The following is a 72,089-nucleotide window of genomic DNA, read 5'->3' on the forward strand; positions in this document are numbered from 1 at the left end:
ACCACTGACAGATGATGATGATCCATGATATGATAAGTAATATACTGATTATATAATGATCATCAATTGATTCATCCCTCAGTGAGTGTGGGCCTTCTCATCTCTTGATACTGTCTTGAGCTGCAGCCAATATCCAATAACTAAGCAAGTCATCCGGTTTCCTTCAACATTATATTGTGCAATTGAAGCGGCTTACAGAGTGTTATTAGGGTGAAGCATGCTTTGAATTATTTTAATTTAGCCCAGATACAGGGGGTGAATTGAGAACCCAAGCCAAAAGTGGCCTAGAATGGAAACTACAAATTCATTCTTCAATCATGAGCCCGATGGGCCAAAGAAAGCCTTGGAAGAGAAGTACAGTTAGAGATTAGTGTGGATCAAAGTGGAGATTAAATAGGATGGCAAACACATTGATGCACCTAATTATCAAGCAATGAAATTTGATGAATTGCTTTGAATCTCAGAGACATCGTCACTGAGGTGTTTGTGGAATTTGTCTCATTTACTCTGCGAGCCAAACTAATTCTGTGGTTGAAATATGCGACTGCAGAGAGAGAACAGTGGGAACAGGGGAAAAAGCAAAAAAGCGAGAATCAGATATTAGACAGAGAGAGGCAAGCTTCCTACGCTACACAACCCGAGGTGGCACTAAGCCTGATGGAGCAGAATGGAAACGAGCGCCGAGTGACACGTTCGCAGGCCCACGGACCTGCTTCCCTGTCGTACCTCTCACACACCTTAACTATGTTATTTCGTTGCCTCTGAGCCCTGCAGGATATCAGTAGTGATGTCTCATGCCCTTCAAAACAACATCATGAATAATGAATGCCAGATCTCAAAATAAATAACACACATTATTAATGTATTGAGGGCCTCCTTTTAAAAGGGGCCTGTGTAGGTGCTACGTTACCCTTTCTCCCTCCGCCTCTGAACAGGTAGATTTGTGAAGAGCATCTGACTGTGGGAGGAATATATTAACTTTTTTTTTTTAATTATTATTTTAATCTTAATTTTGTGAGAAGAATTTCTCAACAGTCCAATTTTGACATCTGTAGATTAGATTATTCAATCTATGTTTCACATAACATGGCATCACTATAATAAAAACTGCATCACACTGAACTTTGTGCTTATGTTCTCATCTCCTTATGTTGGGTAAAGCTATGCTATGCGTCCCTAGCTCCTTGCATTTTTTTATCTCTCAGCTAAAATGGAATCTTGGCAGAGTAAACCAATGCTGAGGTGTCTCCACTTGAGTGTGGTACGTAGCCTACTGTATATTCCTTTTGATGACTGGATGAGACCTACATGGCATACCCAACATGATTATTACATTATCTAATTGCATCCCAACACATGTATTATTCAAACCCTGACAAGATAATACTCTCAGGGAAAAGAAGAGATCTGTGTGCCTTGAGCCGTCTCTGAATGGCACTTTACTGCATTTTCCTCTCTTCTGTCAAAACATCAGCTTTTCGGGGGGTTGATCTCCGTAAAGTGACTATAAAGAAAATAGTGGGATAAAAAAAATTATCATTTTAAAGCCTACACCGCTGCGTCTGTAATACACTCTGTTAATGTCAAGCGATCTTTATTTTTACGAGGATGCTGAAAGCATCACCAATAATCTATACTGGAGCATTCCCTTAAGTAAGATTTTTTTACTCGCCCTTGCCACTCCTAGAATAACTGGCCCCGTGAGTCTTGTATTGTGTCTTGCCCTTTCAGGCAACAAGGTCACATTGTTTACAATGGGCGCACGGCACCTCTTGAACATTCTCCAAGTACAGGATGCTCTATATGATGTTTCAATAGTGTTCAAGACGTCTGCTCGCATCAGCAAGACATACATTCATGTGTCACATTAGATGAAAAGTCGCTGATTAATGCATTTTACAATTAACACATTAATGTCACCATGTAGTGTTTAAGGTAATGCATTCTGGCAACCATGTCTGACTGTACTGGAGCTTCAAGACGCAAGAGTTTCAACCAGGCAAGAATCTGTGGTCTCAACAGAGACATAAATGAAGATAACGGGTGTGGACTCCAGTGGATGGTTCCCACACAGCAAATAAGATCTTAAGTAGTAAGGAGTGGTCACCAGAGAGCCACAGACTCCCAACTGATGGAGAAGAAAAAAGCTTTTAATCAAAGCCATTAAGTTGTCGTACAGTAACATGACACAAATGATGGGGGACAGCACTCAAATGTGGCCCCAGCCATTTCATCTGACTGACACAGAAATGCTGTATATTCAAAGGGTTTCACACGAAACAAAAACACCAATCCCATTATCTGGAGGAGCAAGGTGGGTGTGGTGCACACAAATATGGTTTTATTTGCTCACTTGGCCAGAGCCTATAGGAGAAGAATGGAGTGGGAAAAAAAAGGGAGTTATTTAATGATGTCTCCTTCGGCTGGAAAGCAAGAGGGCGGTGCTCTTTACTACCGTATGCCAGACAAACAGACAGTCAGGTCGACAGTCATGAAGACAGATGAATGATGCAGCGCCATCAGCACTGAGGGAAATGAGATCAGATGTTGACAGCTAGATGGACAGAACCCTGGTCTGGCATTCAAATGTTTTCTCACATCTACCATCACATGGTCTGTGAACACATCCCCCTCCCCAGATGAGAAGTGCTCTCTCTCTATCTCTCTCTCTCTCTCACCTATCTGCAAATTCATCCTTTTTTAAACTCCATTATACATGTTGTATAATATCACTGAGTTTAGCATAATATGCGCAGTACAGCAGGTTGCCTGAGATAAACGCTTCACAAGCAGTAATCTTTCTGAAGACCTGAAGTCTCCTGTGTCAGCCGCCATGCTAGAAAATCTGCAATGTGTGTTTCATATTTCATAACACAGAGCCAGCTTTTATAAATGGGGTCTAAAGTGCTGAAGCCTGAGAGATATCATAACTATTTCTGGAATGTCAAAGTTGTCACAGTAGACTACTCCTCTCATATGCTTCACATTTATTCCACTCTGTGACTGTGTGGTTCCTGATCTCTTCACTGTAAACAATTGTGTAGGCCTGTGTCTCATATTGCACCCTACAGCGTTTTCAAAATACAAATATAGTGCATATATCCCTATGTAAACAAAACGTAGTCTGTCATGGGAGAGCAATCCTATGCGACAATCAGCCTGGGGCCACTATCACACCGTCACACAGGGAGCAGGCGCGGGGAGTCGGTAGGTGGCACTCGTGTCCCATTTGCAAGAGACACATGGGAAGAATCACTCTCTCACTCTCTCTCTCTCCTGTCCATCTACACCTCTCCCGTGCCCGCGCACACACACAGACACACACGCACACACACACACACGCACACATATCCACAAATGGTAGCGCGCTTAAGCATTTGCTTTTCCCCTTTTAAAACTGACCAATGGATGAGAAGGACGGAGGTAAAGAATCAATTAATTAAATGCCAGGCTTCAGGGGGGTGAGATTCGGTTCATGGGCTCCCCACAGTGGGGTAAGAAAATTTTAGGAGCTCCAGAAGTTCAAACAGAGCGATATGAAAGCTGGAAAGAGAAGGGAAACAATATTTCCTGCACTCACTGTTTCGGTCCTGCGGCTGACGGCAACGCCAGTCCACCGGCAGTGACTGGCGGAACAGTCTCACTTGGAGAGCAGCACAGCTTGTCAGTGGGAGGTAACCTACATGATGCCCCCCCCTTCGTGCACTTATCAATTCAGTGTCCGTCCGTGCTGCGCCGCGCGTTGTATTTGGGTACGTAAATGCTGAGCGCAAACTGAGGTATACTGTAAAAAAAAAAAAAAAGAAAAAAAAAGCGCACCAATGGATGCTGCCTGCGTGCGCGTATTGGATCGAGCTAATTTGTGATCACATTTGAAGCAGCTTAAACCACACTGCAGTCGAAGAGAGGGGAAAAAAAGAAAGAAGAAGAAGATATAGGGCTCGGACGAACAGCACTTTGTGGATAATAACCCTTTAGCAATTTCTTACCCCCGCCGTGTGTGTCACATCAATGGATAGGCGAGGCTTGAATTGCCGAAATGCATACATAGATGGAGCGTGGGCGCAGAAGTGATGACTGCCTCTGGTGAACTATAACACCCGTCCAGACAGGGTGAGATCAAGGCTCGGCGCGGAAAACATGTAAGAATTGAGCTTTTGGGTGAAGGCTCCTCTCAACTGAAGCCGCTGCCAGAATCTCTGATGGGGTTTTAAAGGCTTCTTGAGGATACCTGCTGGATCTTTTTTTCTTTCTTTTTTTCTTTTTTTTTTTACCTCCCCATCCATCCCAGATAAACGCGTTTTTTTCCTCTCGAAAATGGAGAATGGAGCAACCTGAAGAGAGAGATAATCCCTAATCTCGGCAACTTTTATCAATTCTCCAATGTATAGGATACCTACTCAGTCAGTGAACTGCGGGACTTCTTTCATCGATAACACCAGGAGGGGAAAAATAGAAATAAGCATCTTGAAATCCGCACTGGGTTGTGAGGTGAAACCTAATCAGATTCAGCAGGGTTGATGACTAAGAAGTAATAGGGACTTGAAGAAAAGTTGCATTTGAAAACGATAGCGACGTTTAAAAAAAAACCCCACCTCTGCTATAGCCTTCAGTCTAATGACGGGTTTTTCAGGATGTATGCACCTGGAAATTGACCACACGACGTTCTCCTTGCGCGGTGAGGAGAGGCTACTTTTTCAACATTTAATTTAGATCGGAGAGAAAAGAAACCCAGTGTTACTTCACACTGACCTAACTCATCATTTGGGGAGAAAAAGAAGAAAAAAATTCTTGGACCACAGTGTGTATCGCTCTGCATCGGGAGAGTAGTTTCAACACTGGCACTTGTGGGTGCCTCCGAGCGTCCTGAAGAAAAAAAAAAAAAAAAAAAAAGGAAGGAAATATCGGATGCATTATCATCACTGTGAGAGTTAATAGCCATGTCACCGAGACTGATGTGTGGATTACGTACGTCGTTTTGAGAGCGGGAACAGCAAAATGTGTCTGGCAAGAAAGTATCACCACGGATTCTGCAAAATCGCCTGAGAATTGCGGATGTTTTTTCGATGCAGTTTTTGGGGAGGGAGCGGGAGAGGGACCGGTCTCCGTCTAAAGCAGAGATCCTGCAGACCTTGGCGTCTCCGTGAACAAGTAAGTTAGTGTGTGTGGCGTAAAGAAAATCTTGGTCTGGCTACCTCACGCGTCTCTGTACCATAACTACCCCTTCAGCCTGTTCTTCCTGTTGGATGTCCAAATGTACTAGTTTATTATTATTTTTCCCTCCTCTTTTGATGACTGCAGGGATATGAGCTAAATCAGGGCACTGTATTCCCAAGGCTTTACCCTCACTGATACTGCGGCCTCTAACTAAAAGAGCTCTAATCATGCGCTGATTTGGGAGATAAGGAAAAGGATGCGCGCTCGCGTGGGTCTACTTGCGTTTCGCTGCGCGCCCTTGAGTTGAGTGCGCGAGCACCAAGCAAGAAAAAAAATGTCATGAACAGTGAAAAAGGAAGAGTTGAGCTCACCTACAAAACAGAACAAGACAACTATTTGTGAAAGGAAGTGTAATTAATGCGACTGGCTGTGATTTTCATACTGTAAAATGATTTATGCGGGCAAGGCAACTGCAGTCCATCCATCTACCTATCCATCCATCCATCCATCCATCCATTCGGTCTATACCTGCATGCCCTCAACCTGCCTTCACTACCTGAAAACCTGCCATATGTAGCATGTGGGTCTGTATGCTGTAGTAACCTCTCAGAAATAATTTTGGAAGATATAAAATATTAAGTATTAGAATTTAAAATTCAAGGAGTACATCTCTGGCATTTCTGACTCTTACCCAAGTCTCCTACATTGGTCTGTTCTCTTTTTCTTCTTCCTCTTCACATGGTTCACACAGAAAGCGCTTGTTCACTGTCTCTGTGGCAGCCTGGGAGGGAGCTGTCCTTCTAACATGGTGCTGAAATAAAAATCTGTCGTCTTCACTCTGCCTCTGCTCAGCTAAAGAAGGCATGGCTGTTGTAGTTCATGGCTCAAAAATCTGAGCTACTAAACTGCTGAATATAATCCTTTCCCAGTATAAAACGAAGCAACAGATGATAGTCTATACAAGAAGTTGTAAAGCAAATTGTACAGAGCGTTTTTCAATCATCTATCTATCTATCTATCTATCTATCTATCTATCTATCTATCTATCTATCAGCAGATGAGCTTAAAAGTAGATGTCTGTCATGTTGGTGATAAACCAGTGTTGGTAAAAGCATAAATAGAGGTGGCTGTCACTCTTCAGAAAAAAAAGAAAGAATGAATTGCATCTCTCACCTGTGAAAGTAAGAAACATGGCAAGCATTATTCACCCACTGAAAGAAAAGCCCTACATATGATGGAGTTACATCAGCTTGGGGAGACAAATTAGACTGCCGATTTTATGTTTTGGCCCTGTCAGAGCCTTTAGCATGATAAATCCTCCCTACATATTCCCAAGATTGCAGTTGTTTGTTGGCAACGGGCGCAGAGTGATTCATAGTAATAAGTAGAGAGACTATTCCTCCTCCCCATTTAACACTCCTCAAACCCTCTCATCCCTGTGGAGATTTTCTTTGAGATGGATGTGGGCTGTAGGTTTGGGATGTCATGGGCTCTATAAAGATCCAGCCAGCATAAGGCGCAAATGACTTTAAAACTGACTGATTCACTGGGAAACTCTGCATCACTGTTTGTTTATTTCACTATGCTAGCCTGACAACAGCTGTATCCCCAGTGTTTCCCTATTAGTCCTTCTAAGCAGTGGGAAATAGCCTCAGAGCAGGTGCAGCAGAGGGACCAAGGGGGACTTCCCGCTGCTCACACAAAGCCAGTCTTCAGCTGATAGTGTTGCTACCATAGACATCTGTTTTATGTCCAATTTCTCCAGCCATTGTTGTCCGACTTATCTATTGAAAATCATTCCAAGCAGCCGTGTCAGAAAATTAATGAACTTGTCAGCTGGAAAAGGGCATACTGCAATGAGGTGCCAGGGTCTTGCAAAGCGACAGACTGTATACCCATGTTCCCTTCCCACACTCCCTTTGTCATTTCTTCCCTCCTCAGCCTGTGACTCAGTTCAGATCAGGGCCAGCACTTTCTGCCATATAATAAAATGTTCATTTCTCAAATCGGATTAATCTCTGTAAAGCCCAGCTTAGGACACCATTAGCATTCAGTTCTTTCACTGCCTAGGACTTGTATCAATAATGGAGCTACCCCTACCTTTTTCATCTTCTCTGGGTATGAAATCTCTCAGGGGGTTTCATTCAACGAGTTACAGTGATCCGTTATCTACTCCCTAGCCTTTTGTATGGGAGGCCAGCAGTGCGATGCAGGGGGTCTGAAGTGGTTGGCCTGATAGGAGCTGGAAGCCGGAATGCTGGAGGTAAAAGAAGCATTTAAATGAATATGAGGTTGACAACATCCGTGTAATGAATGAAATAAATCACAGACACTAAAGTCATTATGAATTGGCATTTATTACTATAGGTTTTGTACATTTGTTTCTGAATCCACATTTAAACACTGAGTGTGTTGCATTTCACTTCTTACAGTTGCCTGCAGAGCATGTCTGCTGGAATTAGTAGAAGTTCATGCACACATGACTGTATCCTTACTTCTGGGATATTTATTACCCATGCTTGAATATTTACAATCACACAATGCTGAAAAAGACTGAATGAATGAAAATGAAAAAAAAAAAAAAAAAAAACGGGAAATTTCAAATATAAAACCGTATGGATTCTGAGGTCAGGACAGAAGCAGAAGTGATGTTAAGCTGAAGCTTTTGCAAAGTGCATCATGGCTGGTGATTGCTGCTTTTACACATGAGGTCGGTCACGTGGCGGTTAATCATGCATAGTTGCAGAGGTAGGCAAGAAGAGAGTCACCTTAAAGGAATTGAGCTTTGGAAGATGCTTTCATCAGCCGACAGTGAGTAAGCTCTAACATGATGGCCACTGACACAGTGTTGCTAGTCTGCATCACAGGTAGCTATTGTGAATGTGATTAAAAAAAACAAAAAATAAATGATTTGAAGAAGGTTTTGTGTTCAGATTGGTTGGCTGTAAAAAATGTAGCAATTTGTCACTGAAAGCTCATTGTCACAATAGCATCCCTATATAATCTTTGGTGAGAAAAAAAGCAAGTTGTTTCCAATTATCTATACCACTGTGGATGAACATCTGAGCCTGAGACTGTGTGTTGTTCATGCTTGCATTATATGACCTACTCTATCAGCCAGACACTAGCAAGCTTTTTGGGCACAGCACAAATACACAGATAGACATGGACGGTATGTGCAGTAGCCCCACTCATTAGTCATCCTCATCCAACGTGTCCGTCTGAATGTTCTGTCCAGGGAAAGAACAGCTGAGCAGGGGGGACGGCCGCAGCACATTCCACCAGTCGATGGATTAATCAATCGGTGTTCCAGCTCAGCCCATCCATCTCAGGGAATAATCTGGGAGACATCATAAAAGTGCCATTCTGTCATTCTAGAGGCCAGGGAGTATTGCTCCTTTTTTTCTGTCTCTGTCTCTCTCTCTTTCTCTCTCTCTCTGTCTCTACTGCCACTCTTATCGTGGGAACAGGAGTGGATTAAATGGAATATAGATAAGAGTGTTCAGCGTGGCAACATTGTGTGGTGTTTGCTAGTGGGTATTTTGTTTTTTTTTGCTATTTTGAAACAACACAGCTTGAAATATTTTGTGCCACTGTGACTCAGGGCTAAAAAGGAATTCTTCCAACTCCATCACTATCTCCCTGCTTCCTCGCTCCCTTCGTGAATTTCAGCTAGGAGCACTGACCTGAATTCAGAATGCATCATTACTCACCACTTGCCTTACATCACCCACCTTTGCCAGTCGTGATGATGGTGTCTTTTCAGTTTAGTTATCCTCACCTTCCTCTCTGCTGCCAGTCTGTCTTTCCTTGACCTCACCAGAATGTCACACGCTTGCTGAAATGACAGTGACAGCACCCGAGGTAGGACTGATGTGACGGTTTCGCTAATAACAGCCTTGCATGAGTGCAGCGCAAATACCCCCAAACAGTCTCTCATACGCACAGACACATGCACGCATTAACAGAAATTATACATATGCACCACAGAGGACTCTTTCTTCCTGTCTTTGGGGCACCTGGGTAACGTCTGTTTAAAGTGATACTGGCCCTGGCCACCACATTAATTCCTGCTGCTAAATTAAAAGGTTAAATGGGCTGAGAAAGGGTAGCAGGCAATCTCCTACTGCCTCGCTTTATTTTTTTCCAGATTGTGCCACATGGAGGTAAGATCTTTAAGTCCACCTTAGAAGAAAAAAAAAAGGAGAGGACAATAAAAAAAATTAAAAAAAACTGTAGGCATGGCAGGAAAGAAGACTTTCCTCTAAAGTGCTGTTTTGTCAATCTTTTGTTCAAGACAGTGGAATATAAAGTGAGCTTAGTGTGCTCGGTGCCCTGTGCTCTAAATACTCAAAGTTAAAATCATTTGAACTGGAGAGATGCCCTTCAAACAGGTTTTTAGTGGTCGCATAGCAACAGAGCCATGACTAGCGCATCCCCTGGCAGCTTATGAGCTGCTAGCTAAAATATAGGTTGTCAATGGACACAAGCCTTCAGTGACAAAAGCAGTAAGAATCTAAATTTTAATACCCTAGTCTATTTTAAAGTACACAGAGCATGTGTTTGATAGGTGGTTCTTATCTTAGTTCATTTAATGTGAATTTTCTGCCCATGCAGCCTGTATCAACCGAATGAGCCACTTTCTCTTTCAGAGGGCGGTTATTATTTGTGTTATAATAGATGTGCATGCAAGAGTATACACTGCTTACATTTTAACTTGCAGTGTTGTTATTGAGATGAAAAGAAAATGCCCTGTAGCTGTAGTGGATACTTGACCTGTTAGAGTTGAATGGCTTCTCCCTGTGGAGAAAAGAGAATATCTCTCATACAGGGTTTTTGTCCATAACAAATTGCAAGCTTTATCTGCAGGGATACTTACTAAGATTTTGTACCTTGTGCTCTCCAATAAAGCAGAAATAGCATTTTCACCGAGGACCCCCTTAATTTTCAGCACAGTTTCCACAGGTGAAGTCATCGAAATAAAGGAAACCTGGAAGTAGGTAGAAAGGAAGGGCAAAAAATCAGTCGCAACCTTGCCACTGTTGCAAAGTGCATGAATCAAATTGACCAAAAAAAAAAAAAAAATGAAATGAAAAAGCTTTGCCCTTCGAAAGCACATCACAAAGCTAATATCAAAAAGCAATGCTTTTCTGTAGCCTTCGTCAGGGTTTGACCCTGAGCCACACTGCACTAACACCAACAAGAGTAGTCTAGTTTCATCATGCGGTGACTACTGAACAGGCAGCTGCTCATTTGACAGTTAATAAAAAAAAAAATTCTCCCTGTGTGTAGTTACATGTGTATTGTTCACATATAACATGGAAGCTGAAGTGGTAAGTCTGGCCTCTATGATTATGTGTGTGAATTCAGTTTTGATTAAGATTTGAAGTGTCATGCAATCGAAAACTATGCAGTGTTATCTGGAGAATTGGGAACACAAGACTATACATATTCAAAAACAGAGAGCTCTATATGTTTGCTACAGTAGTGTGTGTGTGTGTGTGTGTGTGTGTGTGTGTGTGTGTGTGTGTGTGTGTGTGTGTGCGTGTGTGTGAGTGAAAGCGCTTGCATGTGCCCTCCTAAACCAGTGCCTTCTGCAGACCCAGGGGTGCAGAATGAGTGTCTGGGATGTGGACATCTGGGTGGAGCGTTGCCGTCTGTCTCCCAGATCTGCTTTTTTACTCATAAAGCCAATCAGCCTGGCAATCAGATGGTAGCCCAGCTCAGCTTCGCAGCAGGAATCTGGTCATAAGTCAAAGCCCCGAAATACAGCACAGCGTGGTCACACCCCAGCGAGCAGTCACACGTTCTCTGACTGTTGAGCTATACCAATATTGCATCTTTGATCATTCTGAAGAGGGAAAAAAGCCCCCTGTGTCCATGACCACAGATTCTCACACCTATAAAGACACACCAGTGCGCCACACTGCAAGGAAACACACACACTGTTAAATGTTTGACACACACACACAAACAAACTTACAGAAATACAAAAGAATGCATAAATTCCAGGAGAGACTTAATACTGTGTATTCTGTGCTTACAATCATTTATCTTTTTTCACTCATGAGTGCACGTGGGTGCATGCGTTCATGATTTGTGTGTGTGTATTTGTGTGAGTATCAGTATCTTTGTGTATTTCTCTTGCTACCTACTCACACACTCGCCCTGTTAGTCCCTGACCTTAATGTGTCACTCATTCTGGCACCTGCATGTAGGCAAGGCTGCCCTACTATGATAGTTTTGATCTGACAAGGATAGACTTACACTTGATTTAATCCAAGTTGTCTCTGTGGAGTCTGCTGAGGTACCAGTCTGTTTCACCGCTCAGGTCAAGGCCTTGTGACAGGGGCTGTCAGTCCGCTCCTCCGCTGCATGTGTGAGAGAGAAAAGAAGCGCTTTGAGTTTCGAAACAATTTGCTTCAAGCTGCAGAAAGGCCTGGACGAACTGAGAGAGCACAAGCATGTGTGGGTAATGGGTAATCTCCGACATACGCAACACAAACTAATCCTGAACAGATGCTGCCTCATGTAATGAAACCCTTGCACTTGTTTCCAAACAGGCAGGAAACCCCCCCCCCCCAAAAAAAAAACCCCTTTATTTTCATATTGATGACGGTTGAGTTTTAAAGTTTGAAGAGCTCATGGTTCTTAAAACTTATTCAGCTCATAACAAAGCTGCAATAAAGGCCATATGAATAAATGAAAAAAAAATTACATAACAGCAGCTGCTGGAAGCTCTCACTCACTGACAAATGTTAATCTCTATGTTAGTAGGTAATATTTCCCATGAATGAAAACACAAAATGAAATTGATGGATATAAGTAGAGAGGCAGTGGAGAGGTAGCCAATCATGCTTGATGGGAAGAAGGAAACGTGTGTTGAGACCTTTTCTGGTATAAACACTAATCTTGTCAGGAGCAGTCCCCATGGGGACCAAAGCCTGGTCTTAATGTGAAAGGAGGCAAAAGTTTAGGGGTAAAGTGTGAATTGAGGTTAGGTTAAGGTTCAGATTAGGCATGAGTTGGTTACAGTTAAGGTCTGCATTTTCAGTTTGGTTGTCCACAATGAATGGAAGTCAATGTCATGTCCTAACAAGGATAGCAGCACATACTTATTACTGCTGTTATGTTTCATTTGCTATTAGCGAATAAATGAAAAAAAAACAATACAAACACAATTAAACCATTGATAGATGTTTTGACAGTATTTTTTCATGGAAAGTTATTGTTTGTAGGTATATTGTGTCAAATCAACGCTCATCCGCGTGACATACACAAGTGTTTTATTCCCAGTAGTGACAACGTCAGCTCGGTTGTGAATTGTTTTTTTTTTTGTTTGTTACACAGTGTGTGCTACAATAGCAACCTATTGATTAAGGTGACTACACAGAGGAGGGCTGGATCTGGCCCAGGCCAGTGCGAACCTTTTGTGAAAAACTGTGGCGAAACTTATTTCAAACTTTTCAGATCCGTCTTTGCACTTTTAAGCAAAAAACTGTTTGTAGATTGTCAGTGAATCTTACCCAGTCTCATATTGGCAGATTTTTGTTTGATAACATTACATAATATTTTTGTTTGTTTATAGTAGATGATTATATGCGGCGTGGAAGTCTGGTGCTCAGGTATACTATTTCTAAATTTTTTTCAGTGATTACTTTCAAGCATCTGTGACCTCTTCATCTAGTCAAGCTATCTGTAGAAGAGTCCTTGATGTTTCTTGTATGTGATTGTGTGGTTTGATCCTTCCCTGCTCTGGAGTCTGTCGTAGTGAAAAAGTGATTATGTACAGTAACAGGGGAACATTCCAGGCTCTATGTTGACTGCTAATTGGGCTCCAGTGTAACGACTGTGTCATATTAATGACCCAGATCCAGCTCATTGTAATATTCATGAGGTGTGAGGATTGCCTTTTCTCTGTGGGACTGCATGGTGCAGCGGTTTATGAGTGTGTGTGTGTGTGTGTGTGTGTGTGAGAGAACAATATAGTTTGTATGTTGATGCGGACGCACGCGTGGGTGCAGGGAACAAAGGTTGATCACTGTGTACAGCTCTTCCTCAATTTATCCTTTTGTGTTCCTGAAAAGCGGTTACGGCGCTCGCGACCTCCTTTCTGTGATGTAGGTTTCTCCCTTTCCCAATGCCATTGAAATGAAAAGGTGTGTGTTGATTTAAATCTGCATCTGATCTGCGTGCAGTGTTGTAGGGTAATCGGCTCTCTTTGTGTCACATTGCGTTGAAAAAGAGACAAGGGAAAACAGACTTGAAGCCAGGTGGTCTATGTTAAATCAGCCGTTTCAAAAGCAAATCCAGAATGTGCTGTTTTTGCAGGGGATGACAAAGCCCTTTGGGAGATGTGTGCATGTGTGTGTGTGTGTGTGTGTGTGTGTCTGTGTATGTGTGTGTGTGTGTGTGTTTTTGTAGCGCAGTGTGGACAGGTTAAAAGGGTCCTCTGTGCCTGATGAAACAGGTGGGACCCCTACAGTCACTGGCATGCAATCCTTCCTCTTCCTCCCCCCACCAGTGCGCTGTGCATTTGCATAACACTAATCTGAGCATAAAAGAGAGTCAAATTCTTTCTGTATTCATTAGCTTCATGTCTAGGTGTTTCTTTATTGTGTAAAGGCCCTATCATGCCCAGGCCATCATATTGCATATTTCTCTGCTCTAAGGCACAATTGCACTTGTGCTATTCCTTTTTCATGGTGCTTGAATTGGAATGTGGCGTTTTGTAGTTAAAGGAGGTCATATGAATGTGAGGTCTCCCTCACGGCTAAGGAGGCTAAACCACTTCAGGAGGGGTGCAGAACAGAAACAAGTTCTTCCTATTGTAGTCTGGACAAGACCACAATGGTTGACTGATAAGACAGGATAAGGTCTTTTGAAGGACAAATGAGAGTTACATCCCAATTGTGGGATGTATAAGTCATGAACCGCCAGCTCACCATTTTCTTATCGCTGTGGGTATTGAGGGCCATCAACCTCAAACTTCACTCTGCGCTGCACTTTCTCTGCGACTCTAATTGGCATTCTTCTTTTAGTTTCATTTCAGTGTTCAGTTTTGAAAGATGAACCTTAATGGCAAATTGTGTTTCCTTGTACAGAGTAAAATGATGCATACAAAAACAGGGGGTGTTACACTGGCTTCTCTCTTCCAAAGACAAATTAGATTTTAATGAAGAATGAAAGTGGCTCTGTGGAGTCTCTGGCATAACGTCAGATCCAGCACAGTAACTTTTGTGCAGTGATGAGGCATTCATTATAGCCAGTTAAGAATGGCAGCTATCAATCTGTAAATGAGCTGTATAAGTCAAATAAATTATAACGCAAGTGCAGGAAGCACACCCATAAATGTCAAAAATGCAAATAGACTTCAGTGGATGGCTGGGCAAATAGGGGACGTGTAGAGGAAGGTTTTTTTTTTATTAACCTAGAAAGGAAGGATCCTCCATCCTCTCATTTAACGTGACAATGGAGGATTTCATCATTGTGAGGGAGAAGAGATTCACTGACTTAGGGGAGATCTAGTGTTCTCTGTGGTGAAATAAGAGGACAAATCTTCATAAGACTGTTCTACCATTTTTGTACTCATTTGTTCCAACATCAAAGGATCGGCTGCATTGTGATTACAGCCTCTGTGAAGTGGACCCTAATCCAAATTAATTGATGGAGCAATTCTGGAACATGCTAACAAGAACTGTATTGTTTTGTATGCATCGATGAGAAAGTTGAGCATGAATTTTTGATGTTGAATCATTTAAAAAAAAAAAAAGTTTTCCGTTATGTTTCATCCGTCTGTCGTCAGGATTGGACTTTTAGTTTTTAAAGATCAGCACTTTCTTGATACCGGGCCATCATCGTCATGGTAACAGTAATATGACATGCAAAGAAGAGTCATGAAGGCAGTGATTTGAGCTGTCGCTAAGGTCATAGCAAAATCTTTCTAAAGTTTATTGACATTAACTAACACGCATGTAACAGCTTATAAAACCTCTGAGAGTACTGAATTGAGGAGGGGTGTGTTTTCATTAATCATGAATATATTTTTAAACTTAATTTTATCAAAATGTTTTATTTCCTCTCTCAAAAGATACACAAGTAAGTCTTCTCACAGCGAGTTGTTTAGGCATAACATCATTCAGGCCAGCTTGAAATGATCTTTAAAGTAGAATGAGTGTACTGTGTGATCCGAATCTTATTTCAGTGGTAAATAACATTTTAGGCACTATAAGATTAATCAAGCAGAATTAAATCTGGCAGTTGTGAGCAAAGACTGGGAAAGACTGAAAAAAACGGACCCCCTCCCCAACCCCACAATTTTTCCCCTGTTCATTCATTCCCCTCATCGCAGTGGCTCTACCGTCTCTCCTGTTTCGGGACCACAGTTTTAATTTGATCTGAGGGAGCACTGCACTGTAATTCACCTATGTGGAACCTGTTAGCATACTGTATTTTGGCACTGAATAGACGCATGAATAGAACTTCCTACAGGCACATTATTATATATTTTATTTGATTGTGAAATGTATAACCCATTTAGTCTAATGCCTCCCTCACCTTGAAAGTGGGTAACAGGCCAGGAAGACCGTCCCAAAAGTCCAGTGTGCTGATCGTGGTCGCTGTGGCTTTTGGTGTGTCAGACCTGCTCATGAAGTCAGACAGCAAGTTAAGTCTGCTTGCCAGATGCCTACTAACCTGCTGTCGTGTGTGACATTGCAGTCCCACTTTCTCTAACTGTGTCTTTGGCTGTCATTCAGCTTAGCGGGACTGGGCTATCTCTGACTCTCTCTCTCTTTCTCTCTCTCTCTCTCTCTCTCTCTCTCTCTCTCTCTTTCTACCCAATAAAAGAAACTTCTGGCATAATGATGCTCCTGTTACTGGACTTTGCGGTAAAGTGGCATTTTGAATGACAGTTTGCTTGCCATTTCTAGAATGCTAGATGAAATTTTGCTGAAGCTTTTTGAATCACCTCAAGGTGTGAGAAGAGAAAAATACAGACAGACAAATAAAGAAAGCTTGAGGGAGTGTGTTAAAATAGAGGATTATGCTTTGACATACCGTGGGGGTAGCCCTCCCCTTTTCAGTACAGCTGAGGTCCAATGTAATTTGCCATGTTTTAAGCTCAATGCCCAGGGGCTGTTACAGGATTTAAAGACCTTACAAAATGGGCTAGACCACATATGCTTATAAATATGTAAGAAAATACAGAGTGTAACAGTGTAGGACTAAGAAAAAGAGGCTATCCCGCCTAACATACAGTAGAGTATCATTAATATGTATATATATATATATTATCCTATTAATGAATGTAAATGAGGATGTGTATTTGAAAAAGCATTAAACAGCAGACTAACAAGTGGGAAAAGAAAATACTTCTGAAATAAGCAACACACAGGCTACCAGTAATTAGTTTATTTATAACTGTATGAGTAATAAGACATTGTGCATAGTACATTATTTAGATTATGTGTGTTTCAAATACACATTACAGCCTAGTCCTTCCAACTCAATGGGTTATGTGGTTGCTTATATATACTGCATACTTACTCAAAACTATGATCAACAGTATTTTAATGTGTGGGCACTGAAAAGTCCAGTGGAAAACAGCTCTTTCTGCTTCTTTTTGAAAATCAGACCTATCCAGCAGCTACTTTGGTGAGTAGGTATCATGTTTCTGTAGGACTGCTGTGCTGTGCATGAACAAGGGGAACTAGTATATGTACTGTACATATAAAGCAGAGCATTGACGGAGAAGGCACATCTCTCAGCAGAAGAAAATGTTTAAAAAGAATCTGTTTAAATGTGTATCCATAATCAATACGCGTTTTTCTCAACACAAACTAACACAAGAAGTTGCAGCTCTTGCATTGAATAATTCAAATCTGTATCATTCGATTCGAAACATCCAAGTTTGTATTGCTTTTCTGCTGACTCGCATTATTTTAAAAGGTGTTCCTGTTACTTTGTCTAGCCACTGAGGTCTCTTCGCTCTCTCTCTCCAAACTCTCTCATCCTCTCAACTCTGTTAAAGACTGAGCACTGTATCTTCCTCTCCCATCTCCTCTATCCTGCTTCACATTTTTCTCTTTCACTAATCTCAATGTGCTTTATGCGAAGTAATTGGTTTAGAGAACTGTTTATCCACATCCTCCACATTTCCCAGCTCATGTGATGCTAAATCCGGTAACCTGTGTGCCTTCAATCACACAGCCGTTCCAGGGGACCGACAATACCCCGGCTGATTTCAGCTCTACTGTTCCCTCGGTAATGGGAAAGCTAAAGACGGCTGGCTGCTGGGGCATCACACAAACAAGGCAGGCTTGGAGGGGGAGCAAAGCTCCTCCAGAAAGCGAGCACATCAGCACTATTGTTAGCACATAGCGGGAGATTAGCGCTGATGGCTGTATGTGAGCTAGCAGGCTTGGCTGGTGTTCTGTGTCGGATGCTAACCCGGCCCACCCCTGCTGCCACTGCCACCATGTCACAATTAGCCAGAATAGCTGCAGACATGATTGCTCATCCTGGTGGCAATGCAGTCAGTCCATCTCCAATTACTATGATATCACCACTCTGGAGATCATTATCAGTATAATGAATACTGCACCGGTTTCACCTACCAGAGCATATACTTTGCCAGAATTGGAAGATACATTATCCATTGTTCATCGCTCTGATTTCTGAGGCTAACAAGCTCACAATAGAAACAGTTATCCAGGAATGAGTCATCAACACAAGATAGTTCGTAGGTGCTGAAACAGAAAACAACACTGGAGCACAGGGAAGCAACAATATAGTAACTTAAACCTAGCTGTGCACCCTAAATGTCAAAGCCTGATTGCATGAACATTATAGCCACAGACCGAACACTCCAGTAGCAAATAACACACACAATGTTCCAACAGCCACACAAACACACACACCCTCTCTCTCTCTCTCACACACACACACACACACACACACACACACACACACACACACAAACACACACACACAGTTTTTCAGTGCCTCTGACTGATTACAGTGCATGATTAATTAGCAGACAGATTGCTAAACGGTGGTGAACATGGTTTGATGTGCAGAGGTAAAGAGTAGACTCTCCATGGAATACAATAATGTCCTCTATGCCCTCCTCTCTCTCTCTTTTGCTCTTCATCCTTCTCTCCCATCTATTTCTTCCTCCCTTTCTATATTAAGCTCTTCTGGGTTAATCATTCCTAGAGGACGACAGCTACCACAGTGCCACAAAAAGTGACACACAGCTGTGTGCAGCCGGGTTCTTGTGCGCCCACTTCCAGTGATTACAGGCCCTTTAAAGGATAAGCACAGATCTTACAGTCACACTGTCTTCAGCACCATGCACTTCAAAAGAGGTGGAGAGTTTTAACGCTGCGTCTTGGCCTCGTCTCATTTTCACAGAACCAATTCACTTGACCTTATTCCTCATTTATCCTTATATTTGCCTGTCCTTTCACTTTGGTGCCACAAGAGGGTTTTCTAATCTTCATCTTATTATATTGCATTCCTTCACCTCTCCTAACATCCTTGCACCCTATTTTGCTCCGCTGTGATGCGGGCCCGGTGGGAGGCGAGTGCTCTAATTCATTTGTTTGCATATGGGGGATATGTCCAGCTCTGATGGATGGCTTTGGCTCTCGCAGTCCCTCAGTAGCTCTGGGTTTACAATAGAATTTGTTTTGAGTCTCTCAAAGGGCCACATCCTCAAATAGAGAAAGATAAATAAAACACCCCCACACACATACAGTACCTATGACATATTCACATGCAGTTCCACCACACAGATGTATGCACACATACAGAACTGATAACACATGTCAACATAGAAGTGATATCACAGTGCATAAACTGTATGCATTATTCACCAGTGCCTACACATGCAGGACATGAATAAAATAAGTGAAAGCTACATAGAAAAAATGAGTGATGTCCTCACATGAAATCAGTGGTTGCCAGTAATCGTTTAGTCTGCTCCATGTTCAAATTAGTCTGCATGGTGACTCTCTTAATCAATGTGGTTGCAAACTGTGATGTGATGTGACTGCTAACACAGGATCTCTCTCTGTCTCTCTCCCTCTCTTTCACACACACACACACACACACACACACACACGCACTCCCGAGGTCTCCAGCTAAAGTTAAATGTCTGCCAGCTGAGCGTGTCCCTCAGTCAGGCTTTTGTTCGTCTCCAGCTGAAGCTCTGTAATTTGTCCGCCAGTAATTTGTCAGCAAAGAAGGTTTAGGCTTTCCAAATTTGTCAGAATTTTTTGTATAAAAGCACACACTCTTTAATTTTTTCATCATGTTACATTTCACAGCAAATAATTTGTGTGTTTTAACAAAGAGATGGAGCCTATCTGTGCAGAGATCTGATACCACACTAGAACCATTACTGCCTCTGTGTCCATTTCTAAACCACATAGTTGTGTGTGTGTGTTTGTGTGTGTGGTTGTGTCCATTGGGTCTCTTCAGTATGTAAAAATTCATTACCGGCTGAAGTCACAGTCTGTGACGATGCTTTGGTGCAGACACAGCTCCAAGTGCTGTGTACAGCTTGTAGCACTGGGTGCTCTGGCATCATCTGTAATAGGATATGTGTTCAAGTTCAAACTGAAACAGTGCCCTGTCTCGTGAGCAAATCTGAAACAAAGCTTTGTACTCCGCTGTTTTGATCCATGCTTTCCGATGCCAAATTAAATTCACAAGCACTCGGGACATTTTTGCATCTGCAAAACCGCAGAGGCCATGATGCCTGTGACTCTGCAGGGTGAACGGCAGGCATGTGGCAGGGGAGATGTTCTTCTTCGGTTCATTTCGTTTCTCCATTCTCGCTCTCTCTCTCTCTCTCTCTCTCTCTCTCTCTCTCTCCTTTCGTCTCTCTATGGCTCTCTGCCTGACTCCTTCTGAAAATAGAAAACAAACCTAAGTACCCTTTCTTGGACAGGGAGCACCAGTAGTATTGTGGGAGAGCATCCGCGCACTTGTTCTATAATTAAATCCCGGTTATGTAAACCACCAGGAGATGACACCAACGAATAATGATTCAACATATTTCAATTGTATAACAGGCCCATTTCAACAAGGAAATCAGCGTTGGAGTGTGAGTGTAAGAATGTAAAGGGGAGGGCTGCGTTGGCTGATTCATTTCCTGTTCATTGAAATAGTTCCTTTGGTAGCTCTGAGCGTCAGAGGTAACATGCTTTATAAGGTGATCTAAGTGTTTATTAGTGCTATTTTTCTTAGCTCAAAACTGAGTCATCTAGAAATTCTTTGTGACTAAAATGGATTTCAGCTTGTTAACGTATTGCTCTACTTCTTACGTAAACCTAATCATTCTTCTTGGAACCAATCAGAATCCGCCTTTCAACCACACCATGCCAGAAGCTAGCGGGCTCAAGCTTTAAAATAGCAGTTGACATTATGACTTGATCAGATGATGAAAGGAAAAGAGGGGATTTAAAGCAAGACTATGTGACTAACTGGAAGATCCGGCTTATTCTTTATCTTACTAATGAAAATTTGAATTCATACACTGTACACTGTAACTAACATTACTGAGTCAGTTTGCTGATCTTTGACTTTTCTGTTTTTGTGCTACTGCCTCATTATCATTTAGTATTGACCGTTATCCCCATACTAGCCAGCTGGGCTGCTGTTCAGAAAAAAATGATATAAGCTCACTTTAAGTATTGTCGGTTTCGTAAGCAAAACCAAATAAAAAGCGATTAGAGCGAAAGTCCTCATACTAAAAGACAAAATAGGTATTGAACATTATTCTTGACCCTTGTAGTTCACTGTATGTTTGACAACGTAATCTCAACAAAGTTTTCATATGGTCATCACGATTTCCATTAGCGGATTGCTAAACTAAAACAATGTAAAAAACAAAAAATAACATTAACATATGACTTCTTATCTGCTTATCTTATGTTTGAGCTATAGTTAGTTTTAGGGTTAAAATTGCCTTCATGTGTCAAGAAAAAGCAATGATGACATTTGGCACGCGATGAGACCTCTGCAGTATTAAGATCAAGTGCTTTGGAGACCCAACTACTACGTCCACATTATAAAAACATCACACTGCTTCTGATTATACTTCAAGCTGTTTGAATAAATGACCAATGGTGGCATTTAGGTATCAAGGGAGAAAAGGTGGGTGTTCAATTTGACCATCATGCAATAAAAAATTTTTTTTTTTTTTTTTCTGAATTTGGAGCAGTAACATCCATCAACTACAATGACAAGCTGGTCATTATGCGATCAAATCCCACATAGTTATGAGAAAAAGATTAGTTGATAAAATTTCTGGTTTAAATTTATTTGAGTGATGGCTCACACAACCTTGCCTTTGTCTTACATAATGTCCTTCAGTTCTGACTGAACAATTACATTTCACCATTGAGTCATACTCATTCTGTTGTAAGAATGAATCTTACCGAACCAACCCCCATTGACCTTTGGAAAAAAACATAACCTCTTACCTGAAGTGCGTTTCATTATAAAGTGTTATTGTCTACCCCTACTGGAAACCTACATGAGTAATATAATATAAAAGTTTGGTATTTAATCTTAGTTAGAAAATGAAAATCTTCAATATCCACACCTTAAAGTAGTAAACAAAACAAGGACATTTCAGCAGGCTTATCTGTTGCCTGTGACACCAGAGTGATGGCCTGTTTTATCCTCTCATCTCACTCTCTCTTTAATTCTCTTGCTCTTATTTTGCTTGATGCCCTTGATATCCCCAAAATGCTCCACATTGATGAAGCCAAATAACTTTAATCACAGAGTATCTAGAATCGTGGATCATTGCTTGCATCTTGATAATCTGGGTACAATCTTGTGATATCAGTGCAGACGTATGCACGACCAAATAAATGAAGCAAAATTATGATAATCCTTGAAGGCCCCATATTTAGCATTTAGTGGAACGGCGCTGTTACAAAGCAATATGCCTTGTGAAAGGGAGCATAAAAATCTAATAACCTCCTTTTTTTATTCTGACTTGTTAAGTAACACGCTGCCTTTTTTAGTCACGGGATGCCTTCAGCCATTTTATTTCAGCTCTCTATTGACAATTTACTGCAGCAGGGAAGACGAGTAGATTTAAATGAAAGGTTGCTGCTGGCATTCCATCCAGATCTTCCCTCCACATATTTTTCAGTACAGGTCAGAATTTACACTGTGCACTTAAAATAGAAAGATAACACACTGGCAAATGGTAGTAACATTTTACACAGGTCACGTAGTGCCATGCCATCCGACCTGGCAGTTCTCCCAAAAGAAAAAAAAGAGAAATAGAGGGGAATCACAGCTGCTGTCTCGCACTTTCTCTCCCCCTCCCTTTGTGTCTCGCTCGCTCTCAGACACACGTGTTACCCGATCTATCCAATCCACATGGGGGGGCATGGTCTTAGTTATCATGTTTAATTTGTTTCCCACTGTGTCTCTAGTGTTCTCGGCTGAATTATCAAAGTGGTTTGATCTCCTCTCTTACATACAGTGTGTATCCCAACCAAATCGGGGGAAAAAAAGAACATAAAAAGAGAATGAGAAAAGCAACAGTAAAAGGCTTTTTAACAAGTGTGACCAGCTTTTTGTTGTTTCACAGAATGTTTGAAGCTATGTGGATAGGGCTGGGACGATTATCCGACGTAATCGACGTTGTCGATTATAAAAATTATTCGACGTGGAATTGTAGTGTCGACGCGTCGTGTAAAACCCCACAGGGTAAATGTTCATAGAACAAAACCGGAACTTTCTAATGGGACCGTTTATATCCATCGTCTTTGGTTTACCCGGATACAAGCGCAGCGCACGGACTGGGACAACGCGGTGACGTAATTGAAGTCATTGACTACGTGAATGATTTGCGTCTGTGTAATCTATTTGAACAACACGGCGGCGTCTACCAGCAGTACGACGAAGCGTGTGGAGCAACACGCGGCAAAAAAGGCTCGCACACGGTCCTCCAAAGTTTGGGAATACTTTAATCTTGACACCAACGGTGCGGTAGTCTGCAGACTCTGCAAAGTGCGTCTGGCATATCACTCTAGCATGACAGTCATGCACGAGCACATAAAGAGGAAACACCATGGTGCAGCGAGTCAAGATGTTGGACGGGGCTAATTGTTATATTAAATGACTAACTTGAAAATAATTGCAATAAAATTACTGTTAGGTTAATAAAAAAAAAAAAATCGTTAGATTAGTCGAATAATTGAAAAAATAATCGCTAGATTAATCGTTTAAAAAATAATCGTTTGGGACAGCCATATATGTGGATAAACCATGTTAGTGTCATCACTGTTGGACCATGTGAAGGACGGCAGAGGATGCACTAAACTGTGATATGCGAGTGGGTTGGTCTGACCATTAAACGTAAGACTGATTTTGTGAAATTTACATCTCTGGGCACATGAAAACAGTGGCCCCGGTTCAGCACATGTGCAGTGCGAGAGCACACAGCGAACAGGAGCGCAGTGAGCAATGACCCATGTCGAGGTTCTGCTTTGATAATTAAAGTTCATTGCTTTCCCATTGCTCTTTTATTTATTTATTTATTTATAGGGTAATTTAATTTGGCATGGTGGGGACAAAAAAAATAAAGTGCACTTTAGAGTCTAATTGATGCGGGTTTCTCCTTAGTGCTGCATCCTCAGCATTCTTCCTCCTCCAACCAATGAAGTTAACTAGGCGGGGGATGGAGTGCAGAGAAAGATGGAGTGGAGGGAGGAAGGCGAAGCGAGGGACAGGCACAGGGAAGAGGAAGAAAATAAGGAGGTTATCACGTGGGGGGGGGTTGCAAATTTGATTTCTTCTACACCCATTGTTAGCTCGTGGCTTTGGGAGGCAGCGAAAGCAGAGTCCATTTTCTCGTTACTGTTGTGAGGGAGATTAGCAGAGGCTAGGCTTGTTTCTATTTGAGGAATAATGACAAGCGTGTCTCTATACAAACCCTTCTTTACTCTTGCAGCAGGTCCTCCATTAGTCCCCCCTTCTCTTACACTCGTTCGCTCTCCCTCCATAGAAATGTAAAAGCATGTGAGGCCTCATCCCTCCTCATCCTGATTTTGTCCAGCTTGTACAATTAGAGAGCAGGGAGGGTTCATGCGGTGGCACACCAGTCAGTCAGAATGTGGAAGAAAGTCATGTGGAAATGGCAAACTTCTGGGGTACCACGCTCTTGCCAAGTGAGAATTCTTACACAAGAGCTCTGCTGCTGAGGAACATTTTACTGTAGCAATAATGTCATCTTAATTATGTGCTTGATGAAATACTGCACTGATACAAGGCCCGGATCCCTCCCTAGATGGTTGAAAGAGGAAGGGATTGCCTCACATTGGTCTGAAAGTATGAGCTCCCTTGCATACTTTCTGCAGCACTCTTATTTTTAGTATCTTGACTTTTTGCAGCTATGGGGAACCTCCCAAATGACCTGAATATAAGGATGCTTTTGACACCTTTGTTCATTAAGAGAAATAGGGAGCAGAAAGGCAGCCTTTCATGGGCTCCCATGACAACAGCAGAATGCCTGGAACATGCCACAGAGAGGCAGCTTTACAAAGCTTATGTAGCCCCACTTCTCTGCCTCCCAATAATTCACTCTGGTCCTGGTGGAGTAAAGGTGTCAGCCAAGACATTCACAGTGCTGGTTCATCTGAACAGAGAAATGGAATGATGAAAGGAAAACACCAGAGGGGATGGGGGAGGACAAGTGGCTCTTTTAATGACTCTGGAGTGTGATGGGAATGCTGTTAATGAGGAGGGCTGGGATAAGAAGCTATGCTTCCCACGTAGAGACAGACAAGCCTGGGAGGAGTCTGAAGAACAACTTGGCTCGGCTTGCGTGGTGCAGATCCAGCTGAGCAAAGCCAAGCAGAGCTCTGCAGACCACAGGAGTGTGGGATGAATAGAATTTGACTGTGAGGCAGGCAAAGATGGCATCGAGAATGAGCAGCTCCTCCTTTTCTTCTCCTCTTCCCCCTTCTCCCAGAGAGACAGTGGCAGCTCTCTGGTGAAGATCAGAAAGGTGGGAGATGGAAAGTGAGCGGGAGTGGGAGAAAGAAGGAGAAGAGAGAGACAGTAGCCCCAGGAGGGTACATCTCCAGTCAGTAATTCCACTGGGGCTCTCCCCACCGCTCTTAAGTTTCCATCTCCAGATGAAAAATAAATAACCTCTTCAGACGGCCTCCCTCTCCTCTGAGAAAAATAAGAGAGCTTTCACATGAGCAGTTTTCACTTTCCATATAGTTATCTCTCTGTCTCCCCTCATTAAGTCTATCTTTTTTCACACACCGTCACATGTGCACTCTGTCCATATATGTAGATGACCACAGCATGTTCATGTTCCATACGGTATGATGAAACAATAAACTCAAAATTCATATCACATGCAGTATATGGATGTGCACACACAGTAAGTACAGAGCAGTGAACATGGCTGTGGCATGATTCAATCTACTGTATGTATATTAGAAAGCATTTACTATTACATATAAGTCTGCTCATCAACCCAAAAGTAAAGTTTGTTCTGCCAGCAAATAAAGTGGCTGAAATTCATTTAACATGCACGATTTAACACTTACCCTGAATCATCTTTTTTGTCTTTATTGTTACCCATTTTAACACCTTCAGATTCAAGATGACTCATCCCCTGAAGTATTAGATGCATCTCTCCACCTCCACCCTCTGAGTCCCGTCTGCTACAAGCCTGTGTTATCAGCTTTTGTCAAGGTACATAGTACAATGCTGCTTTTGTACATGGAATAAAGAACATTTACTTATCTCTTCCTCAATGGAGCATTTTTGCTCCCTGTGCAAGCACGACTGGCAGAGCATAGCAGCTGGTGCTGCCAGGCACTGAAGCTAAAGGCTAGTCTGGCGCGAGATTGTTCTGGAAAAGGCTGTAAGACGGATGGCCTCGTCAAGAGAGAGACTCATGGCCGATTGTGCATGACGAGTGCTCCCTGCTATCTGATTCTTCTCCCTGGGCTTTCATGCAAAAAGCTGAGCAGAGGAAACGATGTCTCTCGTTTGCATGTGTGTGTGTGTGTGTGTGTGTGTGTGCCTGATTGTCCACTTTGCACTTGTCAATACAAATGCTTCATTATACATTCAGCGTTCTTCTTTTTTTTTTTTATAATAATAATTTTGCTACGCCCACTGGCACAAAACAGCCAATGTCATGGTCTGATAATTCAAATGTTAATATTATAAACTGTGAGAACGTCTAATACAAACATTTTCCTCCTCTAAATGACACAACAGTTTTGTAACTTGGCTCTGGACAGACACACATGAACACAGAAAACATACAGAAGCTCACTTCCTCTCTTCACCACTATTTGTGTATCTTCCGCCGCCTGCGTTTCGCATGATAATGTCCAGAATTATAATCTGGCCTTCATATTACCTCCTGCCTCTGGTTACATGTCAGCATTTCCTTTCTTAACTCTACTATCAACTTCAACTCCTGATACCTGTAATGAACGCTCTGCTTAGCGCTGATATCGTACTGTAAATCCGCTTAGGATCCCTCGTGTTGAGCCCAACAGGGAAAAGGGGTAGCTGCAGTCCTGTACGCTCACTCTCCTGCATGGTTCATAGCTGTAGCCTGATCAAAAGTCTTTTGTGTGATTTTGAAATGTGTCCTCATGAATTTTCAGCGAGCCGGGCGAGGAACCGTCTCAGTATGTGGAAACAGACATGCGTGCACTAAGTGTACTGGGTTTTCCTATGTTAGGCTGAGAAAGAGAGGAAATGTTCAAATAAACTCTTGGCATGTATTGCAAATAAAAAACCAAACAAAGCTTTGTTCATCAAGCACTGTGTAGACTGTGGTGCAGACATAAATGAACACACACATATATACGTATAAAACAAGTCTCAAGCCCTGCGGCTGCCTGGCAATCTTCATTACACCACGCTATTTTGAATCATGTGATGAAGAAACAATGTTAAGTTTATCCTGAGGATAGAGTGAGAAAAAAAGGTCATGGGAACATTAAAAATCAATCCATTCTCAAAATCTTGAATACATTTTGCAAAATTCATTGCAATATTCCTCATATGCGAGATTTCTTATTTGCAAACTAAGCACACGCACGGGGTGGCAGAAGACGGAAGGGCCAAAGGGTCACGTACATGAAAAGGGTTGATCCTTTGGGGAGCACAAATATGTAAAGTAAATGTTGTTGCAGTCTGCCCATTAGGATTTAATACTGCCTGTGTAAAAGTGGAAACACTCGCCTGATAGCAGCAGGAAAGGAGAGTCAGTTAAGCTTTATTTATTCAGGAAGTCACAGGAAGATCAGAATACAAAAGAGACCTGAGAACAAGACTCATGCTCTGGGGATCACAGATACCCAAAGCAGATTACATTAGAAGAAGTCAATTCATTTTTAATATCTTGCGTCTAAAGTTGACAACTTGACTGAGTTGTAGCATCAGACAAAAGCTCCTGTAGTGTCTGAAATGGAAAGGGTTCAACCTCTGGAGTGTGGAACTTTTGCCAGAATGTTGACACCAGAGGAAAGGTCAAAGGGTCACCAAAAAAAATGAGGATGGGTCCTTTATGCAACATGAACATCCATAGCTAATCTCTACCTAACAGCAGTGCTACACAAAAGGTCAAGAGGGGGTCGACAAAATCAACCTAAATCACTCACTCCAGACCACAAATATCCATATTAAATGTCACGGCAATCTAGCCAATGGTTATTGGGCCAAATGATCAACCTACCCTAGTCATTGTTGATAGCAGAGCAAAAAAATCAAACTGAATTGACAACAATTGTGCTGATGCAACAAACTATTAAATATTTTATGCAGTTTAGTTCGCACACTCTCACTGCCTTCAGTTTTTTATTTTTTTGTTTTATAGCATAGTTAGACAGATGCATTTCATCATAAAACTGTTTAATGTGACTGTACCAAGATATCAGTTCATGCATCAAATGGGACATGAGCTGAAGCCTGCTATTTAATTCCTGAAGAAAAATCCAAATGAGTAACTTCTGAAGAAAGAACAGAAACGCGGGGGTGGGTTGGGGGCTTAGAGAATATCTGTCAAATTTGACGGTTTGCTCTGTTCCTTTGACGGTGCTGCACACTAGCCACTTGAGCTACTGCTCTCATCTCTTCCTGGAGGCTGACACGCCCAGTGACTCACCATGATGTCCATCACACCAGGAAATGAAATGAATTATAATCAAAAAGAACTCCACTGCCCTACTCTGTTCCTCTTCCGTTTGTGTGTGTGTGTGTGTGTTTGTGTGTGTGTGTCTCACCTTCTTTTCTTCTCACCTTGTCTTCAAGTTTTTCATTTAGCATTCAGCTTACATATTATTGTTTACCGTGTCCTCTTACCTCACGTTTCTTATATTCTCTGTTTTGATCTTGTCTCACACTTATTAACAAACTGGAATTGTAAGCAGTCAGTTTGAATTAGCTTCCTATTGTACAATCTCAATCGATTTGCATTACATATGCTGATTGGCTTAGTGTGTTCTGCCTCCTGTATCACCCTGCGTTAGCATGGCATCCATTCTCATGCATTTTCCTTCTTCAGGGGCATTTGCCAGCCTTTCATATGAGAGCCAGACATTTCGAGGGAGAGATTTCATATTGGTAATTTACTCCCCTCTCTCTCTCTGGGGCTAACCAAGCAGTCTGTGCCTTTCATCTTCCATACTTCTCCTCAGACTACCTTTTGCCTCGACTTTTCTCCCTGCCGTTTGAGTGTTGGTATTGTGTTCCTATTTGCTTCCCTCCGAATGTTCCCCTCTTTCGTGTCATCCTTAATGTCTTCCTCTCCGAGTATAACCATCTTTGTGTAATTCTCTCATCCCTAATGAAAGGATCTCCATGAAAACAGATCACAATGTCTTCAAAGATTCTAACATTTTTGATGGGGCCAAACCAATTACCTCTCACAACATGACTAACTGACAGCTGGTGTGTATACTGGTGAAACCCCTAAGACAGGAGGGTGACTATGAATCTATTTCACAGGCAGATGAGTAGAAGGAACATTTCCTTGTCAAAAATAATTAATCAAAGAGACGAGACTGGCCTGAGTGAAACCAAGAGGCAAGGGAATATTTGATGTGCAGTAAAACTCTTCTTATCACAGTTACCTTTTCTCCTCCTCTTCTTGTCTCTGTTACTCTATTTTCCTCTATAGCCCAATATGTCAGCCTTTCTTCCTCTACAGAACATATCTCATCCCTCCCCTCCTGCTTGAAATCTCTTTGGACTCCAAATGCTAATTCAGTCAGGCACTTAATCAGACATATTAATTCCATATCTCCCCTGATTGCACTAATTCCACTCTGCAATGAGTTTCTCTGCAGCATCCCTTTGGTGCAGCAGAATTTTAAACTGTGGGGCTAAACCATGGTCTGCATTTGAAGGCATTTCTTTTACAACAAACTGTGTCGACAACAAATGTATGGCAAGGATAATATGCTGCGGATGTCACGTCACGCTGCTGTCTGTATTTTATCATGTGTTGCTGTTATCCTTCAGCCCCTACAGCCATTTCAATTCCATTGGACTTGTAGACAGCCATGTTTTGTGTCAGTCTGAAAAGAAGTGCATGAAGCCATCCTATAAACAAAACAGACCTCATGATTTGCCAGTGTGCCAATTCTCAAAAAGAAAAAAAAAAAGGGAAAATCTGGCAAAAATGTCCCCTGCGTCTGAATCACTCTGGCTAAGCGACATATTATCTGTCTGTATTTCAAGAAAGTCTGGCTGGCAGTGGCAGTGATAAATTGACAGTAAATCCATTATAAAGTGGAGGCACATGTATTCCAGTACAAACACACACACACACACACACACACACGATTGTATGGATATCTTTGTCATTGACATAATGCATTCCCTAGCCCTTCACCCTAACCGTAACCATCACAACTAAACACCTAACCTCAACTCTTACACTAACCCTAACCTACACCTAATTATAACCCTAACCCTTAAACCAAGTCTTAACCCCTCAAACAGTCCTTTAAACGTCTGGCATTTTGGTCCGTACTAAGCTGTCTGGACCCCTTAAGTATAGTGGGCTCCCAGTTTTCGGACCCCACGAATACAGCAAGGGAAGCCCACATACAAGCACACAGAGATAAACAGAATATACCAGAAAAGCCTGTAAGCTCTCATATTGTCTGCTGACAAATGTACATAGCTGAGACGTGTATTAATTAAAATCATATTAAAGTACTGATTTAGCCGCATTCTAATTTAATGAAGTCACAGATCATGTAATTGAGAGAATTACAAAATTGCATTCTTTGTTCCAGATAATTGTATTCCATCTTAATGCCTACTTTAAAGTCCATTAATTTGTTTTATCTCGTCACCATCGCCTTCCTTGGACTTTTTTTTTTTTAATAGAAAATATGGCTTTGGAATCCCTGTTTGCAGTTGCATTGTGTCAAAGCAAACCACAGAGATTTCATGGATCTATTTAAACTTCTTGATATGATCTCTCCGCCCGTACCAGCAAAAATCAGAAGATATTGTCTATGTTGTATCGTTTAATAACACAAGTATCTATCTATCTATCTATCTAGCTATCTACTTCCTTACTGTCTGGTCACTTAGGGATTTGGCCCGGCGAGGGCCCTCTACAGGGATGGATTTATCATTAGATAATGACAAATGGCAGGCGTAGCTGAGCTGATTTCAGCACTTACTGCTCCTTTGGGAGCCTGTACTCACCACACTGCAAACCACAGTGACCACCCCCACCCAAGATCTTAATTGAACGAGTGACTGTACAGCCAATTGATTCAGCCTGACATGCATTTCTGGTCATTTCCAGTCGGTGACCAGTCGTGTGACCCGCGGGTCAAAATATGCTGCAATCTGGAGCAGAAGGTACTGACATTAGTCTTGATTTGTTGGACTACTACTCTTTCAGAGAGGGGCTTTATCTCTGTGGGTTCATGGGAGATAAAGAGAGAAGAAGAAAAAATGGCCGAATAGATCTTTGATATCCCGCCGACCCCTAAAGGTACGACTAGAAGTTATTGGACTGACTGATGCTGAAGATGTGATGACATAATAAATGCTGCCTATCTATGCAAAATATAAGGTGGCAATAAAATGTTTCTGGAGATGCAATCGCTGTGATGTATAGTAGGTGCTACACCTTGATGATTTTTATTTTTTCACTCTATTTTAAATGCAGTAGTTGAATGTTTGTGATTCAAGTTTCTGTTTCAAAAGGTAGTAATTCAGTCCTGCAGGGAGCAATCTGCTGTCTGTCTGTGTGACTTCACAAAATCGCTGACAGTGGCAGTGACATGCTTATGAAAATCATATGTTGGTTGATCTGATGCAATGTGATGATATTCATAGCGGTTACAGTGTTACATTGCATTGCTTTTTAAGAGTAATAATTAATTTTGATAATTTTTGAGGATAAACCATAATGCTTGCAATTTGCTCTAGAAGCTTCCCAGTGCCTGATCAGAGCTGTGGCTGCTGCACTCTTATCCTTCAGTTAAATGGCAAAAGAGTGCATATGTACATAGAAAGACACTTTTTTTCATCTCTTTTCTCATCCTAGAAAGACTCAACCACCACTGAAGTAGCAGATGTCTCTGACAGAGCAGACTGTCTCTGTGTTTAAGGTTGAGTGTGGTTCTTTCTCTTTAATTAGAGAGAACATACTGTACATCTTTTGGACACATTTCGAAACACACAGACTAGAGAGCCGCTTTGAAAAATGTAATGATGCGTTGTGTTTTGTGTCAGAGAAGGAGGAAAGCTGGGCAGTGTGTGTGCGTTGCAATATTGATGTTGTTTATAATAACAACAATGATAATGATTACAACGGCAAAGCCCATATCCATCACCGCTATCATCTTCTTCGCGGGCATCATTTGTCAATCTTAGTGAAGTTTCAGCCAGAGAGCATCGGATAGGTCTTCCAACACGCTGCACTTCCTGTTGCTTTACTGTATGCTCCGGTTATGTCACTTGCATTACCAGGTCACCTTGTCAAGGTGGACAGCTACACAACAATTACAAAAACAATTCACCACTTCTCTCATACCATCATATGCTCATGTGCTGTATGTACACCATAGGAGCAAAATGTACAGCTGGAGACTTGAGACTTAGACTGAATTTGGACTTAAAGGATAAGTCTGTTGATATTTTATATTTTTCTTATTGTCACCAAATCCCTTGAAAAGACCAAGATAAACAATGAATTGATCCTTCTAACAAATGTTGTGTGTGTATCCGCAGCCTGATATAGTAGCTTATTCCTCTGTGCCACAGAGCTCCTTTGTTGTCCAAAAAGTATTAAAAAAGCAAACAAAAAAAAAAACATCAGTGAGCCACACTGTTGCACTGGGTGACATGTTCCCTCATTTAGATGAACACGGGTACTGGAGTTTATTTTGAGTGAAACCCACATACACTATCCTGCTGCTGTAAATCTCACTAGAGCAGTGCCCAACTGTTTTAGAGCATTGTTTACATCCTCAGTAGGAACAAATGGGGTTCAGGCTTAGTGCATAAACACACTGGGAGATTTGGGAAGTAATGAGATACAGACTGATGCATTGTTTGCTCTTGTTTTTTCATGGGATTTGTCAAAAAAAATAAACTACAGAATATTACCAGCCCTATCCTTTAGGTCACTCATGTGAGGCTTGACATGGACTTGAGAGATGACTCTTTTAAGACTTCATGGCAAAAACACTTCAGTCTCAAGTTTATGTCCTGCAATAACAATAAAATACAAAAGACTTACCCATATAAATTTAAGCATTATTTATTATAATTATTGGTCCTAAAAAAAAAACCCAAAAAACAAAACAAAACAGGAAGATTTGCAACTGACTTGTGATTAACACTTGTGATTCACATCAGAATCATCTTGTACTTGTGCTTTCACCCCAAACCGAGAGTCTCACAGGCAGCTGTCGTTAATTTTAAGCCTGCTCTTCTCCTCTGTTTGTCATCAGATGCACATTAGACAGGCAGAGATGTGTTTGCAACATTGTACAACCATTTGCCGCTGGTCATCTGGATGTAATGCAACTTTAATGTGGAAACAGTACTCAACTGCCAAAGCTGCATAAATGAGACACAGACGGCAAAACCCTTATCTTAAAACAAAGTCTGGGGGTCATGATAGGCACACACAATGATGTGGATCAAACACACACTTATTTGCACTCACAGTTCCTGCGCTGCAGTAATGGACGGCGGGCATGATGGAGAGCTTTATCTCCATTTGCCTTTGTCCCCCATAATTTATTCAGCAGGGTCTGTCCTCTGTGTTGTGAGTACGTGTCTCTGTGTGTGCAGGCTATGCACGCGTGTGCGCTGGTGAGGCTTTATGGCTTTGACTGTCCCCTTGTCCCTGGGGAATGAGTTCTTCCGACTTACAGTAGCATACTGTAAACCCCCTCTTGTTAGATAGAGGTTCTCAAAGGCCCTAAAATATCAGCATCAGCAGAGAGCGCTGAGGAAGTGGTTGAAAGGAAAACTAACAAGATGACTCAATGATTATTTAGAAACAGTAAAGAGAATTTTGAATTAGATGTATTCTGTCCTGGGGGTTTAAAAAAATTGCGTTTTTGGTAGCTGCGTAGATACATCATAATCTTTCCAAAACAGTGCATTATTCATGGCCTGTACTCCACCGAGCCCATGAAACACAGTGGCCGCGAACTGCATCACGGTGAATGTTGTCTTGTTTAAAGTATTCTTACAGTTTGCCTCTTGTCTTTTCAGGGCCAGAGTTTGGAAGTTAACATGAGGATGACCAGAGCCCCTCGGAACTGTGATTGAACTGGCAGGTAAGAAGAAAATCATGAGCTCGATCGCTTTCGTCCCTGGTGAAAAGGACACATGAACAGCCAATCTGATGCTTTCAAAGGAAAAGAAAGACAGATAAAGACAAAAAAGATACTTTTGGGTTTGTTCGTGGGACCAATCTGAACCCTTATTATGTGCCACAAGTACAAATCAATACAAATCATATTCAGCTCTTTTTTGAAAAAATATTAAGCGCTACAGAGAGAGATAGTGAGTACTTCAGAGTGGATACAGCTGTTTTTTTGTTGTTTTTTTTCTTTTCTTTCAGAGTACTCCCTGAAAATGGGCCTTTTCAGCCAAAATAAATCATCCTTATTATCTCAAACTACTGCTAATACACCTCTGAAAGTGTGGGGAACACACAGTTTCTCTTCTGTCTGCCCTGTGAATGCTGGGATTACCCTCCAGAACTTTGTGATCATAGGAAGGATTTAGTGGGGAAAGTAAATTAACGGCTGAATGAATGAACTGCAAACTACTTCTAGTTATTTACTTATTTTTAATGTTATTTCACAACTGAGCCATTGAGTTCTTTCTAAGATACGATATGTACGTTTTAAATCAGTGTGATTATAAGAGGGCAGACAAAGAAACACCATCAACTCAGAAAGGATGAAGGAGCAGCGATTGCCTCCTGAATGCTTGTTTTGGAAATGTCATCCCAGAAGTCCAGGGATGTTTTTTTTTTAATTGAGTAATTGAACTATACTTCAGGAGGGGAAAGCCTCTTGTTCTTTCAGCTTTACCTTCAAAGTCTGTATTATTGAACATCTCTGTGCAATCCATAAAGACTGAATCATTTGCACATCTGTTGAGACCACTCTTGGATTTGTTTAGCAGCTTGTCTGCAGAATAGTCATTTTTGGAGAATGGGCACATTATAGGGGAGAAATATTTGCACCACGGGGTGCATCGGGCCCTTTGAAATAGCGGCCATGCAGAGCAATTATTGAACATAACGACTCCCACAAGACGACTAACTGTTGCATTACACAAACACACCCATGACTAACAGGTGGGATTGTGGGTATATTGTGGGCATCCTTTGACTTTTTTCTCAGACGTAAACTCAGCGAGCGGAAACAACAACAACAACAATATATCAACAGCCAATAAACTGTTTTAGACTCTTTCATTGCTCTTTATGTGTGTTAGTCCATTAGCCTTGGATCCCAGCTGTTTGAGAGTGACACGACTGCTGCACTCAAACTCTTTTTATCCAAGGCCACAATACTGACAAGTACTGTGTGTAGTAATTTATTTTTGTCTGAATGATGTTGATTTATTGGTGAGGCCATAGCTTTGCATTTTTTTAGCAAAAAAAAGTTCTGTTGCTGTTCTGTGTATAGCAGATACACAGATGGTACAGATGAACACATACAGCCCATAAACCTCAAGCTATAGTTCTAGCAATGCTGAGCACAAGGTCTTTCAAAAATAAGGCACCTATTTCACAAAAATACAAATGAATATCAGCTCTGTTACTGAAGGAGGTGTTTAGAGTTTGTTTGATCGATAGAAATGGACAGAGAGAGATTCAGTCTTATAGACTTTATTCAATCACAGCACAGTACAGAATGAGAAATGACATGCGGCTACTTTGATGCATGAGTAAGTCTGAGGGGAAAATGGAAAGAATAGAACGATATAAAGTTACTGAAGTGGAAAAAATAAGAAGTACTTTATGACTCTCAGCAGTGTTTCTGTGCTGGTACCTCTGCTCACATTGTAAGAAGTCTATTTTCACAAGACATTTCACCTTTGTGTCAGGCGAACTTTTTTTTTTTTTCCAGAGAGGGCTGCTGGCCCGCGCACAGAAATACGCCTCTGGTGTGAACAGCCCTGTGTAAGTCATGCGTGTAACTTCAACTACACGTCTGCTCTACTTTTGGTGTGAACCACTGTCGCAGTGTCAGGAAGCTTTTATTTCCAACCACTGTTCCTCTAGGCTGATGATACTGTTCATCTGTGTTGGCCATATGATGTCATAATGTTTGCATCTATTATCCCTGCCATAATATATCATTCTGGAACTTTTTTTTTTATGGCTGATGCAGCAGCAAATCAGGCACTGACTCGAAAGTCACATATAAAAGTGGTGACTGTCAGATCTCTTTAAAAGCTAAATGGCACTCAACTTATTTGATATGACTCACATGAATAGTTGCTTTTATGATTCTCTTACTTCAAAGCTCCTTTTCATGTGGCGTTTCTCTTATTTTATCCACCCTTTGTATGTGAAGTCCCAGTGGGGCGGGAGATCAGGTTTCTTCATGGAAATAATATAGAGTTTGTGTAATGGAATAATTTGATGTGTTTTTATTTCCTCTAAAACGTAGCAAATTTCAGAAAAAAAACAAAAAAAACAAAAAACACTTGGTGACATGCAAACAGTTCATTCAGAAAGTATTCATACCACTTCATTTTTTCATGTTGCAGCCTTATGCTAAAATCGTTTAAATTAATTTTTTTCTTGATCAGTCTACACTCAATACCTCATAATGACAAAGAAGAATTCTAGCAAAAGCAAAAGGAAAAACTCACATTAGGTCACATTGACATAAGCACTCAGACCGACTCAGTACTTATTTGAAGCACCTTTGGCAGCGATTACAGCTTCAAGTCTTCTTGGGTTTGATGCGACAAGCTTTACACACCTGGATTTGGGGATTTTCTGCCATTCTTCTCTGCAGATCCTCTCAAGCTCTGTCAGGTTGGATGGGGACTGTCAGTGGACGGCCATTTCCAGGTCTCTCCAGAAATGTTTGATAGAGTTCAAGTCAGGGCTCTGGCTGGGCCACTCATGGACATACACAGAGTTGTCCCTAAGCCACTCAGTTTTTCCTCAACCCTGCGTAGTCTCCCTCCCTGCCGCTGAAAAACACCCCCACAACACGATGCTGCCAGCACCATGCTTCACTTTTGGGATGGTATTGTGCAGGTGATGAGTGGTTTCCTCCAGACATGACACTTAGAATTGAGGCCAAACATTTCAGTCTTGGTTTCATCAGACCAGAGAATCTTGTTTCTCACAGTCTGAGAGTCTGAGAGTTTTTTTTTTTTTTTTTTTTTTTTTTAAAAATTTGGTTTTTTTTTTTTTTTTTTTTTTTTTACAAACTTTGACTGAGGAAAGGCTAGGGCTGGGCGATCTTACAGTCTTGTATTGTGGACAGTCTTACTTTGGCAGATATGCTCTACTATTCAGATGAATCATACAGATCATGTCATAAAAAATCTGCTATAATTAAAATTTTAAAAGTAAAAGTTCAATCGCTGCTAACCAGCCCATTGTTAATGGCTAAACAGCTAGCCTGCTAACTGCAGCTGGCAACAGCGGACCTTGTTCTGCTCTGCAGCTGCGGCGAGTCTGGCGTAGTGCCATATGTACTGGTTCAAGTACAGTACCAGTACAAGTGTCACCAGCTGCAGTCCAAGACATTGTTGTTGCAGTTCATCCGCGGGACAAGAGACCCGCCTGCAGGCAGGGAAACACAGAGCAGGATGAGCCGGGGCAGCGTCTGAACTTTCTAATTAAAGTACTTACATATAGCAGCTCATAAGCTGTTCAAACAAATACTCTATATGAAATAAGCAAAAAGTGTGATGTGTTGTGAAAGACAGCATTGTGGGTGAAGAATAGCAGCGAGCAGACAAACATCCAAAAGAAGAAGTGCCAAAGTGGCAGAAACATTTGAATCACAATTTCTGGTCAGGACTTTCACGATAAAATAGAACAGGATGCAGATTGTGATGCAGATCATGCATTTTGATCCTACCCAGAAAGATTCCCATATGATTTTCTGGCCAGATCTTCCACCCCTATAGGAGAGGCTTTGATTTGGCCATGCTGCCATAAAGCTCAGCACTGGTTGTCCATCTGGAAGCTTCTCCCATCTCCACACAGACGGAGTACCCGGAATGACCATCAGGATCTTTGTCACCTCTCTTACCAAGGCCCTTCTCCCACAGTAACTCAGTTTGGCCGGGTGGCCAGCTCTAGGAAGAGTCCTGGTTGTTCATAACTCCTTCCATTTAAGAATGATGGAGGCCACTGTGCTCTTGGGAACCTTCAATTCAGCAGAAATGTTTTTATAGCCTTTCCCAGATCTGCGCCTCGACACAATCCTGTCTCTGAGCTCTGCAGGCAGTTCTGGCAGCTGCTCTGATATGCACTCAGCTGTCAGCTGTGAGACTTTATAAAAACAGGTGTGTGCCTTTCCACATCATGTCCAATCAGCTGATTCCCCACAGGTGTGCTCCAATCATGGTGAAGAAAAATCACAAATATGATCAAGAGAAATCACAGGCATCTGAGCTAAATTCTAAGGGACTGAATTCAGTTTTTTCCTTGATATTTAATTTCCCAAAAATTCAAAAATTCTGTCATTATGGGCTATTGAGCGAAGATTGATGAGGGGAACTGATTTTTTTGATTTTAGAATAAGGCTGCAATGTAACAAATTGTGAAGAAGAAGTGAAAGGGTCTCAATACTTTTAATGCAAGTGTGTATATTCACACATGGCGATGGGTGATTGAATGAAAAAAAATTTGTTTTGTTGGAAAAATCTAATCTAATGTGATATTTCGAAAACAAAATTGTTGCTGTTGAGAATTACGCTATTGGATTTTAACCTTTCACATGAAAAAATGCTGTACTAAGTAAAATGTCTTAGACAATGATTAGGTGCACTACTGTCTCGTTTTATTGTCATTTCTACTGACATGCACAGCTCAAATATATATATAAAAAATGTATTATCTTAATTAAAGTATTAAATAATAATCAAATGATAATTACCCCCTCAAGAATGCATTTATATTAAGGTAAATTAAGATGATTGATGAAACTCTTTATTGTAATGACATGTTTCAAAACCACCATTACAAGATGTCTCCAACACATTTTATTTGACATTTGGCTCTACTTATTGTTTTTTCTTACCATGAATAGCAAACATTCTCTTAGCAGAAGCTCTGTAGAGCTGACCTTGACTTCCACTAATGTTACACTGGTATACTGACACATCAATCAAGGAGACATTACAAGCATGTCTCCTTGAACATGTCAACACTGAACACATCTTAAAATCTGTCATATGTTCAGAGACGGAGAACAGACATCAAGTTCTGCTCTTTTTACTCACGGACTCATTGTACTGATGTAATTCTTGTTTTACTGTAAAGCCACAACAGTTATTGATTATGTAAATCACTCCTTAGTTTCCTGTTGGATTGCGTCAAGACAAAGGGATTATAAGTGTGCCGGAATTAAACTCCCCGATGACTGAATTCACACTTTCAGTCTTAACAGAGACTTCATTTTAGAATACTTCCTGACACTGTATCCTTTTGGTTTTGTGTCTGGTTTGTAGATATCATCAGTGCGCTCTCTATCTCCCTCTAACCTCACATGTTCTCTCGAGCTCCCACTCAATCACAGAGGAGGCCGCGCCGCCTGAACGTCCGGGTTCACAGCCTCAGAATGACCTCTGCGTGGCTCGGTCAGACTCTGAGTGATGCATGCTGACCCTGACCTCAACCACACTCCGTGGACTGACAGCAACATTACGGACAGACCCCTTCATCCCCGCATCCTTGAAGAGTAGTTAGCAGCCATTTTCTGCCCACAGCCTCTCCGAAATGTTCGCAGGGTGAAGAATGATTTTATCAATACCTCTTGTCACCTGCAAGCCCCCACCGCCAACGCGCTGCTCGCTGTGAAACAAGAGGGCTGTCACGTACACAGCTTGTGAAAATTTGCACATGCTAAAAGCACCACACCACTGACACACTCGCACATACACACCTTTGCCTGAAAAGCTTGTATATTTTTTTTTCATTTAGGTTAAACAGGAATCAAAACATTGTGGAAGAAGGACTAAAAACATATCAGATCAATTTTATTTTGATCTGAAATCCTGTTTCTTATAACTCCACTGAGACATTGCCTATATGCATGGATACAGTGGATACTTGCCTTTTACTGTATCGTATGTGTGTGTGTGTGTGTGTGTGTTTGTATTTTCAACTGGTGTCAAAATGAACATATCCATACTTGAGTGCGTGTGTGTGTGTGTGTCCGTGTGTACCAGCTCATACAGATGTATGCGTACGCATCCTTGTATGTGTTTTCAAGGCCAGCAGCTGGAGATGAGCTTCTGATTGGGCACTTCTGTCCGATAGAGGCCAATTGAAATTACTGTGGCTCATTTATCAGGAAAATGTGTCCCACCGGGGGTCATCCTCTGACTGAGGGGGAGGCCAATTGCTCTGTGTCTGTGTAGAACTGGCCCGCACCTGAATAACAAGTAGTGATGCCCTGCAGTAATGATACACCATCCTCATCATGCTGTGGTGACACACCACTCTCTCTATAGCAGATACCAGAACGGTGACTCACGAGCAAAGCGTCGTCACCAACAATGACCTCATTCAAAAATAGAGAAAAGATGCAACAGTGAGATACCGTTTGCATAGAGAGGCACTGAGGAAAATAGAATCTGGCAGGTAATCTTTTTCTGATGATGTGACAAAAAAGTTGCTATTCACAACCTGAACTTAACCCAGATGCTGGAAAAAAGTGAAAATGACAAAGTGCTTGAAGCTCAGTTTCAGTCGAAGTATTTCACTCTGACTCTGCTATGCTCTTTTCATTCAGGTTACTGACTGGGAGTTCAAAAAGTCCCCCTCCACTTAGAATGTGTTTTGCTTATTGTTACTTTGAGTAGATGTTTGACCTGACTGTTTTACAAAACAGTTCCTGCTCTTGTTCTTACAAAACCTCTTTAACAGTGTGGATTCAGATGGGAATTTCTTACATTTGGTTCAATAAGAACATTTGCGTGTCCCATTGGAAGCGACTTTTATCATGGAGAAAATGACATACACAGAAATACAAATAACCATTCAGATTAGATTCATATTTTCCAAGATGCAGCAAATAAACTCCGCCCTTATTGTTTGACCCCTTGTCACTGTTGTAATGATGACAGTTGCATAGTAGTATTGCAAAACATCATGCAGGCATAAATGTTTTCAGGTTGGCAACTACTGCAAAATCTATCCTTACCGAGTGATGGCAAATTGGGTTGTTACTTCCATTTGCATTCAAATGATTTCATGGATTTTTTTTTTCTAACAATCTTTAAAATCAAAATAAGTTTATAAGGTAAGTAAGGTTTTTAAATGAACACAGTCCAACAAACAGCTGGATGAAGACACCAGTCAGCTTATGGTCTGAGTACAGTGATAATCACATCACATTACAATTATAATCATAACATCCCTGTTTTACACTCTAACTGGAGACCTTTGTTATTCTCCTTTCTCGCTGCCACACCAAGGGCAAAGTTGTGTTGTCACATGTGTTGCCGGGTTTTTAGGGTGGACAAGCGCAAACAACTAAAAAGCGTGTTTCTGAATGCCACTCGATATGCTTTTATACTACGAAGGGAACTGTGAGGTGATAGTGTTAAATATGTGTCGTAGCTCGCTGCACATAAATTAATTTACAGGCAGACCAGCTGAGACAGAGAACAGCTCATTAGATGCGCTTGCATCTTGCTTGCTGTCCTTTTTTTTCTTCTTTTTGTTCCTTCATTGTATATGTTTCCAAGTAGGACGTGTGTTGCTGTTAATAAGCTGAGAAAAAAACAAACAAAAAAAAACAACCCTTTCTGCTTCCTCCCGTGTCACGAAGAACTCAAAGTCGGCATTAAGAGGATGAAGTAACAGGAAACACAGCACCTGAATCACAGAGATGCACTTAAATGTGTGGACTGCATTTTATATGATGGTAAGACCAATGAGTTTGCAAACAGAAGGAAAGTCAAACTCTTACGGGATTAAAATCATTGATTAATGTGGGTGTAATTGAAATCGCCCTATCTGCCCAAGAGAAATAATTCCTTACCAAATTGGGCTTAAGTTATATTTCCTAAATACTTAAAAACCTATACTTTGTATTTTGTCTTTAATTTTATTGCAACACGTTTGGCATTGACTTTGTCTCAGTCCTTTTACCTCCTCATCACAATGACCTACTTACTTTTTCAGTTATTCTGAAATAAAGCTATATTTTATATCAAGACTGTTCTATTTACATTTGATCAGCTGATTTATAAAGACGATAAAGCAAAAAAAAAAAAAATGCTTTTAACAGGGGCTTCTTCATTTCTAATTTCCTAATAAATTTTCATGCGACAATTGCTTGTTAAATCAGTGTTTGTTAGATGAATCAAATTCATTTCACCATCTTGTTATGGATGAGACAGACAAGCTGTGAGTGGAAGCATGTCAGGCTGTGGGCAGGGGAGCAGCTGTCAGTTTGTCACACTTGGCTAGTTAGTACCAATTCAAAGTACTTGGCTTGTCTGTTTCACTTGGCTGGTTAAAACAAAAGACACTGAAAAAAAACTACACACACTTTATTATACGGTGGCTTCAAATCCGTGCACTGATCTGTTAAGCTGTTGGGAAAAAAGGGGGTACACTCTAGAATTCATACACAACCGCACATAATGGGATTTGAGTGTGTCTTTTTGCATACCGTTTTGAATACATTATATTGTATTTGAAGTGATATAAATGTAACTGTGCATTTTACATACAAAATAAATACATGTGTTGACAGACTTAAAACATGTTTGGCTGTCAGATGAGTTTAAAGCCAACGTTGATACTTGACACAGGTTTGAATTACATAATTGCAGCTATTAAAACTAGTTAAAACTGGACAGATCTGTACTATATTTTCATTGATCCACCTGCGAAACTCCACTGAGAGTCAGGTAATAGATGCAAACTGGACGGGGCAAAATTTAATAAAAAGAGGAAGAAGACCTCGTCATAATTTTAAGCTATTACATTAAACAGCTCATTAACTTTTAGCAGCGGTCAAACAGCTTGCATGTGCAGGAAATAATGATAATGAACGGCTCTAAAAGGTTCAGACATTGCTGTTAACGATATTGAAATCCAAATCTGAAATTTGAACCTTATCATATTAGCATGGTATCAGAAATTTAACATCCCTTATTTAGAGAAGATATCCCCTCTGTGACTCTCACTCAGTGTAATACCTGATCAAATCAAACACAGCAGCTTCTTGCAGTGATTGGTCAGAAACCACACGTAGCGCTTATCAAAATAACAGTTGCAGTACTCTGGCTAATTAGTGCATATCATCTGCAGATAATATCCAGCCTGCTAAGCAAGATCACCGGTGTGTTTATGCATGTAGGTGGTTGGCGCAATGTGAATGAGATCAAGAGGTTGTCTGCAGATGAAAGACTCAATTATTCATAGTTTGTGTGTGTGTGTCTGCGTGTGAAAAAAGCTTTACTTATGCTTTGTGTCAGCCACTGATTCCTGTTGTTTTCCACTGCGTATTATTGAAATCGACCAGAAGAAATAATTATGTATGCTGCAGGAGGTCATTTGAAGTAAATTACTATAGGAAAAATGGTAATGTTGCAGGCTTTAAATTAAATTATTATCAAGTGTTATAGAGAAAATAAATAAAGAAAAGACCAATGATCAAAAAGATGAAGTATTATAAACAAAGATAAACAAATAAAAGAGAATTAAAGGTCTCACAAGTTCATTAGCCTCACAAAAAAAAATTATTCTAACTCTTTTAGCTGTCAGTAAAGACAACCAATCAGCCACATTTATGCATAATTGTGATGATATTTTCATTTAGATCCTAAGGCTGGCAAGCTGTGTCATCTAGAAGACAAAAAAAAAAAAAAAAGATTTTAATTACAAATATAGAAGCAAAGCAGTTGAGTCATACTGAGTGACACGCTGTTTTCAGCTTCACAACATTAGCAAAACTGTCTCAGCAGATAAACAGCAGGCCCTGACACTGGCTGAAGGAGGGGGTGCTGTGTCCCATCATTACGCTAGTGAAATACTAAAATACAGCTTAAGATAAACAGTGGCTGCAAAATATGACTGTGTGGCCAAAAACAAAAAAAAATTACTATATGATAACTGCAATACAGAGGCCTACCCTCTTCTAATCTGTTCACTGCACTAGTCATGGTGTGTTCTTATGTTTATGCTGCGAGGCTGGAGAGAAGGGAATGAGGAGAAGGCTTATGATGCATGTGGTGGGTATCCCTCCCACACTGGAATCCATAAAGGATTCTGGTTTATATCTGGAGCTGTTGCAAGATTGCTGGCATTATCAAGAAGTGACCTGATTTGATTTATATCTCATTAATCTCTCCCCCTCTCTCTGTCTCTCTCTCTCTCTCTCCTTCTCTCAAGAATAGCATACATGCCGACCTTCCCTCTGTCACACACGTCTCTCACTCCACAATTTCTCATCATCCTTCTCCCTCCATGCCATGCAGTGTGCCAAGCCAAAGCCTCTGTCAGCCACTCTTCACTAAAAAGTTCACAATCAGCGGCCACTCAGGCATTAACTCAGTGAAGAAAGCGTCAGGCGAGTCCCCTCTCACTTTCCTCACCTTTCAAACGAAGCTATGAATGTGTTTTGGAAGGCTGAAGACAGGAAATGTTTGTTGACCGTGGAAAGAGAGGAGAAAGAAATCACTCAGTGCTTCTTGCCAAGCAGTGGCAACACCAGACCTATTTTAGGGGACTTTAGCCCCACTAGAATTTCCTGTAGCCCCACTAAATAATTCATTCTGCCTTTTCTGGCTGATTTATAATGCAAAAAATACGATACGGGCTCCAGAATTACAGTACTCATGAAAAGGGCTGAGCACACTGTGTACACTGGTGAAACCAGCCACAAACTTGCAACTGTGCATTCAGCCATAAAAAATAAAAGAATGGGTATGATGAAACATGGGACTTACACAAGCTAAATGACTTATCTATGTAAAATATTTCCACTGTGAAATTATGGGAGGCTCACAGGGTCAGGGCCTCAGCTGATTAATGCAGATACCATAGAACCATGAGACCGCCTGATTTTACACAGATACATATCTTGAAAGAACTTCAGCTGTATTGCCCTGTATTCTCAAAACTGAAAATATTAATCATCACATGAGAATTTGGCAGGTGAGTCACAGAATATTCAAAGTTGACAGTTTTGTTCATGTTAAAAACAAAAGCGTTTTCTGGGTGTTATTTATTGTTAGATGCAACTGTATGAAGACTGACAAGTGTGATCATTGTACTGTGTGCGTTCATACTCCGGATGACAAGGAGAGCGGAGCAATAGCAGCAGCAGATAAGCTGCTGTATTTATGCAGTATGAGTATCGATTAGTTGTGTCAGGCAAAAAAGACAATTCTCTTGTTTCTGTGGCTGCCAAAGTTGATTCCCGTTGGTTACCTCCGAGTGGTCTGACTGCAGATCCTCAGGGAGGGTTTGTGGGAAAAGGAGTGAAGTGACTGATGTCACTACACCCTGATGTGAGGAGTAATGTTGCACATATGATTCTTTACAGGTACAGGATTAAATGTAGTCTTTAGTTTATTCATAACAGGTCTGTAAAGTAGATAAAACATTCAACTTTGTTACTGCATAATAAAAATGCATTATGAGTTTGGCACCTTTTAAAATGTATCAAGCAGATGACCCATGGACCCTCACCAATCTCACTAATCTTACTGAAATAAGATGCTGCTTGTAAGTGATTATATTAAATACCAGAAAACAAGGTTTGCGGTTGTAGTATGTTTTAAACTTTCTACTCCAATATGTGAGTTAATAGAGTTAAACCCTTTTTTTAAACTCTGAGTGTATAAAATCTCTCTTTATATGCTAATATTCATATTTCACACATGCATACTATTACTGTAGTTTTTTATGCTGATGACACCCAGTTATATATATTTGTATCTGTTAAATCGAAAAAATACAGATGTTCACAGGTTTGCTGGTATTGAAGTTGTTGAAATTTGGAATACAATACAATAATGAAAAGCCAGAGTAACTTTCGGGAAACTCTTTGCATCTTTTGATGGGATGTGTAGAAGATTACGCTTTTTTTTTTTTTTTTTTTTGTCATCTAAGATAGTTCACTACAAAACAGCTGTACATAGTTGTATGTAGCCATGTACAGAGTTTCTCTGGTACGACTGGCTTCAGTGTGAATTATTTCCATTTGACAAACCAAAAATGAATTCAGAAATGTTGCAGATCTTGCTCTTCAATTGTCTGGCGTCCTGCTAATCTGGGCCATGCTTTAGTTCTCTCTACCAGACAAAGAGACAGCTGGCAGTTGATAATCTGTTAGGACAAAAGTTTAAAAATGCATTCTTTTCTTAATCTCATTTTCCTTATCTCTTTTCATCTAATTCCTTCACTGCACCACGTAAATCCAATTTTGCTGCTTCCTTTGTCAGCATCAGAACGTATTGTTTTGCTTTGTAAATCAACTTCATCTTTTCTGCTGCCATAATTTGGATTCTGTTCTGTTGACTCATTGTTTATGTCTTTTGGAGGTTTGATCTGTTGAAAAGGAGGATAAGTAAATAGTGGAATAAGAAACAGGGATTCCTTATCCGCAGGCTAGTTATTCACAGACTGTTCAGCATATTTTCTAGTTGGTCATGTAATTGTTAGAACTTCACCTTGAAAAAGCATCATGCTTACTATAAATACTCATCTTTATTAAAAGTTATTTCTGACAGGGTCAGTTGAAAATGGAAGCATAAAAACTCAGACTGTACCACAGTTAATTGTTTTATGCAAAGGTTTTAATTCCTAACAAATTAAAGCCGCCATAATGGAATGTGATTTTCAGCCTGGTGTGATCCCTGTCACATTTGCCTGTTGCCCTGCATGAAAACACACACTTTCTCCACCCTCAGGCTTTGGCTGCTTGGAATTTGAATTTTGTAATTGAAGAATTAATGGACTCAGTAATCAAGCAATTAATCAGTAGTTACTGTAATAGCCTGACATTCTGAAGTGAAGAGCTTTTTGTTGCAGATTAGTCTGTGTTGAACATATTTTATAGAAGCAGGAAGTACTGTAATCCCACAACAGCATTCTTGTAGCTGATTTATGCTATTCTGCTCAGGAACCAGCTGCCATGTTAATGCTGTTACACTGCAAATGTGAGGCTGCATTTTTATTTTTTTATTTTTTTGTTTTGTTTTGTTTTGTGCATGTGTCAGCACATTGCCCTATATTATTTCTCAAGTGTTTCCATAATTCGTCTTTGAGCTGTCCTATGTTCACTGATGTCTTCATTCGCACTATTTTACACTTCCACATTGAAAAAAAAAGAACACTGATCTATTTACAGCAATCGTTTTCCTTTTAAAAAGTCAAACATTAAGTGTTCTAAACTCACCGTGTCACTAACAGCTGACTCAAAGACTACGAATAACAATGTTTATTTTGGATTACCTTATTTAAATATAAAATATAATAAATATTTATATAAAAATAATACGTTTTATCATCAAACACATCCCAGGAGAACCATTGTCTCTCAGAGCTGATAAGATAACTCTGTTTATGATAAAAACTTATGTGTGTGACAGCCATAGTTCTCCTGGTGACAAACTTGGGGATTTACTGTGGCTATCTGTAGCTTAACTGCACCTGCGGCTCGGTAGATCAGGGCTCATCATTGTCATTTCACCACAGGTTGTAAATCTTGCACTTTCTGTGTGAAGTTCACATTTTTTTTCATTTTTCACATTGATTTTCTGAACGTGCTGCAGTTTCCACCCACATTCAAAAACATTCAGGTCAGAGAGATTAGAGACTCTAAATGTTTCTCTTTATCTGTGTTAGCTCCGTGACTCACTTCCGACCTGCCCAGTGTTTCCCTGTCTTTCACTGAGACAGTGAAAAAACGAATGTCTACCAATGAACTTTTACATGAACAAAGCTCCGTCAAGACCGTCATAGCCCTATTCAAGTAGTAATGATATACCTGTCTCAGCATTCACATACCTCAATGACTACTGGTATTAGTTAGTAACCACCGCAGCAATAATCTAGTTGTAACAATAATTTGTCACTCAGGGGTGTCATACCCTAACACTAAAACTAAGATAATTAGCACATTTGTAGTGTAACACGTTACTTCTTCATGAATTCAATTCCACAAGAGGCCGGCTTTTTGATATTTAATATTTAAAACCTTCTATAAATTTATTCAAGAAACAATTTTTTCTCAGCTGTCTCTATAAAACTCTTTTAATTTAATATGAAGCTCCATCTCAGTGGTATGATGTTCACTAGTAGTGATTTATGACTGATAAAGATAGCTGTGCTGTCTTTATGAGTTCAATTATTGTAAAAGCATCATTGCTTTTAAGAGCGTTCCTATAAGGGCGTTTTGCTTTTTAAGGGAAATTTGTGCAAGTTTTTTTTTTTTTTTTTTTTAGTTCCACAAGTTGTTTTGTCACTTGCTTCTGTCTCATGTTCCTGCTTTACTGTACAATGGCACCGTCTTTAACCGTTAATCACTGTGCAACCATGAAAAGATGAAGAACTTTGAGGAAAACTCGGGATAATGAGTAGATAACAAGATTTAAACATACACTGCATCGCCTAAATAAACATGCGTCATTCATTCACATATCGCTGCCATAGCGTCATCTCTCTTCCACACAGTAAGTCTTAATCAAAGAATACATTGTTTGTATTTCCACAGTTTCCTCTGGCGTGACACATAAAGAGCTGCACAAACAAACTCCCCGGTCCCATTTTAGTTTGCTTGTTTGACATTCCAGTCGCATGCGTGCCTTTGAGGAACTGTGAGTTGTAATCAGACGTTTCCAGATATCTTGACTCGATCGAAGGACTGGTGGGTGGCGAGCTTCATTATTATTTATGCCCCCCCCCCCCCGTCTCAAATATAAATCACACGACACAGCAGTCATAGCTGCTTTTCTTCCCTCCCTTCCTCCTCCTGCAGAGATACAGCACAGAGGTTGGCGGCTTCATTGTGATTTTGTTTTATGTGACTGAGATTGAGAGTGCGAGGACAGTGCACCCAGAAACAGAATGGGATATAAGGCACTCCATCAAGGTTGCAAGTTTGTGTGTATGGGTGTGTGTGTGTGTGATTATCAGTGGCTACAACAGATCCGCAAGAATATTATTCAGTAAAAAGCTTCTGAGTTTTGGGGAATTTGAATTTGCTAGGTTTTCATAGTTTTATATACCATTGATTTATATCAGTGATAATTTTTAGATTCTTAAACATGCAAGAGACAAATGCATCCAATTATTTAATGTATCTCTTCTCTCTTTTGTGTCTCATTTCATTCCAGTGGGCCCAAATCCTCTTTCCAAAGAGTGGAAGACCAGTCAGCGAATTATGAATGTTAAACAAGATGACCTCCTCTCAGCAGCAGCAGATGATGCGAGGTCCTAGGTGGAACCGGGCCTTGTCCGACCCTTTGTTTGTGCTGCTTCTGGCCCTCCAGCTGCTGGTGGTTGCAGGGCTGGTACGTGCTCAGACGTGCCCCTCTGTCTGCTCCTGTAGTAACCAGTTCAGCAAAGTCATCTGCACCCGCCGAGGCCTGCGGGATGTCCCTGATGGCATCTCTACCAACACTCGCTACCTGAATCTGCAAGAGAATCTCATTCAGGTCATAAAGGTGGACAGCTTCAAGCACCTAAGACATCTGGAGATCCTGCAGCTGAGCAAAAACCACATACGCAAAATTGAGCTGGGGGCCTTCAATGGACTGGCCAGCCTCAATACCTTGGAGCTTTTTGATAACCGCCTCACCACCATCCCGAACGGCGCATTTGAGTACCTGTCCAAACTAAAGGAGCTTTGGTTGAGGAATAACCCCATAGAGAGTATTCCCTCCTATGCTTTCAACAGAGTGCCCTCATTACGGCGGTTGGACCTTGGGGAGCTCAAACGGCTCTCCTACATATCTGAGGGGGCCTTTGAAGGGCTGAGCAATCTGCGCTACTTAAATCTGGGAATGTGCAATCTGAAGGAAATTCCCAACCTAATTCCCCTGGTGAAGCTGGATGAACTGGAGATGTCGGGGAACCAGCTCACTGTCATCCGTCCTGGCTCTTTTAAAGGGCTCATCCATTTGCAAAAGCTATGGATGATGCATGCCCAGATCCAGACCATAGAAAGGAACTCCTTTGATGACCTGCAGTCACTAGTGGAGCTCAATCTAGCCCACAACAACCTTACCCTCTTGCCCCATGATCTCTTCACTCCTTTACATCACCTGGAGAGGGTGCACTTGCACCACAACCCATGGAATTGTAACTGTGACATCCTCTGGCTAAGCTGGTGGCTTAAGGAGATGGTACCAGCAAACACCAGCTGCTGTGCCCGCTGCAGCTCACCTCCCCACCATAAGGGACGATACATTGGCGAGCTGGACCAGAACTACTTTCACTGTTATGCTCCTGTTATTGTGGAGCCTCCCGCAGACCTAAATGTGACAGAGGGAAGCGCTGCAGAGTTGAAATGCAGAGCCAGCTCTTTGACCTCAGTAAGCTGGATTACACCCAATGGTTCCATCATGACACACGGTGCGTACAAGGTCAGAATCTCTGTGCTGAATGACGGCACTCTGAACTTCACTAATGTTACCATGCAGGACACAGGCACATATACGTGTATGGTCAGTAATTCCGCAGGTAACACGACAGCATCTGCCACACTCAATGTGTCCTCTACAGAGAACAGCAGCTTCAGCTACTTCACCACAGTGACAGTGGAAACCATAGAAACGCCACATAATGAAGGCTTCACCACGACTGTGCAACAGAAGGTGGGCCCCACCCCCTCTTCTGGATCATGGGAGTCTGTTTCACCCACCTCTACAACTACCACCACATTTCGGACCCCGCTGTCCACCCGTACCACAGAGAAGACTTACACGATCCCTGTCACGGAGCTGGGCGGGGAGGGCTCACTAAACGGCCTGGATGAGGTGATGAAGACGACCAAGATCATCATCGGCTGCTTTGTTGCAATCACACTCATGGCAGCCGTCATGCTGATTATCTTCTACAAGATGCGCAAACAGCACCACCAGCAGAACCACCACGCACCCACACGTACTATTGAGATCATTAATGTGGACGAGGACTGTGTAACAGGAGGCCCGGGCATGGAGGGCCACCTGACTCTGCCTCCTCTTGAGCATGAGCACCTCAACCACTATAACACCTATAAGACTGCGTACAACCATGCCTCCACTATCAACTCCATACACAGCTCAGCGCACGAACCTTTGTTAATCCGGGCCAGCTCAAAAGACAATGTACAAGAGACCCAAATCTAAAACTTTTTTTTCTTTTTTTTCAAAATGAGACATAATAAAACTGATGGAATTACATAAAGACATTACTGACAGGACATTACTGATAACTGGTTGTGAGGACTGTGGCTCAAACATGGAGAAATAGACTCATGTGTTTGGCAAATCGATGGCTGGTGATGTTAATTCAGTGACTTTGGGAATTAGGGTATGTCTACTGTTTCAAAAAGTGTCTTTACAAAACAGAAGTTATTTATTTAAGAAAAAAACTATTGTGGTTAAATCAAGAAAAACTGTATTCTGCAATTATTTTTTCAGCACTTAATTCATGTTTTTTTTTTCTTCCTCTCATTTCATGGGATTGGTTTACTAATATGCTTTCAAACTCTGTTTGAAGATCTGTCGAAGAAAAACTCTTGAAGCAAATTATTGTTTGTTCTTTTTTTTTTTTTTCTTTTTTGGTAAACTGCGACTTTGGACCAGATGAGATAGTAACCTCGTGTTCCCCATGTAACAAAGGAATCTAGAGCACATTAGTGAGTTTATCCAGCTGTGGATCAAGTGATGAAATCTTTGTGATCATCTGTAACTGGTATGAATTAAACGCACGTTCATTATTTTTTACAGTGATTGACAGAACTGTCAGTGATGAAATTTGTTCATGCTTCACTGTTTAATTAGATCTGTCCCATACATATTAGACATTCTGCTCTGTTATCAATAGACTGAGGATCCTAAATGAAGGAAATATGCCCTGCGTTCTGCTATTGTAAAAGTCAAGGCTCACTATTAGAAGTACATTCTAGTTAAATTAAATTCTATAGATTGACTATGAAAGTCTTTGTGTTCCTAATGTATATGCAAAATACAATTTTACCCCTGACCTCCACTTGTTTTGACTCAAAGCCCAAGCTTCTCAGAGACATGATTATTATACAGAGAAAGTCAATATTTGCATTAAGAGCAATACTGATCTCTGAAGGTCATGATACAGGAGCAGCATTAATGGGTACGTTAGAATTAACATAATCCAAATCAAAAGTCATGAAAAAAAAGGAAGATGATCTTAAATTCTGGTAAAGGTCCACTGCGTCCAAATGAAATGTTTCCAATGTAGGATGGTCTCACCTTTACCTTACGGTGCTTAGTTCTGCTGCATATGAAGATGATTGCTTTGAAGCCACCTTTTTCATGCTGGACCCCTTACCTCATCTGCATTACTGCAGGATAGAGTTCTGATCAGAAGCAGACTGATGAGCTGAAGAAAGAGCGTAAACCCTTTATACAGCTGTCTGAGCACATTGCCTGTCATCTGTGGGCCACATTTCCACATGGGCAGTGCCTGGCAGTCCCAGATTCACACCCTGCCCCCTGCCAACCATAGGACTTGGCCCTGAGCGAGAGGGCTTATGCTGCAAGAGGCTTTAGGGGTGAATGTGTGGGATCGGGCATCAACCAGATGTTTGGGTTGCACCTGTCTCTCTCCCCCTCCCTTAGCGACAACACAATTTCCATTTTAATTGATGTGCCCATGGGCTTTGGATGGAAACAGCTCTGCAGGCGCCCATACCCTGGAAAGCATTTCAAAGTCCTCACAATGAAAAATGGTGCCAGGCACCAGACACGAGGAGGTTAGACAGACATTTGTCACATGCTCCTGGTTTAGTTTTAACAAATAAGAGCAGCTTTTGTTCCCCTAACAGCGACACATACAAAAAAAAAGGCTCAGGCTATTGTCATGCTTCATTCAGTTTTGTTTTTATAATACATTAAGGTGTTACAGTAAGGAATTATACAGAGGAGAATACCTCATAGAAACAACTGTTACATAAGATAGTGACATGTACTTTCTGTGGAGTCACCATGCACAGTGCTGTGCCTGTCCCTGAAAACTGGAAGTGGTACTCCACACAAACACTCGGAGGAAGTTGTGAGTTTCCAACATTCATCCTCTATGGGCTTGAAAGGTTGGATTAATGGTGGTTACACTTTGATTTCAGTGGTGGAAATGTTTGTTTTCAACCCATCCACATAAACTTTGCAAACTACTGCTGCATAATCAACATCTCTGCTCCATTTGTATGCTCACTTTTTTTCACGCTTATACATTTCACCAAAAATATTTCCACCTCAATACTCACAGTACTGTCAATCTGAGGAGCTTTGATGTCCCTGGGTCCATGCTTATGACAGTGCCCTCTTCCTGCTTTTCCATTGGACAAAGTCACTCTAAATTATACTGCTTAACCTCACTGAGCTACGTTTGACAAGAGTTCATGGTCGCATATCGGAAAATAAAGAAGAATTAACAAAAACGCCATCAGGTAGTCATAAACCTTTTTTAAACACCTTTAAAGCCTATATTTGGTGAGTGCTTTCTACTCAGACAGACAGGTTTCAACCTAACGGACAGAGAGGCTACTTCCCATAGTTTATTGTTTCAGCATATTTCAAGTAGTAGTGAGAATTAATGAGGAACAGTACCAGTTCATCCTACAGCCTCATGTCTAGGATGTGAGAAGAGAATGAAATTAAACAACAAGATAATAATCTAAAGCCTTTTTCCCACAGGACTAGTATTACCTGGGGTCCTCCTGTGATATGTAATACAATAATTGCATAGATTATATATGTTAATAATCCATGTCTGCAAACTGTTCTCTGAAAAGCTCTGCAGAAAATTACTTTCCATATCTCGCCTAATACAGAGGTCATTTCATAATATTAGTTCTATGTGCACTATTTTATTTTTTATTTTTTTTCTGACTCTTACTCCACTTCCAGGGTAAGAATTATGGAGGCTGTAGTGGAAACTATCAATGGGAGCTTTCAAACCTTTTGCGGTGCAAATTGTAGTGCTACTGTTTCTACTCTGCCTGGAAACCCATTGTATGTTTCAAAATAGTTTGATAATCAAGATCAGTGAATTTAAATGTAACACAAGACTTTATTTATTCACTTTGAATGTGCTGCGCACAACACAGATGTTTTTACCTTTACTTCCTAAATAACATGAGGTCCCCAGGTGATCTTAGTCCAGACCCGAAGAGATAACTGATTCAGCCACATCATGTTATTTGTTTTGTTTTTTTCTGTGGAGTTTGGCACATTTGTAAACCATAGAATGACCTGAATGTGTGTCATTTAGTATGTGTTTGAATTCCTAGTGGTGGGATGTGGATCACAATTCTACTCAGCTGACATAAGAGAGTGTAACCATCTTCCCCTTTTGCCTTTAGTTGGAGGTAAATCGTCTGAAAATTTAAATGGTAAATTTGTTGCATTTTAGTCGAGCTGTCTCATGTATGTAAGATATCTAAATATTTTTGGTCAATATTCTTTTTTTTCACATTCTTTTCTTTTTTTCTGAGAGGGAATGCTGTTCTAGTGGTAGATTTATATAAAAATACATTTTGAGAATAAAACAAAACAAAAACAAAAATTTTTAAATTTTGATTTTACATGTGCCAACAACCTGTTCTAAAAGTGAAAAAGAGAAACATGCTGTAAAAGAATAAGAGATTGATTTTCATGTAAGCATTCTTTCATGACCTTTAAAAGATATGGAGATCGATTATAGAGACCAGAGTTTGTAGTTCATACACAAAATATGGTTAAAAATAAACTATTGTTGTTTTTCTGTATTGTCTGATTCTTGTTTTCAGTTTAACAGGATAACATTGAACGGCTCATATAAAAATCAAAAAACCAAAGCTTTCTTTTCACCAACTTTCACACACTTTCGCCACCATTAATTATCCACAAAGCTGATATTTATGAAAGCCTTTTGAACCTTTAAATTATACTTTTACCTGACCATTAATTTTGCTACAAATATCATGACAAAATAATGACTGTTACTATTTTCATCATCAAAATTAAAATAAATAATGATAAAAAAAAAACTTTTTTATATACCATTTCTTTTAATACATAGCTATCCTGCTTTAAAACAGCATCCATATGAAATGTAGATTCATTATAACAATGTAATCATAATGCCTTTTTAAGATGATTATAGCTGTACAATCAGTAACATTGCTCCATGGAATCAGTATAAAACCAGAATCAGTTCAGCAAGCAGAATGAAATCACAGGCATTTGTCTTTGTAGCACTGCTGCAGGGACGAGCTGACATGCATAACTGTGCAGGACTTTACACGGCTGAATATACATAACACCACACACCAGCACATGCAGAACATTCACTGTAGTATTCTGTCATATTCTTAACTTATTAACCAATAAGTTAAAATGACTTGTCTCTACATTAAACAGTGCTTTGACTGCTTTACAACTTTACAACAGAAGTGATAATGACAGTAATTAGTATTATACTTTGAGTATGTGTGTGCTGTCCATCAAGTTTTATTCAACGCTAAAAACAATTACTTGAAATGTTCATTAAATTAAAAAAAAGTATGTTGGGAAGCAGAAAGAAATCAGGAATGAGTAATGATGTGACATAAATAACACTGACAATAAAGTGAAACAACTTTTTACATGTAGACCTTTGGTTTGAGGATTTATTATAAATGCATTCTGAATGTGTGTATCTATACATAGTTAAAATCATCACTGATCCCTTTAATCAATCTATAACTATCTAACTCTCTAACTCTAACTCAAACCACACATAATGACTTTATTGTTATGCATTTGTCATTGTCAAACTGCATATTGCTGTCTGTTGCTTATTATCCAGCAAAAGCCAGTCATTGTATTATTTTGTTGGCTTGTTGAGAGCTAATAAAACTGTAGAACATTGTGTGATTGGGATCTTATCCTGAGCAGATTTCAGCACAAGCTAAACAAGAAGAGTGAACTTTCTCCATCATTAGCATTCATGAGCTACTGTTCCACTTGGTAATTAGCCAAATAAAATGAGATTGTGATCACGATGTGATCGAATCATATCACAAAGTACAAGCCAACAGTAAACATTTGGACCCGAGAGTAATTGCATCCCTTCTGGGCCAATCAGTAGCCAAGTAAACAATGGCTGTACAGTAGTGCTACACTTGAGATTAGGCGTTTCAAGGGATCTTGATCAGTGAAACTGAAAGATGTGTGACAGTGAGACAAGTAATGATAGTGAATCCATCGTCTGTTCCTCTGGATTTTATGGAGGGTCAATAAAAAATCAGGTTTGTACCAGCAGATCTTAGAAATTGACCATTTTTATCCTAGTGGTTGTATGTTTTTACAGCGGTGGCATAAAGACGACTCTCTCTCTCCCCTCTTCATGCTACAGGGAACAGACTAATATTATTACAATCATATTACATTGTAGACATGTGCAGCTTTGCTACTGAAGGATGTTGTGGAGCAGATCTTCTCTTAATATGTACTGAATGTTACATGATTGCCCTAATTATTCCAGAACTGTTTCCACTGAGACTTCATGCTGCACATCACTTGGAGTGACAGACTATTTGTTTACCTGACGCTTCCAGTCCCCTTCCCATTTTTCTAAACTCCAAACATGTGTAGTAGCCGCACCTACATTCAATCACACTTAAGCTCACACTTTCTCAAGTGAGGAGCAAAAAGGATGTGTGAAGCCAAATGTAATGTGAAAGGACTGTTCATAGTGACAAATCTACTGAGAATCACCACCCAACTTTACAGCTCTACAGATCCATATAAACATGTAGTACTCGTGTAAAGAACTACAATAAAGGTGGAAGGCTAGCTGTCAGGTATCCCAATCAATTGACCAATCAACCAGTCAATCAATCATAGATTTTCTGCCTTTCAACTGGCCCACCAACTATGTCTTTGCTCAGCATCATGCATATTGTCACCCTTTTATTTGTGAGAGAGTTAGTGTGAGACAGAGAGAAACAATTGGAACAAATTAAGTTCTACTTTCATTTTTACAACAGGAGGCTTTGATTAAATGTATTGTATCTATCAGGGGTAAATCTGTTGCCCTGGCAGCATCAGTCAAATTAAGTGTAAATATAAAAAAAAGAGGCATGTGCAATTCATAGCTGTTAAAGTGGCATTTAAATAAGTGTCTTTTAAGTCACTATTTATCACCCAATGAGGTAACACAACATAGTGATTGAGCCTATGACACACGGATGAAATTATATATAAGTGTATAGAGATCCTTGCATTTTACAGTTTTATGAACTGGGTGGCTGGTGTGACTCACCCGTAAAATCACAAGTCACTAACACAAAGTTAATGATGTGCGCTCCATGGAACACAGCGGTGTGGTTCAAGCACAGACCGACAATTACCATGTGTCATGATAACAAAACTGAGATCTTCAATATAGCGACTTTAACGTCAATACGATAACTAAATTGGGGAGATGTGTATCTGTAATCAGGTAAATTAACTGACAGCCTCTAACTGAAAACAGTCACCTGACCCCTGCACTGAAAATAAATGTGTTTGTGGCATAATCCAGAGAATGAAATGAGGTATCTTTATTTATCATAACTTATCTTTTCTGTGGGTAAACTGTAAAATAAACCCTACTTAACGTGGCAACAAATGCACAACAACCCTGTTTAATTGAAAATGCTGCTCTTTAAATAACTACTTCCACCAATAGCTGAGCTCATCTAACCTCCTCACCTTCGTTGCATGCTTGTGTCGGCCTATCACGAACGAGCTAAATTACCCAGTCTGCTCCTTGAGGAGACATTGCATTACAATGTATAATGCCAACTGGTCTGCTCTTTCAAGTGTGTGACAGGTTGGTTTTCATAATAGTTGCCTGTTCAAAACACAGCCCAGGGCCTGTTCCACTGGCTCCTCACTAATGCACCATAAAACTCCTCATTTTCTTATTTATTCTCCTCCTGAGGCACGGGTAAATTAATGGGTGCTTAATGCCAGCGCACTGTTTGGTATGCTAGTGTTTTTCTTACATGTATAATATATTTGATAGAAAACTGTGTAGGAATAGTATAGTAGTCTCATAATAGTATGTCTGACAGAAAAGGTTGAGTAGTAGTTAAGGGTAGTCATTATTTTCTTATGTTAAGAAAAAAAGGAAAAATAAATCACATATAAATATTTACTATATTAGTAACAGATCCTATTTATGAAGCTATGTAAATTCCAAGAGTTACTGTAAGAATATTAAAGTTTTTGAATCTGCTGGAGATACTGACACCAGTGGAACAACAACCAAAAGAGGACAAAAGGACAAAAAAAAGGAGAAAAACAGTCTCACTTGACAACTACAAGGTAAGTACTGGCAGGGGGGCAGAGAAATGTACTTTTCCAAAAGAAAAAAAAAATTGGCATGGCAGACCTTGACCTATACTCAGACATCCTACCTAATCAGCTGAGACTATCCAACATATTCAAGAAGCTGGAAAACAACTTTATAGTCACTAAGGAGCAGCTACACATCCAAATAAAAAATGTAATGTAAAAATGTTTGCCTCACAGATATGATCAGAATGAAAATCAAGGATCTAGACAAAAACAGGAAAACGTGTGATGCTTTATGCTTCATTGATTTGGCTTGCAGTCACAATAAGGCAGTTATTGCGGACAGAGAGGACAAAACTGAGGGGAGACCAGGGGGTTGTTTCTGGTCTGTTATTTTTACATCCAGGCCAGTTGTAGACTCATAAACATAAAAACAGCAGGAAAAAAAGTTATATTTTTTATATGTTTGATTTATTTGATGATGTGCCCTTATTCACATCCTTCTCCTGCCCTGGGACCACTAGTTGCCAGAAGTCCAGAGATGACAGTGCCTCTTGTGAAGTCAATAGCTGCCCTTTTTCCTTCAGATACTGCATCATGACAGACAAGCTGAAAATAAGATCAAAGATCTGTATCAGAATGCACATCAAAGTATGGCTCTATGATGATAACACAAACATAACGCAGACAGAGAGATGGCTGGCATCTGAGAAGCCCTATTACAGGAAAAGCAAAGCACACTGATCTTATACCGAGCTCGATAAGTGGCAAATGTTTAGGGATGTATCTGGGTTATTTGGAGGAGAGTTCTTGCTGATCTGAAGTTAAGCACACTCTGCATTGTAGACTAACGCCACCTACACAACCAAGTTCTCCCACATACAGTAGAAATAGTTAGCACTTAAAGGGAAGGAGACACCCTTATTCCCTATTCCCAGGTCTACATAATCATATATGGATATGGAGAGGGATGCAAATGGCAGTGGAAGCCGGATGCCGGCAGCAAGCTCTGTTTCCTCACAGTGAGGGCTCCAGCACTGCAGCAAGACTAGGACGGGAGGGGTGGCATCACATCAAAGAAGAGGAGACGGGGCCATCATTGAGAGCAGGTAATCACCTCATTTGTCATGTTGCTCTTTAAGTCAGTTGAGGAAAGTGAATGTCGGATTATGGTATGATGGCTATTTATACAGTGTAGGGTTGGTAGGTTCATCCTGACTGAACTAGTACATGCAAATTTCAGTGCTTGCTGCTCCACAGGGGTGAGTGAACAAGTCTGCAGAGCCAGTTAGCACCTGAAGCTTGTGTGATATAAAACCTGTGAAATATATATATATATGTATATATGTGTGTGTGTGTGTGTGTGTGTGTGCGTGTGTGTGTGTGTGTGTGTGTGTGTGTATATATACACACATACTCATGATGTAGAAGCCATCGCCATTACTGTCCTTAGACACAAACTAAACTGCAATTTTCACTATTAAAAAGAATAAAGTGTATTTTCAAAACCTTATTAATTCATACAATAATAAGCGTGTCTGAGAATTCGTGATAAATTTCCCTACATAATGAGATCTACTCAGAATAATTAAAATATATAATGTGTACTGGTGGAGATGATAAAGAATAAGTGCAGAGTAATCTTTACCGGCAGGAACTAAACATCGGAAAGCAATGCAAAATCATTATGTAGAAAACAGGAATAATTCACAGCTCCAGGTCGAGTTGCAACATTTGACCTTGGATCCCCTAAAAAAATCCCAAAAAATTTGAATACAAAAAAAATTACTATACTTTACACCCCTCTCCAAGATAATGCACCTATATTAAAAAAAAGGGAAATTGGAAAGTACTTTGTGAACCCTAAGTTGACTTTCATTTCAAGCTCATGCAGTGTGTGTGAGGGCAAAGCTCACCTCTTTGGGTGGATCGCTTGACCCATGCAAAGCCCCAAATTACTTTGCCAGATGGCAGGCAACAGGTGTAATTACAGCCACAGTGATATCTAAGTTCAACAGTATATAGCTGGATTGCTAAAACGTTTGTGCACAGCAGAACAGCAAAGCTGATATCCACACAGGAACTTTTTTAGCAGCTTAAGACATTGAGGCCAGTGCAGGCAATTGATATTTCTGACACAAGTTTCTTTCCTATAGCCAGGACACATCTGTTAGAGTTTAATGGAGTATAGTCACTGGAAAGTTACTGTCATCCTCTTGCTCTCCAGGAGTGCTCAAACTCTTTGCACGCAGGATCGAAAAATCCCCGCTCTCCATCATAGAGCTTCCCCTCCCTAAAAGGGGAATTACTTCCTGAGGGTGTGTTCGCCATGTTTGAACTCACCAGCAATGCAGCAAGGCAAGCAACCAGCTGCATATACATTCGACGTGGGTATCCAGCCATACAAACACAGACTCCCACTCCCTCTGTTTCTCTCTAGTTCTCTTTTGCACACACACCAAAGACTGTAATAATGGCTGGGTTTTGTTCTGCGTGGGCGATCACTGAAGGCAGCGTCGGCTACTGCAATGCACCGTGCCTGTGTTCTCGTGGAAACTGTGATAGTGGGATGCACTGACTGACCATGTTTAGCATGCCAAAAATTAGCCATGCACAGAGCCCCTTACTTTAAAATTTGCACCTCTCACAACCTGTTACCCCAGTGCTACAGCTACATGTTTCAGACTCTTTACTTAATTTAATTTAATCAAATCAATATTTATATTCATGGCACCTTTCAGGGTGAACTGCTTTCATGTAAAACATGTACATGTAAAACAATTAATTGAAGACATAAAAAAAGTTTAAATTAAAATCATGGTGAAAATGAAATCAATTTAAAAGTGAGATCATGAAAACCCTTGAAGAACTGGAAGACTAAAACAAATATGGTACCTATTTCTTTCACTGTATAAAATACATAAATCCTACTTAAAAAAAAACATGGCTTATGGTTTTGTTTGCAACTGTACAGATTGTGATCCCATCAGGTCCACAGGCTGTTCCCGAGGTGAGGAACACTGACACCAGATGCTGCTCCTCAACAAGTGTCTGAGCCAAGGATCCACCATGCAGTTCCAAAATCCAATGGGTGTTTTCCAGAAGCAGTGCAGCTTCAAGTAACCTGCCCCATTTCATGATGTTTGGGGGGTTTTTTTTGTTCTTTTTGTTCGTTTGTTTTGTTTAGTTTTTTTGTGTGTATGTTTGTGTGTTAGTGATGTATTTGTCTCTGTCTTTCTGTCTCACTAGGAACTCCCTGAAACATCCGTCGGTTTCATTTTACATTGAGAGCAATATTAGCAGAATAAAAACCCTAGGTCTGCTACCTACAGTATTTACATTTTTGTATCTTCTGTGCATTAAGACCATAATTAACTATCTTTACCGTGAATCGGGTTAAACACGTCCGTCAAAAAGGGTGTAGTCTGGCAATATAATTGATAAACATGGTTTTATTTTTCTAATCATTGTTGGGATCTACTGCAGGACTCCGAGCTTTGGTTCCAAATGTTGTTGATGGGCAGCATCGTTTTCTAGACCTTGCAGCAGTAAAAATTAATCTGTGTCACACCTCTGTGTAGCTGGCAGATCTTCTATGACATTCACAAGTTGATGTGATCAATACGGGGAACCTTTTATGGCTGACATCTTTGAGTATGGAAATACACAGCTGCATGTCATCTGTATAGCAGTGAAAATCAATTCTATGGCCCCAGTGAGGGAGCTATAAGACACTTCTGTCACTAATCAGGAAATTGGAGATTTGCAGTCGGTATCTTTATACGGTCACATCCATATATAATAAATGTTGGGGTAACCACTTTGTGAATGATGATATAACAGATATATATATATAACACATATATTTAAGCATCCAGTATTTATCCAACCATGATTCCTATATGACGATGCAGACAGTGTTCATAAATCTTGCTCTTCTTAGAGGGGAAAAAGCACTGAGAATGCAACCATGTGGCTTGGTTGCATTGTATGTGTTGTTGGGACTCAGTCACAACAGTGTGTTAAACCAAAGGCTCTTTAAAACAACTTGTTCTGTTTTGGACAATAATGTTCAGTTTTGCACATGCAGTCATGCAATTTTTTTTTTAAATGGCTTGTCCATAAATGGGGTTTTGTTCAGATTTGGGAAATGTTTTTTTTTTTTTCAGTCAAAGCTGTTCAACTTAAGCACAGTTTAGTCTACTTTCGCTGCTGATGTGTTAGAAAGTGGACCGTATTTGTATCAGAAGTTGAAAACATGATCATTTATTTGGCGGGTGCTGTGGGGGTTAAAGGGAAACCTTGAGCAGCTCATAGTCATGTAGTGTAAATGGGTCATTGCAGGAAAAGGAGTGATCAATAAATTGAAATAGAAACCATCTGTTTCTGTCAGCTGGATATTAAACATATTGAAGTAAAGCTAAACCAGATTATTAATTTTTGAAACTTTTTGACCGCACCATGGCCTTGAATATAATATATCATTTTGCAGTACAGGCACCACCGAACACTCGGGGCATTCACAATGCTGGGAAACATTGTCAAAGCTAAATTTTGAGGATGAACCACCTGTTGTGAACTCTTGTGAAAAATTTCACTTTCACATCACAGTCCAAGATATCAAGGCACTAAATCTCAAGGAACTAAATATTATATATATATTATATAATATTATTACTGAAGTAATATTTTTCCATTAGAACATGATGGCTCAATATCTGCACGTTGGTACAGCTATAAGAGGTTCTAAGTCATAAATACCATACATTTAATGCCCTCCTTCTCTTGTTAAGTGTGTAATATACTGTCTGTGCCCTGGGCCTGAATGGCATTCATCCTCAGCCCGGGAGATCCGTGAAGACCAAGCTACTTATTCTTTAACATTGCTTGTAGATGTAAAATGTGCACTGAAAATGTACTTACTAACTAGAAAAATGCATTATTTTTGCTTTTTGCCTGTTAGATGCAAATGTCCACATGATGGTGGTAAACTTCAATGAAAACTGATTGTTTTATTGGACAGTCATAAAGTTCCCCCAATAACATTTAGAGCTGTGGTTGGCCACTATGTCGTCTTTATAGTGTGGCAGAAAATATACCTAACATTATCGAGTACATCCCACTAATGTGACTGGAAAATATGAATTCATGAGCCATCCAGATCTTTTGAGTAATGTATAACAACAATAATGACTATTGCAGAGTGATGAATTATTCAAGTGTAATAAATTCAACTTAAATGGTTCTCAATATGTGTGCATAATGCCTCTGCATAATAATATACATTGAGTGATTTGATATTGTTGGAGCTTCTTGCCAATGCAATAAGGTGGGATACCAGCAGAGAGATTGTGATGATTTTATGGCCTGTGAGGATGACTGGTAAATGAGATGCTTGAAATTTTCCAAGAATCATTTCCTGTATCTCTGCGAATTGGGTTCAGTGATTAAATATCAAGTACAAAGGAATGACATGCTTCTTTTCTCTCGTTTAAGGATTCTTACAAATGTGTTTTTTGGCAGGTGGCTCAGTCAAAAGAAAAAATGGATATTTCAAAGGACCTTATGTCATACCATGCTATAATCTTAAATGTATAACTTTCCTGGCGTTTTATTAGATCGCTGATAGAAAGTGACGGGAGATGTGAGGAATGACAAAGACACGGCTAACATAAGATAAAGAACCTGTTTCAATTAAACACATGAGGAGTGCCTTGATACTGCTGTACAACTGGTCAACATGTGAGCTTCCCAAATGAAACTGACACGATCGGCTGCACTCATGCTGCAATGGGGAAAGTGCAGAACGATTTAGCCAATTAATTTTTGCAGGGTAATACTGGTGTAGAGGACTTGCTATTTGCTTTGGGAATTGTTGGCAGTTAGCTTGGTTGAAGCCAGGCTTGAGTTATTGTCTCAAAGCAGTGGGGAATAGAATTCCTTAAAGTTGTTCTTGGTGAGACGTTACATGATATCTGACTGACTGATTTATCAGACTAAACAACCAGAACATGGAGTTAAATTCATTCAAATGGTTATGTTAAGCACACACAGATGAGAAGAATTCTCCTAAAACCTTTGCACATACAGAATCTATGCTACTCTGTCCTTCTGTCCAAAATGACTAACTGCATATTTAAAGGAGCTACTTGTAAGTTTTCATCACTATCTCTACATAGACAACATTAGCGTTAACAGCTGTTTACTCTCCACTGTTTACTCTCCACAAAGTTAGGTGACTAACCAGCCCCTGGACAGTAAGAAGTAGCGCTGCTGCTCAGAGGGCATATTATAACCTCTTGTATTGTAAATGCAACAATAGCTAATCAATAGCAAAGTTCTTGCCAAGACTGGTAATTAAACAGGTTTTAATCTTAACATTGGTTCTGCAGCATTAGCAAAACTTACAAATCGCTCCTTTAAGGTCTAAGACTGCAGGCATGTTAAAGATATCAGCCTGGTAAATAGGTGATGTTTTGGATGGACAGTCACAGGAAGGAGGCTGTGAAGAGGCAGTAAACATTAAAATGACATTGGACCTCTTTTATCAATAATTTAATAATTTAATTTTCATAAATTAAAGGGGTTCTCGAGTGATTTAGTACAAAGTTGGGGTATTTATAAGAGGCAGATTCAAAAAGAATGGTCGAAATCAATGTAGCAGAAGCTAAGGTAGGAAGGACTTTTAATCACTAGTATGGGTCAAGCTCATAAAATAATAAAATACTAAATACTACATTTCCCATAATGCAACTCAAAAGCATCTTTTGTAAGACCCTCACTGTGTACACAGGTTGACGCTGTCAGACTTCAGACAGACAATTGAATCCTATACACTGGCTTTGATCCTGCTGACCACCTCCCTTCCCCTCACTCTAACTGAACACACAACGCTTCTCTATTCTGGTGGAAGAGTCTTCATACCTCTGCAGAATCGTCATCACCATAACCTCCATATTGTATATGGATATGGAAGTTATGGTGTTGTATATTGTACATATAAATTACATTTGCTTAGCTCTAGAACAAAGACTCTACAGACCGTTGTATAACAGTGAGCTTGCTGCAACTTGCAAGCACATATTTGAAGGTCAGGTCTTAAGAGGGAAAACTCCTCCTAACTGTGCCAATTCATTAATCTAAAGCTCATTGCAGGAACAAAATGTATCTGGATGATGAATGTCCAGATCAAAGGCTTTTGCACCCCTAAAGGCATGAGATTAAACTGAAGTAAACCTCCAACTCTTTGAATGAATGCAATGTATGCTATTGTATTTTTCAAATATATATCACCACCCTTCAAAAAATTATTTTGCTTGTACCACATTTTCTGGAGGACACTTAAGCGATAGAGTACTGAAGTGATCCCTGGGGGGAAACTGCAGCATTTGAGTAGGTGGGACATATGAGGACAACACAAAATGAATAATAAGTTATACATAATATTAATGAGCAAAAAAGGCAAAAATTTGAGAAAATACAACAGTCAAAACAAAAAGATAAGAAGAATCCTAAATAAAATCCCCTGTTCATTTTGGAATGTGCAGACATGGGAGTAGCAAGTAGTGTACTGAATGTAACCTGGTTGTGTCAAATCTCAAATCCCTGTTGGCAATTAAATACTGGGATGGTGACTCCACTGCTTATACACTTGTCAGATGGGCTTTCAACACTGAATCTATTGCCCACAATGTGTTCTGTTTATATACTGCCATCTCTCCGCTTTTCCTTTGTCCTTTTGTTGGGTCGGGAGGCTTTGACAGAGTCCCCAGCCCCGGGTCTGTTAAATACAGTAAGTCATAAAGAAAGCTTAGAAAAGCAGGCCTTATTCTGAAAAGCCTGACTTCACCTATCATGGAAAAGTGATTCAAAAAATAACAGAGGTGTCATGCACTGCTGTATAAACAGAGAGACTTCAAAACTTCAAGCACACAAAATGTAGACATCAAAACATAATGCCAGTATATGAAGAATAAAATCATTCAGTCATCGTCCATTCGTCCATCAGATATTAAGTTAATTGTTCTAGTCAAAGTCACCATGGCAACAGAGTGAACAAAAAAGCTCTAACTTTAAGCTCTCTCCAACTCCTCATTGGGGTTGTAAATGCTCCCCTATCTTGCAGAGAAATTATATTTGTCCAGTGTGAAATGTAGACATGAGATAAGCATCTACTATTTATGGATGGTAGTGTTACTCTGGATCACAACAATAGAGCGGGGGAAAATCAAAGGAAAGATCTGAATAAGTGAGTGGAGAAAAGAAAAATGCATATGCTTCCATACAGGGAGAGGGATCATTGAAAAAATGAAAATGCCCTCAATTATATGCTTTGACCAACATGTTAAACAACACTCTCCACGACCATCATCAAAACACCAAAATAAGGGGATATCTGACATTTCATCCCTGCAGCAGAGTTCCAGGGGATGTCCATATTTTATCTGAAGGAGCACTGAAACTGTTCTGGTGGCTCATGGGAGCCCAACACATTACTAAGACACTTTATTTTGTTTCCCATCTGTAAGTACTTACTGACAGATCACCACCAGTGAAAGAATTCAGGTATAGACTGCAACCCTCCAACAGTCTTGACCTTTGTTCATGTCTGAGTTTGTAATCAAAATAGCTTTTTAGTAAATTTTTTAGCTATCAATGTTCATTTCCGGTTATAAAGTAATATCTCCCTTATGAATCTAAAATGCAAAACTTAATTAGGCAAATGCAGTCTACATTACCACTGCCCTTTTTGCTTGAACACAAATCATTACATATCATTACATAAAATTGTGCTTTGTTGGCTCTCACCACACACTACCACTTCCAACACGGGAAATTGGCCTAATTCTGATCTGCAATGTAGATAAGCGTGGGTAATAATGTAATGTAGTTGTAAAATGTTTTTTTTTCCCCAACACTGAAAAGTGCATGAATCAGTAATGAAACACAACATTGCTTGTGTGCCCAAACCCATTAACACAATGTCTGCCTCCAACATAAATTGGAAATATTCATTCATTATTTTAATGCGTTTCCAGCTTCACTTCCATTAATATTCAACTTGAGAAGCATTAAGAAGGTTCTGCTTATCTATATCTGCTTTCACAAACTGACAAGACTGAATATAGCATAAAATACATCACATTATGCACTAACGATAAAAACAACAACAAAAATTATAATGTCTTTGTAAGCAGTAATCTTCCCTTTAGAAACATCTCTTACACTATATGGCCTAACTTTAATATTTTGTGTCATTATTCTGATTTTGCCTGCTGTGGGATCAGGTTTAAAAAGCTTGTTTTGGTCTTTCAGTCTGGATAGGATACTTATTGCAAGGCAGTGTGGGTAATTATACAGTACAATATATTCCACAGGGGTGATTTTACTGCACAGAAGGAGATACATCTGTTCAAGTACATCTACTTTCTCGGATAGCACTGCACTGTTCGCACAGCACTTCAGGCCACTATTTACAAATTGGGGTCATGGATGCTTCGTGTGAATATTTTCCCATTGGTTTAATAAGTATTACTTCTTGGAAATACAGTATGTAACTCTTTTCTAGGCAAACAATTTTTGCCTTAACTGAGGTTCAAATTGTGTTAAAAAGAAAACACAAAAGGCAGATCTCTAGAAATTCAGAGAATCCCACAAGTTTTTTTTTCCTTCGGAAGATCGGGAAGAGTTTGGCAAGACATCAATGTTAGCTGCAGCGAGCTTTGTTCAACAAAAGAAGCTTTACATTTCCATAACATTACCCATAGAGACAGATTGTACAATAAATGTACATCATACAACAACCACAAACACACACAGACGAAGTTGCCAAAAATGCAACAGGAAATGCACTCACTCATGCAAACCACAGTTTTTCCCTGCCTTTGTACTGTAACAAGAGCACACTACATGGATCATGGATGTGCAAAAAAACAAACAAACAAATAAACAAAATAAAAAAAATGTTCTTTGTCCTTTGCCACACTCCCAGAAAGACATGCTACCTATCACAAACACCAAACACTAATAAAAAAAGACTATCAACTGACTACTAAGTGTAATGAGCTAAGCAGCAATTATTGGCCAGTGGCCACTGCTGCAATGCAAGCTGATTAATGGAGTTTTACCATGTCACTATTTTGTCCATATTAAATATACATTTCATAAAGTATGTTGTCATATTGCAGAAAACACTGAACAACAGTGTGCAGCCTTCTCCCTGTTCACGCTCATTCTTGCTTCTGCCCTACCTAATATAACATGAGTTTCTAATTGGTGCAGGAAAGCTGCTATAAACGGAGCCATTACATCAAAGTTAATTGTTTTTGCCATAATAATAAACTATGAGGAGAATGTCTCAGACTGAATTAACAATAATAATATCTTTGCACAGGGCCGCTATCTACAGGTAATCCCATCCGGGCAAAATTGTAGAGCTGCTTCACCATCAGGTTTGACACTGCTGTGAGGGCATTATTATAAGTAATGCCCCTCCAGTGGCAAAGTCTGAAATAAGTGAAGTTTTGAATAGAATTTTTCATTGCAAACTCATTTTGGGGCCAGAGCTATTATTACTTGGTAGAGCACAGCAGCAACTCTCTTAACAAATTGATAAGTATCTTTTTTAGAATATTAAGAGCAGCGGCACTTAAGCAGATAACAAAAAACTGGCTGAAACCAGAAGCACCACAACTTAGCAAATGGAAGGATACAATTAATGAAATCCATAAAAGTTGAGATAACAAATTAAAGGATTAGGAATCTAGCTGAACTGTTTGATATAACAAAAACAAATATTATAGAAATGATAAAAAAAAACAAAGTTAAAGGGGAAAGGAAAGGAAAGACAAAGAAAAGAAGACAACCTATATACTTTAACAAGGGCTAAGGCTGTTTTACTTCTAGCTTTTTTTTTTTTTTAATTATTTTCACTTATTTAATCTGTTTTTGGAGGTGTGTGTGTGTATGTGTGTGTGTGTGTGTGTGTGTGTGTGTGTGTGTGTGTGCGCGTGTGTGTGTGTGTGTGTGTGTGTATGTGTGTGGGGGGGTATACAGTAACACTATTGTATGTACTATACAATGCTATACAATACATAGTAAAGTAATGTCGAAAGACTTTCAGTGATGTATATAAACACACTCGATCAATACAGGTGTTTGATGTGGATGCTCCCTCACGGTGGGAAAATCCGTGGCATTGTCCAAGTAAAACTAATTAACTGATGCATTCCATTTCATCAGGGTCTCGGGAACCATCCATCACATGAAGGGGGACAAACAAAATACAGTACTCATGTAAATTAAAGTGCCGGAGAGCCTCTGGCTCAGGCGAGATCATTTTCATTCATTTATTAATTTATTTCTTTCACAACTCTTTATCTGTGAGACGACAGCTTGACCACAATGAGCTCAAGGGGAAATGTTGGGACAATGTCTGTGACTGAAGAAGCAGAGAAAAGGTTTCTCCTGATATCCTCCCTGAAATCAAGGGAGAGTGTCACAAACTGCATGATATTTGAGGCCAGGGAGGCTGTTGTATGTGGACAGTCATTGTCATTAATTATCTTTATGAAGGACACTTTGACTTGGTGGGTGCTGTGCTGAAGCCAACCGGTGATAACTGAAACGGCAGCACTGTGAAATATGTAGTCTGTAGCAAGCGCTCGTCACTTCATCCTATACTCTTCGAAATGAAAAATGTATTCCATGTTTACAAGATCCTCACTTTACCCTGGTTGTTTCTTCAGTCAAAAACAGGATTTGCATGTTTTAGGAAGAAGAGATGAAAAATCTGGATTATACTGAGTTAAGCCTATTAATGTTGAAAGCTATAGATTTGTAATAAGATGGATGGGCTAAGCTTTACCTTCAGTCTGTTTCTGTGAGATTGTAAAGGTAATCTAAACAAGACACTTCAGGTGATTAAACTAAACATCTATTCATACAAAATACCCTGCAACCATAGAAAATCCTGCAGTATACCTCCAGCTCGTGAAATGTAAATACGATGAGTGGATCTCACAGGGTGTTTTCAGATTCAGTTGTCAAATTCGTTCAAGGTTTGAAATATTTTTGATTTCTTAATATCTGAATTGCAGACGAATATTTGAATATCATGAGGGGTTGGAGACACACGACTAGACTTTTGATTAAGGGCAGTTTGAAATGAAAATGGACAAAGCGATAGTGCAGCTGTGGCTCAGGAGGTAGAGCTGGTTGTCCACTAATCAGAAAGTAGGTGGTTCAAACCCCGACTTCAGGTGCGTCGAAATGTTGTTGGGCAAGATATAGAACCCCAAAGTGCCACCGATTGCTGTTTCCTCAGTGTACGGGTGTGATGTGATGCCTGGCTTTCACTCACAACACAGCACAGAAACAGCCCTCCTCAAAATCACCAACGACCTCCTCCTCTCCTCAGATTCTGGTCACCTCAACATTCTCATCATCCTGGACCTCACTGCAGCTTTCGGCACCATCAACCACACCATTCTTCTCTCTCGCCTTGAATCCTCCCTCAACATTACAGGTACAGCCCACTCCTGGCAAAGGTCATATTTCACAAACAGACAACAGTTCATCAATATCAAAAACTGCACCTCCTCCACCGCTCCTCTGTCCCAAGGCGTCCCCCCAGGTTTTGGTGCTTGGTCCTACTCCTGTTCATCCTCTACATGCTCCCCACTTGGTAACATCATTCCCCGTCATGGTCTCCACTTCTACTGCTACGCCGATGATGTCCAGCTCTACATCTCCACAAAATCCATCACGACTGCAACTCATTCCACTCTGACTAACTGCCTCACTGATATAAAGTCATGGATACAATACAAACCAACCTCAAACTAAACTATGATAAATCAGACATTGTCATCATTGGCCCCAAATCCCTCACTATCAACAACTGTTGTGTGTTGTATATTTTTAGTATGTTTCTGTAATCTTTTTTTAATTCATGTAAAGCCTCTTTGTGTACCATGAAAAGTGCTATATAAATAAAATTATGATGTATGTAATGGCTGATGTATTTTAAAGCACATTAAGTGGTCTAGAACTAGAAGTAGAAAAGCGCTATATAACTGTTGTGTTGAATGTGGAATGTAAAAGTGTAGCTCTTCTCAGTTTATATTTACTGTTCTCCACAACTAGGCTGAATATGAGGTTGCTACCACGAAGCTACAATTTGTTTTTATTGAATTGAATGCCCACACAAATATTTTTTTTACTGTTTGTTAACTTATTGCTTGTTCATTAGTTATCAATACACAGTGGAATTTAGCAAAAGTTGTGTGAACATTTCTATGGAAGTGCAGTATTCATGCTAAACGATGTTTTGACATATACCTAAATGTACTGGGCCCAAGCTGCCCTCAAATTCTACTCTCACCCAAACTAAGAACAGATATTTTATGGCTTGACCCAGCCTTGTACCCACATCATATGACCATATATATTACCAGAAACATGCTGCTCAACCCACTAAGCCAAACCAAACAATCATCCTCAGCTGGCTCGTCTTAACAAGCAGACAAGATATACGTAAAAACTTTAAGGAGAGGTTGTAAAGTGCTGTTCCTCTCCGCTCTTTGCTACAGAAAGACTTGAGCAGAGGACTAATGCAGAAAGGGTCAGAAATCCTGGAACAGATGCCATCTAAGAAGTGAAGCGATTCCTGGCAG

General features: G+C 40.3%; 1 protein-coding gene across 1 annotated transcript; it reads left to right on the forward strand.

The window, feature by feature from the left end:
- Positions 1-3,607: 3,607 nt before the first annotated feature.
- lrrc4ca (leucine rich repeat containing 4C, genome duplicate a) lies at positions 3,608-54,871 on the forward strand. Its single transcript, XM_023406716.2, has 3 exons — positions 3,608-5,151; positions 33,946-34,010; positions 49,258-54,871. Exon 3 carries the CDS (start codon positions 49,309-49,311, stop codon positions 51,253-51,255), a length of 1,947 nt encoding a protein of 648 aa, XP_023262484.1. The 5' UTR covers positions 3,608-5,151; positions 33,946-34,010; positions 49,258-49,308; the 3' UTR covers positions 51,256-54,871.
- Positions 54,872-72,089: the final 17,218 nt, after the last annotated feature.

Source organism: Seriola lalandi, unplaced genomic scaffold, assembly GCF_002814215.2.
Source record: "Seriola lalandi dorsalis isolate HSWRI2012SDOR001 ecotype SW California unplaced genomic scaffold, Sedor1 jcf7180002054314, whole genome shotgun sequence".
Classification (NCBI taxonomy): Eukaryota; Metazoa; Chordata; class Actinopteri; order Carangiformes; family Carangidae; genus Seriola; species Seriola lalandi.

Coding starts and splice junctions, on each gene's coding strand:
- lrrc4ca (XM_023406716.2), top strand. CDS start 49,309: ATGTTAAACAAGATGACCTCCTCTCAGCAGCAGCAGATGATGCGAGGT.